Consider the following 67,835-nt stretch of genomic DNA (forward strand, 5'->3'; position numbering starts at 1 on the left):
TAAAAGTGTTCATTTCTGTATAGTTTGCGCAACATCTTTTTAAACAGTATAATACCTACAATTATTTTCAAATGAAAAACATGGACTGATAAAGGTAAATTTTAGTAAATAAAGATGAGGATATGGCTTCTAGTTTTACAGTTTACTGTAGATAGACCCTATTATTAGGCAGTTGATTTTATTGAATGTAAAGAAAAAAGGACGATATTACAAATTTTGTCAATTTGCAAGATAAGAGTATTGAAGTAATATTAATTTTTTTTTAACATATCGAAATATTTAAAAATAAAATTATGATATTGTTACAAAAAACTAATATCTATTGTGGTCAAGAAACTAATTGCAGTTTAGTAGGTGATGCATTGTAAGAAAAATTATTTTCACTCAATTTCATTCAATAATGTATCAATTTCTGGCCACACCCGATTGAGTTAAATTTTTCTCTATTAATAGGAGTAGAATTAAAGTATTAGTGAAACTATCAGTTTTAGTTCAAATATTATCAAAAATGTGTATAATTATCAAAATGTTCAATATTGACTGAAAATGTATTCAATAATTTCAGTCAATGGATTCACTCAAACCGATTTATTTACAGTGTGGTCTGAACAGTAGCAGTCTATTCTGTTTTCTCTGTTCTCGTTTCCTGTTCCATCAAAGTTTGTCCATTGTCCAGATACAAGTTACAGATACAATATGTTTTGCAAATTTCAATGTATAAAATAAACACAGTAAACAAATTGAGTAAATATTCACTAATTTTTGTTAAAACGAGTCCAAACCCAATTGTGTTAAAATAATAACAAATCTTCTATTGGCTTGCTAAAATATACATGTCATATTGGTAACTAACCTAACCTAATAGTAACTAAAACCAATTCTTAATTACATCTCAGTAAACAGATTTACTGTCTCGGCAGAGTCCAAACTGTGCGTCGTAAAGTGTTTGCACACAACATTGTGTTTCCCCTAGGCAAAATTACCAACAATTGGAGTGTTTTTTACAGTTTGTTTTCATTCTCACATATCTTGGCTTTTCTGACTAAAAATTGTGTTGATATGCTCATTTCATTGTTAAAATCTAAAATTTACTCAAAATTCAACACCAAAATGATTTCACCATAAATAAAATTGAATTATTGCTATTTTTTATCGTGAAAGATGTTGATATGTAACTTTTGGAACGCAACATTTTGTTAATATGAAGATGATATTACATTGTTCATATTATCTTTACGCCTGTTATTTTATGATGAAATACAAGCATACTCTTTCAAGTGCATTTTCTCATTACTAACCTTTTTTCTATATATCGACGCTTTAGTACGAAAACATGCTATCTCAGCTTTCGGTTGGAAAACATGCTATCTCAAATTAAGCTTGGAAAACATGCTAACTCAGATCTTTAGGTAAAAATATGCTCTCTCAGTGTGACTAGAAATTTAAGTTGGCACGTTGAATGATTGAAACCGTGCATTTAGAATAAACTTATATAATGTATTTTTAAAAAAGTAAGGAATGTTTATGTTCAGGTACACTGTTTATTTTATTAAAAACAGAACGATTGATCAATTAGTTACGTAGTTATAGCCGATTCAATTTTGAGCAGGCCGAAGCGGCCGCGCTCTCTGCTTCCTCCACCACCACCACCCGTACGATTTCATTGAATTTCAATTGCATAATAACTTTAAACACGTTTTACAGTACATTTAGTGTAAATGACGGCTATAATTACGTAACTAATTGATCAATCGTTCTGTTTTTTTTTTAAAGAAACGTCTTTCCAAGAACTTTTAAAACCTGCTTTAAAAAATTTGATTTGATTCACAAAGTTCTAACTGTTTATAAGTACAAAAATTTGACCAATGTTTAAACAAGCGCCAGAGCTCTCCTAATTGACGGATTCGGATTTTTCAAAAAAAGTTTGAAAGCTTGAGAGCTCTTCTATATGTGATTAAATTTTCAAGTATCTAAGGGCCTTGGTTTTGCTGTGCAAAAATTTGAAAATTTGCAATTTTTTTTCAAAATCTAGATTGCAAAATTATTATGCAAAATCTATCGAACCGATTTTGCTGAAATTTGGTGTGATAATTCTACATAACATGAAGTTCTTTTGAGCCAAGTATAAAGGTCCTATACCCAATTTAAATACCCTAAAAGAATTCCCTAAAAAGTATTGTTTTTAACCCCATTTTTGCGATTTTTTCGATTTTTACCATAATAAACATGATTCATTCGATTTGTAACTAGACATGTTTTGTAAAAAATTTAATTGCGAATATTTTTTTCCTCTTCCATTTTCGCCTAAAATCAACTCTTGAAAAGATACATAATTAAATAGGAAATATGACATTTTTCGAATTTTTTTAACATACTGTGCCGCCAAAAGTTAAGCCCACGTTTTTTTTTATGCGCATAGAAAAATTTTCATTTCTAGTGATATTTGAAAGCCAAAAAGCCAAAAATCTCCGTGTATATACGATTCACCCAAATATGGCTTTTTGAAACAGATACCGTCTGGACTACTAAGGAGACTGCAATAAAAAGAATTATATAGTGGACCAGGCTACAGCCGAAACTCCGGGTCCGAATCGTTCTTACTGCACCTCAATAAAAACAAGGTAGCCGCGTCATTCTCATTACATAGACTTTGGAAATGAAATGCAGGTATGTGACACTTTTATTACCGGTACTTTATGATCTGTTGATGATAAACATGTGCATGGGGAACCGCGGAAATGTGCACGTGCAAATCATATGCGCCCGTTGCATCGATATACGTATACATATCTTTCAACTTTATACATTATATTCTGGTTATTATGTTAACCCTATTAACAAAAGTAAGAGTAGTGACTATAAATCAGGTAAGATATTAATTTTTATATCAAAGCAAACTTGTATGAAAAAAATCGAATAATTTTTAGTAATAACAAACATTTTTATATATTAAGGTCCTACACTATTTTTTTATAATTTGTTATTTCAAAAATCGTCGAGTAATGTACGTGTTGCAGCATACTGCATATTATTCTATTTTTTAATTAACAATTTTATCGTTTATAACAGTAACTTAACAAAATTAACTGAAAAATGTTGAATAAAAAAAAAATAAAATAAACAGTGTACCTGAACATAACGGTTTCAATCATTCAATGTGCCAACTTTAATTTCTAGTCACACTGAGATAGCATGTTTTTACCTAAAGATCTGAGTTAGCATGTTTTCCAAGCTTAATTTGAGATAGCATGTTTTCCAATTGAAATTTGAGATAGCATGTTTTCCAACCGAAATCGGAGGTAGCATGTTTTTGTACTAAAGCGTCGAATATACATATTAGCATAGGAAATTTCCAGTTATAAATATTACCAAGCAATGATAAAGTTATTAATTATTGTGAAGTAATAAATTCGCCAAGAAATATCTGTATATTTTTAATTTGTTTACAATGATTATCGTAAAACCAGAAAAATAACAAACCCTCCTCTTAAAATAGTTGTTTTGTAGTAAATTCTTTTTATTTAACATTAGTTTCGAACTCGATTAATTATAATGCAATAAAATGATGTACAACTGATTTATTGTATTAACTATTTAAATGAGATTCGCGTTTTTGTTATTTTTTCTTTATTAGTTTATTACAATATCTTCATCCAATTTTGAAATGGTCTATTAAATTAAAACAACTGAATACGGTGGTGGTTTTAAGAATATTATAAGTAATGGTTAGTTTAAATAGTGCAGATCTGACTAGAACTTTCATAGACACCACAACATTTGGTGTAAAGTGTGTTTCTCTGTAGTTGGAACTTCACACACAGATTAATTATTGAAAACAAAAAAAAATTGTTAACTATAAAAATTATATAATTGTACTTAAACACCTGGATTTTATGTTAGATTGGAGATTCTTGGTCTGATTTGATTTTCTAGCTCAAGGCTTTCAAAAATTTCATGTTAGGGTAGTAGAATACTAAACCGTTATATTTCAGGTACTTGAAAAATCGAGTAGTTCTTCAAGACTATTTGAGAGTTTTTTATTTGATATAAATTAAGACACAGGGTGATTCACAAACGGTGACCAAAAAATGAAACCCCGTGAGTATTTCGTATAAAGTTTTTATCTATCTATCTTCGGTAAAAAGATACAGTATATTAAAAACTAGTAATTGAAATAATTTGAAACTGCGCACAAGTATGTATTTAAACATTCTTCAAAATCTGAGGCATTTTCCAGTTGTGGAAATACAGGGTAGGTATCGGTGGCATATTTTTCTAAATAAAACAGTACGCCACTGTTTTACGATAATAATCATGATATTTGCGGATTCGTCTTTTCAATTTTCTACAAATTAGGTACTACTTTTTATGTTTTTTTGAAAAAAGTCTGATTTTCAAAATAAAACTTAAAAAACGAACTGAAACACTTTTACTTAAATGACATGACAGACACTAATCTCATTTGGTTATTTATTCGAATAAAGAAATTAATAACATTAGCCATCATTTTAATGATTTTATTTTCGTAAATGTTTAAAAATACCTCCATTTCCACGAACACAGCGACATCTTTTTAGTAACGAAAATGTTATTTGTCCGAAATTGATTGAATCTGATGAAAGGTATTATTTATTCTTTTTTCTAACTTCTAGAATGTTAAAGTTTTTATCGCAGCCTATTATGCAATTTTAAATCGCATTTTATTCGAATATCGAAGTGTGTTTTCAGTCCCTTTTTCACGTTTTACTCGAAAATCAAGCTTTTTTCAAAAAACATAAGAGAGTAGTAATTTGTAGAAAATCGAAAGACGAATCCGCGAATATCATGATTGTTACTGTAAAGCGGTGGCATACTATTTTATTAAAAAAATATGCTACCGACACCTTGTATCTCCGCCACTGGAGCATCTAAATTTTAGGAACGGCCTCAGATTTTGGACAATGTTTACATAATTACATGTGCCTCATTACAAATTATTTCACTTACTAGTTTTTAAATTATTTTTTTAAATTTGACACCCTGTATCTTTTTAACAAAAGGTCCTAGATAAAAACTTTATAATACGAAAGACTGAGAGAGTTGCAAGAAACTAAATTTGTACAGGACATAGCTAATACGATGCGAAACATCGCTTTAATGTTAAAAATGTTGTCACCGTCGTTCTTGATGGTGAAAATACGAAATATTTGGAATTATTCAAATTTCGTGGCTGAAAACATACAAAGGTATTGTATTTTTGAAACCGAGAAAGTTGCACGAAACTAAATTTGTACAGAACATAGCTAATACCATGCGAAACATCGCTTTAATGTTAAAAATTTTGTCACCGTCGTTCTTGATGGTGAAAATACGAAATATTTGGAATTATTAAAATTTCGTGGCTGAACCCCTTAAAATTCATCAAAGAATACGAGCTTTTATTTTTGGTCACCGTTTGTGAATCACTCTGTATAATAACTGCATAACCAATGAAATATATAAACATCGGGAAAACTACAATTCATAATAAAATGTGAAGTTTGATATTTTATGAATTTCACTTTCTCTCTCTTTTTTTTTTTAATTTTATGTGTGAAGATATTCTAATGAAATTAAACTTTACTCTTTTGTTAAAATTAATAATAAATAGGTAATTATATTGTAAATAATATATTATTGGTTATATGCATCTATATTGTTTTTTATGACTTTTACGACCTGTGCTGATATTTAAAGTACAATGTTTTTTTCGGGTTGTTATGACCTGTACTTAGTCGCGGCGAAACTTTTGCACTGAGGATGACGGCCGTGAAGAACGGCAAAACGTTTGGAAACATTGGATGAGACCAGTTACAGAGGCCACAACGGAACGTCTTGGAAAACCACCATTGTCTAGAAAAGGTTACGAGCGTTCGTAGTTATTCTAGTAGCGGGCCGGCACCACAGAGCCTAGTTCGAGAACAACAAGGCAGGTCAAGAAGTTACCATTAAGTGATTCATTATCTTCCTGCATTCTGTATATATTTTCGCATTTTTCAAAATATTCGTTTCATATCTATGGCATATGTAACGAAGGTTTTTACTTAAATTAATTTTAAGACCAAATTAGAAAAAAAAAATGATAGGAAATATTATTAAAAAGGCACAATTTTGTCTATACTTTTCCCGCCATGTTTACGTGGCATAGATGCATATGCAAAAATCAAATTTGGAATTGTCAGAGATCCGTAACCAAAAAGATTTTCATCTGCGATCGTATTAAAAATATTAGCTTTTACATAATTTCCAGTGTAAAAAGTTAACTTTAATTTGAGCCTGTGTAATAAAAGTTTTTCTTGCGTGATTTCTTGCAGAATATTAATATTTTATTTATTTCTAACACTCCAGTTACTTCATCATTAGACATCGAAAACTTTGTGGAGACTATCAAATAAATAAACAGTAGTAATCTATATTATGCTAGTAAGCATCAATACGCGTTGTAGTAGCAGAAATAGGCGAAATTTACGGTCAAGACGTCTGCCATTCTATGCTCATAATACATAACGCTACTGACTGCCAAAAAAAAAAACATGTGCCATACACTCGACCAAGTCAAACACACACGCACAAACGACAATGCACGTCCAACCTCCCTCAGCAAAAAACCTGGATAGTTCACTGGCACACCAGACCGACAGGGAAGGCATTAGGGTGCGCTAGATACATATCGAATAAATTGATCGATGCGAAGCTTCAGATCAGATATGTACATGTTATTGTACATACAATGACGCAGATAGTGAGCTTACTAAAATGTGAAATAGTTGACGCTTCGCCACCATTAGTAAAAATAGCATCTATTAAATATTCGACAATTTTAGATATGCGCCTGTGATCTCGGTAAATGTTGAACGGTCATATTTGTTTTTAAAATAGGTATCAACCGATCGCCGGAGACGATTAACCGCAGTACACTTAGGATTACTCATTATCTTCTACAATCGGTTGCCTTATGAGTAAGAAATTATTATTTTGTTAACTTTAGCTGGTACTTACTATTACGTACAATAACTATATACAGGGTGTACCATTGAAAACTTTGCACCAGGCTTATTTTGAACTACGTTCCAAAATATTAAAATTGCTGCGACACGTCCATTTTGTTTTCGAGGGGACACATTTTAGCGTTAAATACAGACTCGGCAGAACAACCCCCTTCGCGGGAGCGCATTCATCTTTAGAATCTTAAATGGTACTCTAGGTCGAGTGACACCTCATTCGAAAGTGTTTTTAATTCTGGTTGTCATCATGTAATTTTTTCAATTTTAGTTCATCTGTTGTTGAAAAAAAAAAAATACTTATGCTTGGAAATAAAAGATAATTTTATATTAATCATTTAATTAATTGTTTAAAATGCCAAAGGGAAAACTATAAAAAAATGTGTCCTCCTCGAAAACAAAATGGACGTGTCGCGGCAATTTTAATATTTTGGAACGTAGTTCAAAATAAGCCGGGTGCAAAGTTTTCAATGGTACACTCTGTATATATTACATGGTAAGTTCCATGTGAAAAGTTAGGTGAAGAAAAATAGGCAAATGCCCCTTTGATTTTTTAGTACGGTATTCTACAGACGTAATATATCTTAGAAAATTGTTTAAAATCGATATCTTTTTCAGCTATCACTGTGGAATATTCCGACCAATATTCGGTGGTTTATATGCCTTACACTTTCTGAATATTAAGCAGGGAACATATTTTCCATAAGATAATCCGCTGTTTTCGAAACACACCAATCGTTGAACTGTTTGTACACAAATTATATGTTCTCAGCTATTAAAGTTCATATTTTCGCGTGTGCTGTCAGTAGAATCACTGAGGAAGGATCTCGAAACTCTTACATCATAATTTTTAATCGAAATTATTATTAATAATAATAATAATAATAATAATAATAATAATAATAATAATAATAATAATAATAATAATAATAATAATAATAATAATAATAATAATAATTTTTTATGAGAATTGCACCATCGAAGATAAAACGTACGACTCACGTGTAAAGTTTCATTATTTCATTTTAAAGTTACTTGCCTTGCTTATATTTTTAATCAAACCGTGCATGTAATAAAGAAAAAATGACCTTTTTAAACTTGGAGGTATCTTTTTAAACTTGGAAGTATCTACATTGTACTGTAATAATAAAATAACCAAATTCATTATGACAAAAACCTAAATATTAGTATAATTAGTCCAGATTAAATCGCCGCACATTTTTGAGATGATAATATCAAAATAATTCAAACACGAATTGGCTTTCACAACAATCACATTGGGGGTTTCCTATTGGTGGGTCATTAAGTGGCAATCAGACAATTAAGATAATTTTATGTATGCGATATTGAAGATTTTTGTTTGCTAGAGGTTAGAGGAGTTCACAAATTAAATGTCTGATTAACTTCGAGTACAAAATATGGCTCTTTGAGGAGAAACCCAGTGGAGAAGCAGTAAATTTTAAAATATTCAAAGAGCAGCCACGAGCTAACCTTTGAGGTGAGTATCTTAATTATAATTTTTAAAATAAATTTATATAAATTATTAAACTGTACTCTTAAACTTATACGTAACAACTTGAAACTTGTAAGTAAATGGTGCAATTTTAAGATAACTGTGAAAATGGTACAGACTTCCATTTTAATTTATGCGTTCTTTGTATAGAATATGTAGCAATTTAATTTTTTTGGTCATAATTCTTATATTTTTATATGCAACCTTTCAATAACAGAATTATGTGTCTCTCTATCAGAAATAATTAAAAGCTATGTTTTACTGAAGATAAAATATTAATATTGAAGAGGGTAATTGAAAATAGACCGGGAGATATTAGACTGAAGTTCGATGACGTCTTTCTCGTTTATGCCTCTGAGAGTACTGAAAGGTAACCGAGAGACAAGTACAATAAACTAAATTTAAAAGATGGGCTGCGGGACACCTTTGTGAAAATTCAATTTTCCTTTTCAAAAAAATAATATATACAGCGACGTATTTCTCACTTATGTCATGTTCATAAGTTGAAGAGAAGTATCGATTTTATCATAACATTTTTTTGGCATAAGTGTCGCAAGGGACCTAAAAATGGAAAACTTTGTAAGAAAATGTGAAAAAAAATCTTTATTTGTCTACCAATTTCTCATTAATGCCAATTAGATATATGACATTATTATATTCGAAAAGCTCATAAAAAACATTGGCATAAGTCCTACTAAGGACTAAAGAAAATAGGACTTTGGAAAAGCTGCGGAAAATTTTTCGTTTTGGTCAACGTTTTTCTCATGAATAAATTATAGCTTATTGCAAAGAAAAAAGTGAAAGTATTCATTTTTTTAAAGGGCATAAGTCCTTGGTGAGGACTATATGCTAAAAAATTTTTGAAAAGTTGTAGGAAAATTCATGAAAATTGTTACGTCTTTCTCGCTTATGCCATTTTGCATGTACGTAGAAAACTACATTATAAAGTAATATAAATGTAGGCATAAGTCCACATTGGATTTTCATGTTGTAAATTATTTTGAATTTTAATACGAGTCAGGTCGACAAAGTTGAAAAATAATAGAAAATTGCCACAATTTTCTCGTTTATGTCGTTTCGTACACGATTAGAAAATATTATTAAAAGCCATTTTCAAGAGTGGCATGAATACCACAAGGTACCGTCGTATGTAAAATTTTTTAAAAAGTTTATTTCATCGCCTGCGCAATTTTCGACATACTTCTACTTACTTGCATTTAGCGTATTTTTAATTTTGTAAATATAAGTAATTCATGCGTTTAATGTAATTTAATTCTTAATAAACAATTTTTTCTTTGCAGTAACGCATTTAAAGATATTGAAAAATTCGTTTGCCAAATGTACTCAACAAAAAAAATTGATTAAACCACTTTCAATATGTAGATGAAGCACGACTTCAGTTATTTATAAAAACCTACGGCACGGTGGAAGTAAATGAACACTTCAAAAAACAATTATTGAATTTTGATGCTTGTTCATTGCCCCCCTGCCGCAGAGTGTGCTCATTTGGACAAAATTCTGCCGACATCGACAGTACAATACTAAACCGATCTTCATGAACATTTTTTTACATGTTTCTTATACCTTGAAAAATGACCTATGGGTGCGATAAATTTAATTTGTGACCTTTTGACCTTGATAAAATTCGAATTCGTGGGACACCCAGCCTGTTGTGCATGCATAAAATACGTTCTTAAAATAACCTCACAGACATTTTGGACCATACAATGTTCACGAAAAATTGTTCAAATATCCTTGCCTTCATTGGTACGGTATATCATCCTTGCTTTAACTGATCGGGTATATCATCCTTGCCTTTGGTGGTCGGGTATATCATATCGTTTCCTTATAATTTTTTAGTTTTATCCTACGAATATAAAGCATTTAACGTGTAAAATAGGCTTTTGACATTCAAATGACCTTGAAGCATGGAGGTTATGTTGAGGTATGAACGTAGAGTCGCAGCTGGCTGATATCGTTTCATAATAATTTTTGATGAATTCAAACCTTATCTTATGAATATACAGTATTTAACCTACAAAATACGCCTTTGACCTTAAAATGACCTTTGTGATATGGCTTGAAGTCACAAAGATAATAAGAACTCAGAAAAAAACTTTGAATAATTTTCCGTGAGCATTGTATGGTCCAAAATGTCTGTGAAGTTATTTTAAAAACGTATTTTAAGCACAACAGGTTGGGTGTCCCACGAATTCGAATTTTATCAAGGTCAAAAGGTCACAAATTACATTTATCGCACCCATAGGTCATTTTACAAGGTATAACAAACTTGCAAAAAAAATTTTCATGACAATCGGTTTAGTCTTGTACTGTCGCTAATAATATACTAATGCTTCCTCAAAAACTTTGAATTACTAATTTTTAAATATAATTAACACAGACAATAACACTTAAAGTAAAACAGATTTTTATCAACTTAAAATTAAAGCATATCAAAAATATGAGTTTTTTCGGTTTTATGATTTTTCACATTTTCAAATTTCAAACAATTTTATCTTCAGCTCTTGATGAACGAAAATATATTTTTTTTTATTTTAAATTTTTTATTCCTTTTTATAGTTAGAAATATTCATTTTATATATATATTTTAAATTTTTTATTCCTTTTTATAGTTAGAAATATTCATTTTATATATATATATATATCTTCTCCGACAGTTGCATTATTTATGATACATTTTTTAGATTAATTTAAGTATATCGAAAATTGCGAAGGCGAGGAAATAACCGCAATTTTTAATTTTTGAAAACTTTTAAAAAAATTTTACATACGACGTGACATTCATGCCACTCTTGAAAGTGGCTTTTAATAATATTTTCTACTCGTGTACGAAACGGCATAAACGAGAAAATTGTGACAATTTTCTATTATTTTTCTACTTTGTTGACCTGACTCGTATTAAAATTCAAAATAATTTACTTAATGAAAAAATTAATGAAAATCCAATGTGGACTTATGCCTACATTTATATGACTTTATAATGCAGTTTCCTAAGTGCATGCAAAATGGCATAAGCGAGAAAGACGTAAAAATTCTCATGAATTTTCCTACAACTTTGGGACTTATGCCTTCATATTGGACCCATAGAGGAGTTATGCCTACTTGACACAGTACATTATTTATAGTAAGTATGATAAATTTTCAACGGCATAAATGAGAAAGTTATAAAATGAAAATAAAAATTTTCCGCAGCTTTTCCAAAGCTCTATTTGCTTTAGTCCTTAGTAGGACTTATGCCAATATTTTTATGAGCTTTTCGAATATAATAATGTCAAATTTCTAATTGGCATTAATGAGAAATTGGTAGACAAATAAAGATGTTTTTCACATTTTCTTACAAAGTTTTCCATTAAGGTGTCCCGCAGTCCATCTTTTAAATTTAGTTTATTATACTTGTCTCTCGGTTACCTTTCAGTACTCTCAGAGGCATAAACGAGAAAGACGTCGTCGAACTTCAGTCTAATATCTCCCGATCTAAAATGCATGCCATAATGACGCCCTCGTGCAACTCCAAAACATTTATAAAATTGCCGTTGTATAAACTCATTCGGAGATTTTAAAAAATATTGTGTTTTGATGACTAAAGTTTTTTTGTGTGATTTTAGTAATCATGCCAATGCAATATTACATACAAATTAATTTAGCTATCTCTAAATGCCATTATTTTTAAAAAATTTCTAAAACCCTAACAAATGCAGGGGGTAAAGGGTAAAGTTGCACAATTTAAATGAATAATAATTTTCCGAGGAGATATCGAGATCTAATTAATTTGATGATGTGTTTTACAAAGGCAAACTCGTCTTTTTTTTAAAACTTTTACAATTTTAATTTTAATGTAAGTTCATTTTTTTTTAAATTCGTTATTTATAAGTTAACTTATGAATGGTTGTGGATAGAGATTTAACAATTTGAAAAAATACAAAAAAATCACTTCTTTCCAAAGCAAAAAGTGGGAATATTGAAATATTTAAGAAACTTAAAATAAAAACATTTTAGAAAATATCTTTTCATATACATTTTTCTGGAATAATACTCAATGATTATTATTAAATTAACACATTTTAACAAAATTTGATATATTCCAGGTCGGAATGTTCTCGAACATCAAATTAGTCGAGCTCAAACACAAATAGTTAATAAAATATAGTAATTTCTTTAGAAAAGCAAAAAGAAATTTAAAGCGTTTTTTCTCCAACAAAGTAACGTAAAAGAACGAGCTCAAAAAAAAAATTATTTTGAAAATTTGGTTGTGGGAAGAACTTCAGAGTTCATGTTTGAGTCTGAATCTTCTGAGTACTTACTATTTTATTCGCAACACGCTCTTGATCTTTATCAACTTCATCTGAAAATGAAACGTCACAATGAAATTTAATGGCGTATTTGAATAAAAAAGGAAAATTAGTTTTAAGAATATTTTTTTTTTTGGAACGAGTAACTACATAAGATATCTAAAAATAAAGTTTAAAGTACTTAACAGACACTAAACTTGGCATCAACAATTTAGTTCAGTAGCTTCTTGTAATAAAAGAATAAAGTAAACTGTAAACTAGGTCCAAGTTTGTAATATCAACATACGCTATTCACATTTCCAGACATAAACACTATAAATTTCATTACTTCTGAATAATGTCGTTGAAAAAGTTAACAATACTAGGGTCACTCCGAAATTAATGAACAGTTTTGGACAAAAGATGTTTACGTCAAAAGAATGCGAGCTGTCGATTATTTAAGGTCACAACTACGTACATATTACATTTTATCAAGATTTTAATTCTACTATTTCCAAAAAAACAGCTCTATAAAAATCTCGCGGACAGGAAAGTGTTGGTTATAGACATATTTTTTTAACCTCCCAAAACTATAAACTTTGGTCTAAAGAAACGATGGTATGGTCAAGTTTATATATCGTTGACAAATCATTGAAGCAACAAAGGATTGTCTATAACGGTCTAAAGAGAAACAGAGGCGAATTTTCTCAAGATGAACTGCAATACTGACGCGCTCCAAGACCCGAATGTATACAGTATCTCAGTACATGTGGTAAAGTATACAGTGTGGAACAGCCAAATGGAATAAATTCAGAATGCCAGTTATATGCATATCTATAAAAAATCCCGTCGATTTTTGATTCTGTGAAGTGACATCTTGAGCGTAAAAATTTCATCCCTAAACTCAAATTTTTTAATGGGAAGTGGCTTGTGATACCTCATTTAAAAGGTCTTTTTGTTCTCTATTCAAAATGTTATGGTTTTCATATTTATTGCAAAAATTAACGATCTACTTGACGAAATTCGCTACACAAACAAAAACTTACAGCGTTTTGTCCTTGCAGGCTAGCAAAAACAATTTTAGTGTTCTTTTTCAACATTATCAACTAAAAAGAAGATATGAAAACTTAAAAAAATCTTCATAGCCAGTTTTATTGAAAACGCCGTAGCTGCTTGCTATTTAATTGACAGCGATGAATAGTTGTCAGTGTTTTGCGTATTGTTTAAAGTTTTGGGAGATGGTTGGTTGCGGAGATAGAATGTGATCACACAAGTTCCTCGTCTATTTCAAGAAAAATTTCCTTATTTGCCCCCTATATCCCAAAATACAATTAGCAAAATTGGAAAAATTGCGAAGATGCACATATTCAGATAAAGAAAGGAAGCTTCCAATGCAATGAGTAACGGTACCAAATTATATGTACTGCTTGATTTTGAAAAAAACCCACATAGTTCAGGTCGACAAGCAGCTTCAGCATTCCTCGATTGTAAATGAATAAAATTCCCTATAAACTGACCCCAACTCATGAGCTTAATGAGGACGATTTTGATAACAATGTTATCCAACTAGAAAATGTTTTGTTTTCTGATGAGTCCACTGTTATTCTTCTTGGCCATGTGAATCGTCAAAGTGGTCGCTACTGGGTTAATGAAAATCCTCACTCGATGAGAGAATTACATATGCAAAACCCTGAAAAGGTTAATGTTTGGGTAGAGATAATTGGAGACCATGTCATTGGTCCTTTTTCGTTGATGGTGATCTGAATGGAGATGTGACAATGTGACATTATGGTTCTAGCAAGATGGGGCACCCCCACATTACCGAATTAATGTCCGGCAAAAGCTTGACTTAACATTCCCAGATCGGTGGACAGGGAGGCGAGGTTCGCTAGAATGTCCAGCACCTTCTCCTGATCTTACACCCTTAGATTTCTTTCTATGGGGATATGTGAGAAGTGATTACCAAAACTAAGCCACGCGATATAGGTGAGCTGAAAAGAAAAATAACGATTGAGGTTAGGTCGATCACGCTTGGAAACCGTTAGAAGACATTATTATTTGCGATTAGAATACTACCACGACGTGCAAGGCACTTATTTTGAACATCTACATTGAAATAGTTTTTTTTAGTTTGCTGTAGCAAACAGATGAATTAATTTTTTAGATAATAAAGATGCAAGACCATGGCATTTTTAATAAAGTATGAAAAGATCTTTCAAATAAGGTATGACAAGCCCCTACTTTAAAAATTTAGAGTTTGCAACTGTCATTCGAAGGTTGTTGAATTTAGGGATGAAATTTTTACGTTGCAAAATATCATTTCAGAATCCAAAATCGCCATGTCTTGGGATTTTTTATAAATATGGACAATAATTGAGACACTAAATTTATTCTATTTGGTTATACCACATTGTTCATGAAATAAATAAGGAGACACCTTATCACGATGTGTTACGCGAAAAATGAGCAGTTGCAAACCATAGAGAAGATACATAGCATAGCATAGAGCAGATACAGGGCACTCAATAGTCCTAAGAAATATCAGAATTCTAGCGAGAGAGAGAGAGAGAGCATATTTTGGCTAAGATTCACAAAGCAGAAATCTAGAAAATTTGAGACAATTTCATTCGAAATCTGAACCATTTTTAAATTATATATCTATATATTCAACAGTTTCATATCACTGAGTAGATGCTATAAGATTGATACAATTTATATGTTATCAGGATCATCATTCAATTCAGTTTATAATACTAATACGATTATTATCAGAGTATTCCCATATATATTTCTCCTCTGTAATTTGTTGTTTCTTTACGTATATATCCAATTTAAATTTTTTTTTTGTTATATAATAGACCTTGAGCTGAATAATTATATTTCAAATTCAGTGAACCTACAAATCCAATTTGTAAAATTAAGAGATAAGAGCATTTAATAATTGCATGGTGCATTCGGAATATTATATAAATAATCGGAATATTTTATTCTTCCAATGCAATTATAATTATATACGTAAATACATGAGTTAACTAATTAAAGTTAGTTCTACCTGAACGGTATAGAAACTGAGACAGGTATTAACACAGTTACACAACAAATTAGCATTAGAAACTGGATATTTCTAGTTTTTGTTCATGGTGTTTTCGTTTTTTTAAATTAATGAGGTATTTTGGGTGGCGAAGTTTAACCAACTTGTTAAAGCAATTTTCACGGTTCGAATATTTTTATAATTGGATCATTTCAAAATTCTGTTTTCTTTCTTTTATTGCTTTGAGGATGACAACACGTTTATTACTTATACATGGTGAATCAGATTTAATATCCAAATTGGGTATCCTAACCAAGCTCCCTTGTTTCATAAATATTTTATTATAAAATTTTATTTAAAATACTTTGGATAAAAGTTCAATTCAATTTTGTCAGTGAATCGGCCATCCAAAACTTTTCCTACTAATCTAAAGTATATTCTATTTGAAATATATGTACATTTGACCATTTTATACTGTTGGAAGAGGTACTTAGCTATACAAGGTGATTCAGTCATAATGTCTTTAATTTTAACCACGTATTTGGAAGGCTTAGTAAAGACATAAAATCGAAAAAAAATTACTCGACCTTTTAAAACATAAGCAAATTGCCCCTTAACTTCCCCATTCGTTGAAGCGAACAGTTGATTTCCCCAGTCGTCTTGAATTTTGCAATTGGTTTCAATATCAAAATGCAGCAGATCCCAATTTTATTAACAAATGAGTGTTGCTTTAGCCATACTGGCATTTTAAATAGTTACGTACCATACTACTCTTTGAAAAGCAATAAGTCATATGAACTACAAACTGAATAATTCATTGAACATGATTCTAGAAACTCATATTCAGTTACGAGTATAAAACTACTAAATTGCAATAACCTAACATTCGAAAACAATTAGTATCTTTATTATACATTTGTTGTTTCATCAAATAAATAATACTTGTTAATATATTAAATGTAAGGAAATATATTATTCATTCACGTTCACTACGCATTAAAAACCCAATAAAAACTAGGTTACTGACCGAATAATACGGTAGGTCAAGATTCACTCTCGATAAACATTTGTGGGCTCAGTGCTCAGAAATGATCCTTTTATCTTAAAATTAATCAAAGATTCACTCTTTAAAGTTTGTACAAGTACTTAATAAACACCCTGTATGTATTACGTCATATTACATGTTAGTGGGGAAGTACTTAAAAGTTAGGGTATCATAATTTGGCATCGGTTTCCCGGTACATTACATTTTACGCAAAGATAATTTTATTACGACTAAATTTTTAAATATGAAAAATTGGAGAGGTTATCCTATTTGACCTAGGCACCATGCCGTACCAGCTCCAGACAAAAAAGAATGCTTTGTTAAAGACTGGTCCAAAATAGAATAAAAAAAAACCGCTACATTAAATTTGTTAACTACTATTAAAATCACATCGTTTTTTAAATATCTTTAATAACATATTTATTCCATTACCAATTAAGCATGTTTGTAAATACTTATAGGATTTAATAGCTTCTTTCCTTAGATTTGCTGTCATTTGAGTTAGCTTATTTATAAATTAAATTCACGAATGAATATTGTGACGGTTTTAGTAGAATATTTTTTAAATATCTAAACGTTTATTTAAAATAATAGTGTAATACATAATAAGCAATTTACATGACGAGAGTGGATATAGACCCTGTAAGTTATGATTTTTTTTTCTGTATGGAGGTAAACAAGTCTTTGTGTTGACTTCTACCTGTTCTTAAAAATTTGCTATAAAATATGATCCTATCCTCTTTGTAAAAAGAAATTAACCTTGTCTACGATTCTTATTGTTAGAACTATGATTTTAAAACAGCTTCCTGGAGAGAAATTGAAACTCACAAGATAAGACGATATTTTGAAAAATGTAATTTTTTTACTGCTTCCTGATTTATTTAAACAGCTACACACAAATTTTAAGGCCATTTTCTTTCTCTATTCTCAAACAGGAATCAAATTTTCAGTTCCGATATTTCGTCTTTTATCAACTATTTACAAGAAAGACACGACGACTGATAAGTATTGCAATTTTTTTAAGATAACTTTTTATCTTTTATCTAAATCCGTCCACTAAAAAAAGATAAACAAAAATATAATAGATAAAGATAATCATGCTTCATTTATATCATTACGACATAAAGCATAACAATGACAATTTAAGCATCGATTCATTTTGGTTGAAAAATTATGGTTCAGAGAGATTCAGAATGGCTGAAGTGTTGCTTTGTAGAAATATTTCATATGGTGGTGACTTATTTTATTGCCACGGTGAGCAACACTGACACTTAATCATTGTATTAGGACAACTTATAAAACCATTGCTGTCACTATATTTGATTTAACTGACATCTTAGTTAATCTCACTTAAATGACCAGTCAGAATCAGCATCCAGAATTACTGAGATTAGTTAAGACCTCAGGAAAATAAAACAGGTTTATGGTGAGTTTATAAAAAGGTCATAGTCCTGACTAGTCCGTGGTCTTAAACCGATTTCAGTGTTCACATTTATAAAAGTCCTAACCTAGTCTTAGTTCCAAAGAGGTCCTAAGACCTGACCTTAAAGGTTCCTATCTTTTAACTTCTTAGGATTGAGACTAATACCAAGACATGCGCAAAAAGTTGTCATTGAGTGTCCAGTTTTTAAGATTAAGTTAACACCAAATGTTTATAAACTAAGTAAAAATATTACCATCGAGACTAAGTTTCAAGTTAAGATTAAGCTAAGATATTTTTATAAACTCATTATTAAACACTGAAAAAATCAATTGAGATAATATTTTCAACGATAGAGTTTTTATACCTTGTGTAACCTTTATGCATGACGTCACCTTCAATAATTCTGGACGTCTATTGTATTAAACAACACCGTTACAAGACATTACTGATTAGATGAAAGGTATATTAATCTTATATACATATATTTGAACTTTGTTTAAACTGGATTCAAAAAGTCAGAATTGGGTTTGAATACTATATATTACATAATATACTTGTGTCTTAGTAAATGTTTTCAACCGTTTTGTTAAAAATTTAAATTGGATTTATTGATATTACTTAGTTTTTGCATTAAATTTCTAGGGACAGACCATATAAATGCACCTCAAAATGATAATCTGTATGACTAAGTTATTTTAGTAGTTTAGTTAGTAGTTAACTAAAGAAGATTTTTGAAAATAGTATTTTTACATTTTTGTATGCACATATTTATAAAGTGGGCGGCAAAAGCGTGGAATAGACTAATTTCCTTCGGATATAAAAATATTTTATAACCATGCCCGCACTGCTCAATTTTTAATTCATCTTTTGATTTACTGATACACACGACGACGTTGTTGTTTAAGTCGAGACGGTATTTTCTTTTTCAAATTTTGAAAGACTACATTTTTTAAGTACAGTGATGTAAAAGTTACAATGTGTAATACAAAGTATCCTGTAAATATATGTACAATGAAGGGCCATAGAAATTGCTTCGTTTGGCCGCTCCGTGGCCTCAAAAAATTGAATTTTATTATGCGTTAATCGATTTTCATTATCTTCTGCTTTTAATTGACACATTTTGGTTACAACTGGTAGAAAATCGATGTATGGTGAAAATATCCGTCCACAATTTTATTTTCGTTTATGCAGTAATGACAAATATTTTTTAGTCGATAGCTGATATTATTTGGAAATTTTTTATCTCGTTTACAATGTTCGTTACATTTAGATAAAAAAAATATTTAAACACATATCTTGCCACTCATATTACAGTACTTCATAAATTGCTAGTTGGCACTGATTTTGTATTTGTCTATGATTTGAATTTGATTTTTAAAAGTCATTATACCTGTCAATTATTGATGAGTATTTAATACGATAAGATTTTTATCACATTTTATTTCATTTTTCAACGTGAATGGACATATACGATGAACAAGTAGATATGTTCTTGGTTTACGGGTTTTGTCAAGGCAAATGGTCAGAGTCTACTCAGAAAGATATCCTAATGGCTGTGCGCCCAACGATCAAACATTTGCAAATTAAAGATGCTTTCGTGAAGCTTTCAACGGAAAAATTAAGTTTTAGTATAGCACTGCAGAGGTAGCAGAACAAATTTTGGATAGGATTGAGGAAAATCCCAAAATGAGTACTAGATACCTAAAATATGGAGTTCCTAAAAATACTGTTTACAGAGTTTTAAATTAACAGTTATTATTTTCTTATCATTTAATATGGTGCAAGATCGTTTACACATAGGTCCAGAAATGGAAATAACTTTCTGCCTGTTTGTATGGGAAACAAATTCGCAATATAAATATAGAAAAAACCATTTTATTTACTGATTCGTATTACTTACAAGCTTTGGCATAATTTCCACAATGAGCATGTCTACGCTGATAACAATTCTCATGCTGTTAACCTCTTATTAACATGAATTGAAAATTATTATTTTGGCCAGAGTCATTGGTAATTTTATTATATGCCTTCTTGTATTAAAGAGGTTCAATGGAGAAAACTATCTTAATTTTTTTAAATCGCACCTTACCATATTTATTAGAAGACCTACCGTTGTCACTCAAAGTAAGAAGTTGGAAAATGAATATTGCCCATAATTTCTAAAGGGTTACTTTGATCAACTTGAAATTTGGGGGATCAAAGCAACTCATTCAAATGTATCTTTGTACATTTAAAATTGAATCAAATATTTTTTATTATACAAGGACGGTCGAAATTATGTTCTAAAATTTACGCAACTTTGACAGAGCTGTCAAATTTGACATTTCGCTCTCGCAGGCAGATCCTTTTCTACAAAAAAGGTATACTTCATGACTTATGAAAAAATGAACGGTTGTCAAGGTAATTAAATTTTTATATACTGTGTATAGCCACAATCGGCGACACAACGCAACAGAAAAAAGTTAAAAATGAAACATGGATTAAAAGAGGTTACTTCAGTAAATGCTCGATATGTCCTCCATCTAGTTCAGTGCACTTCCTTATTCTTTTAAGATTATTTTGTTGCATGAAAACCCTCATTTAGTCATTCAAGGCAAACACCAGCAAAGATTTATAGTTAATGTATGGGCAGGAATAATCGATAACCAATTAATAGGCCCCTTTTTCTTACCGGATAGATTAATCGGTGCCCGATATTTGAACTTTTTACAACACGATCTAAATCTACTACTAGAAATTGTGTCATTGCAAACAAGACATGAGATGTATTTCATGCATGATGGGGCACCGTCCCACTTCAGTCGTGAAGTTAGAAATTACCTTAACGCAACATTTGGTGATAGGTGGATTGAGCGAGGCGGACCACACTTATGGGCACCTAGGTCACCAGATCTTAACCCCCTTGACTTCTTCTTGTGGGGTTACCTAAAAGAATTGGTGTATTCAACTCCGGTTTATACAAGAGAATAGTTGATGGCAAGAATAAAACATCATTGTAATGAAATTAAACAGAATCCACAAATGCAATTTAGAGAGAGAAATTTCAAGTTAATCAAAGTAACCCTTTAGAAATTATGGGCAATATTCATTTTTCAACTTCTTACTTTGAGTGACAATAACTCCTAGGTAAAAAGTTTATATGAAGTACTAGCACTCGTTTGATCTGCTCTATATAACCCTTTATTTTTTCCCCGTAGTTACCAGACACCCTGTATATATTCTGGATTTAGCAAAGTTTTGATGGTTGGGCACATACAAATATAAAATCAGTGCTAATCTTAACAATTAGTATTGTAGTGGAAAGGGTGCAAAGATATGTAGACATTTAAATAACGTGTTTTGTAGATAAACTGTTCATCTAATGAAAATTGTACAACAGACAGCAAATAATATGAGCTATCAACTGAAAATTAGGCTAGCTATTATTTTAAATTAATTGTTCAAACTGACTGCCACCCGCTTCTTAACAATATCTATCTCTTTCCATTTTCAAATTCTTGCCTGTGATAGTCTCTCTTTTAATTGAACTAAATCAACAGAGTTTTCTTTATACCTTTGACTTTTAACATATCTTCACAGAAAAAAATCGAGTAGTGTCAGATCACAGAAGCGTGCAGGCTATTCTGTGGCACATTTTCTAAATATCCACCGATTACTGAAAACATTAAATATTTCCGAACTGGTACAGCAAAATCCCGTTGATCCCACAGAGTGTTGCTAAGAACGTCATAATCATCAGGATGTACTCATGTTTATATATGTTTATAACACTTCATTAGTGTTAAAAATTACTCAAAGGATCGTCGCTCATAGTTTTTAGATGCACTTAATTACTTTCCTGTAGGTACATAAAATAAATTTTTATTATTAAAACTTTTTATAATAATTTACTATTTAATTATACAAGGTTTTCGTCACAAACTGAATGTCAAACTGCATATACTGAAGTAGAAGATTGTAGGAGTGGAGTATTATCCACAAATTTTCAAGATGTATATAAATTTTGGCTATAACTTCTGAAAACTTTGTGAGAATTTAGTTTTTTTTATAGAAGGATAAAATTGGAAAATTTCAGGATAACATTCACACAATTTTAACAGTATAATTTGTTTTTTACTTTACTTAAATGAAGCTATATTCTATTTGATGTAAAATATCTGAATATGCTAAATTCAAGTAATTATGGAACAGTCCACAAACTGTAACTTGTGCAACATGTTAGAGGTTATCAATTAATTTGGCAATAAAAATTAGTAAGATAATTAAATTAATAGAAAATTTACAAATAAATGAGTTATTTAATTTTAATGCAAATAATTGAAGAATACACTTATTGTGATGAAACGTTTGCAAATAACAAGTTTACATAAAGTGAACATTTTTCTTGCAGTTTATTAACTAATAATATTTATTGAAAGATAAATAATCAGTGTGCAAATATTATGGATTATCTTATATTAAGTATTTAAAATTACTTTTCATATTATTTTTTCCTTTATTTTCCTTTTAATATTCATGCTCAATTCATGTAATTTTTGTATATCTACCATATACAGAATGTCTCACCGGGAACTGCGTCGATCGATATCTAGGAAAGTACTCCAAAAAATTTGAAAATTGGGCAACATGATAATGTCCCTGGCGCGAACATAACAAAATATCTAGAACTCTCCAGAACTTCCGGAATACCGGAAGTCGACACCAACTTAATTATATTAAATGGGACACGCTATATATTATTGCATTTTCGGACTCTACGTGAAATTTAAGAGTCACTTTATTAAATATTCCCTATATAGTTATAGAATTTGAGATGTTTATATTTAAAGAAAAAATTCGACAGATGCAAAGGTCCGCGGAGATGCTAGTAACTCTTTTCAAGACCGTGATATCAAATGGATTTTTGGTACCTGCAAAGGGCATAAGTAAATTATGGTATACCAACAAATTAAAACATTTAATACTAGGTGTTTCATTTTTGCTGTTACATTTTGATAAATCCAAACAGCTATAAGTTTGTTAACTTAAGTTGAACACCATGTATTTTTTACTCTGTCGTATGCAGATTGAAATTTCCTTTCAAGCATTGTTAGGCTTGCCGTTACTACTTTTAGAGATATTTGCAATTTTCTATTTTTTTGGACTTTCTCATATCAGACCTGTTGTCACAAACACTCTAAAAACAATTGAAATAACTTGACATTGTTTTTTACGAAAATTTAAATAAAAATGCCTGGGGATCTCTTATTGCCATAAATAACAAACCAATTAAAACCATGAGTTGTGGATAACTCATGGTTCTTTGACCATGACAATGCGCCCGCACACTCAGCTTTGTTAATTCGTCAGTTTTGTGCCAAAAATCAGATTGCGATTTTTTCTTATTTCCGAAATTAAAATCAGTTATGAAAAGACGCCGTTTTCAGACTATTGATGCCATCAAAGTAAATTCATCACGGACTATTCAGGACAACTTCGCGAAATGGAAACACGACTGGGAAAAGTGTGTGAATAGGGGACGGGAGTACTTTGAAGGAGACAAGGACCAATAATGTATAAAATTAATAATAAAGATTAAAAAAATAAAGTTCGATTATTTTTTTGAATATCGTACATTGTCGAAATTATAGTTGGATTGTCTTCAATTAATGTTTGTCATTTTTAGGACAATTTTTATCAGTTCTTAAATTAAATTATAAATGGTTTTAGGTTCACTGTGTACCGTGCATAGTGCAAGAATAAAAAATTATGTACATAATACATACATAATTGCTGAGATAACCTCTTACTAACAGTGCACTCATTTGGAAAGTTTCAGTTTGATAACAGATAACTTTGTTCTTGATATTGATTTTATAGTTATCGTTCCAAATTATATTATCAGTTACTTATAAAAAAAGTGATATATACCTATAATTTCTAAGACCCCAGCATACATTTATATACATCTATGATAGTTGCTATAGATGCATTGTACTTGTATTCTTTTTTAAATTTCAAATTACTATCAGGTGCCAGTAAAAATTTATTTTTATAATTATTTAAAATTTGTATTTTTTAGATATCATTTTAATAATGACAGAAGTCTATTGGCAATTCTAAATTTATTTCAGTAATGTATCGAAAATTTAAAAAGCTATCAAATTATGTACGACTTAATATTAAATTTCTTATTTCATTGACTAAATGTAGCAGTCATGTGTATAACACGCGCACGCCGTTCTTGTTTTGAAGAGTACAAGATATAAAATTATATTAGTCAGGAAGTGTTTTATTGTAAAGTTATAGAGTGAATAACACGAAAAGATAAAATGTTCGTATAATATTTATTGTACAAAATATTAGGTAGATAAAAATATGCCTATAAATTTGAATAATAATAAGAGTATTTTTGACAACTTCTGCCAATCTTCAAATTAATTTGGATGTGGGTATTTACATAGTTCAAGAAAAAAATATGATTTTATGTACATTGTTCAGCATTTGTAGTAATATTTCGCAACATTTGGGTTTTACTGTTTTGAGAGGTCATACGAAATACTTTTGTTTTTCAAACTGTGACCCCAGATTTATACCTACTAATGAGATATTTGATGTGTAGATGTATCTGAAGTATTGACGAAAATAAAAACACAGCCTACTGAATTGTATTATAAAACAGTTTAAATTGAAGTGCAAAATAGTATTTTTCGTTGACTACATCTTTATTTTTCATTGAGTGAAACATAGTACTGTTTTATTTTCATTTTATTTCTTCCTTCATCTATAACTGGTTTTATCCCATTGAGCAAGAATAAATAAACAAATGGAAGTAAAATATAGTTCATAGTTCAGGCCTGAGAGTGTTTATCAAAATCTAATAAAATAATTTAAAGAAAATATAATTCGTACGTGGATATTTAAATATAATTGTTTGGTAAACGGTTTAATATATAGGGTGTACTGAGTTTCAACCACGAAAATTAAATATTGCATAAAATATTTAAATTAATGGTACTCTGCTATTAATGGTACTCTGCTACGAGGTCTGCTCAGAAAATAACTGATTTTTTTTAAATTACTCGCTAATGGAGATATTTAGTGATATGCGATTGGTAGCATTGCGTTGAGCATATCCTCCTCTGTAACCACATGTTCTTGAATTGTTTATATGTCCTGTGGTTTTCGTGATATTGTTATCTGAGTGCAACGTGTTTAAATGCTGGTGAAATTTGCGATTTTCTGGAACAACGATGCAATGTAAAATTTTGCACGAAATTGGGGAAAACTTTCACGGAAACGTGTAGACGTTTGTCGGCAACTCCTCGACGATGAAATATTCATTCATAACGGAAGAGGAAAGCTGGGTTTATAGCTACGACATTGAGATAAAAGGTCAAGTATCACAATGGAGTGGCAAAGGATATCCACGCCACAAGAAAGCACATCAGTCTTGATCCAACGCTCACTGTTATTTTCAACGTTAATGCCTCAAGGTGAAACAGTGAATCGCGTGTATTATCAACGCGTTTTACAACGGTTACGTGAAAAAATTTGCAAAAAGAAACCAGAGTTCTGGCGAGACGACTTATAGTTCTTGTACCATGGCAATGCGACCGCAAACGCATTGTTGTTGATTCATCAGTTCATCAATCAAACTACTGTCCTTCCTCACCCTTCTTACTCGCCAGTTCTGGATCTTTGCTGTTTTTTTATTTCCGAAATTAAAATCAGTGCTGAAAAAACACCTTTCTCAGACTATTGATGACATCAAAGCAAATTCATCGCAGACTTTAAATGCCATTTCAAATAAAGCCATGCAGAACTGCTTCGCCAAATGGGAACAACGATGGGAAAAGTGTGTGAATGTGGGAGGGGAGCACTTTGAAGGAGACTAGAACTAATAATGTATAAAATTAATAATAAAGTTTAAAAAATAAAGTTCGGTTATTCTTAAGCAGAACTCGTAAATGTTTTAGAAATCTTACCATTTTCGAGATACATGGCGTTAAAAATATCCAAAATCTGGTGTATATTTCCATAAATCTGGTGAACAAATAAATAAATTTTGATTCAACGAACATAGTTCATTATTTTTTTTTTATTTTTTACACATAATTTGAATATATTTACTATCTGTTTGGTTAAATGTTGAAGTGTTTTTTATATACAGTGTGGACAATTGAGACAGAAGCTTGAGATAGTTCTGTTGCTAACTTAATGGCACTTGCAGGCCGGTTCAGGTTTTTGAGTTATTTTGAAAAAATGTAAATATTTTGGAAAATCGTTTGTAACTTTTCATTTATAGGAATTTTTAAAATTTGAAAGCACTTTTTCACAGCAAGATTCGAGGAATTTCACTGTATATTTAGGTTTTCATTGCAACGTTTCGGTAACGAGAAACCATCATAGGCTTTCTTTTTTCTTATGGGCATCAGACTGAATTTTAAGCTAAGCATTTTTTTGGCTTTTCAGTGATATAATAGGTACAAGTTACAAAAAACAACCTCAAAAATCAAAATTTTATTTTAAATAAATCTGGCAACATCGCACAATTTTTCGAAAATATTATAGAATAGTCTCAAATTTTACGAAGAAAAGCTCCATTAGTAGTCTTACAAAGGTACCTTCTTGCATAGCCAGAAATGGACAGCATTTTGAATAATAATCCCGATGTTTATTTCTCTATTGATGATTGATTGATTGATTTATGTTGTTGTTGTTGTTGAAATAATCTATTATTTGATTGTCCCAGTTATTATTATCTCTTTCATAGTTGTTCTTAGCATTTCAAAACTTCCAAACGTTCTCAAATTTGTAATAAATTTAGAAAAATACATTTCATTTGGTGGTTGTCTTTCGGGATAATTTCCAATATAACTGTTTAAAGCCACAGTTGCTTTTCTAGTATTTTTAATAAAGAACTCCAACATATCACATTTTTCTTAATTAGAATAACGCGAAGCGTTATTTTTTCACTCAACGCCATAACATTAATGATAAGCTTTTACAAAAATTTGAGACTATTCTATAACAGTTTCGAAAAATTATTCGGTGTTGCCAGATTTATTTAAAATATTGATTTTTGAGGTTGTTTTTAATTTTTTTTCTTACTTATAATATATCATTAAAAAGCCAACAAATGCTCTATTTGTTCAACTTAAAATTCAATATGTCGCCCATAAGAAAAAAGAAAGTTGATGATGGTTTCTCTTAACCGAAATGTCGCCATAAAAAACTAAGTATACAGTGAAATTCCTCGAAAAAACTTGCTGAATTCCTCTAAATAAAAAAGTAATAGATTTTTGAAAACGCCACATTTACTTTTTTTCAAAATTACTCAAAAACCTGAAGAGCTAGGACCGATCTGCAAGCGATATTAAGATATAATTGTCTAAAACTTTCCCCATCTAACCACTTTTCAATCTCTTATAGTTTCCAAGATACCAGTAAATGTATCACCAAAATGGTCCACACTATACATATGTATAATAGTTCTTCCCTGATGGTGGCATAATAGGTGCAAGAATAATCTAATTTATTTCATTTTGAGCATGAACTTAATTTTTTTATATTGAATCTACAGCGCTATCCAAAATGTTTGCACAATATGGGAAAAACTTTATGTATAAAAATAGATTCCTTTGATTGTCAGTTGTCTCTGAATGTCGTCAAATCAAAATAGCGCCCATCGAACTACATAAAATGTTTATTATATAGGAGGGGCAGACAAAACCTGCAAATCGGCCCAAGAGTAAAGTACCTTCAATTACAACCCTAGGGGAAAATGTTTTAAAGAAAAGTTATTTCCCTCTAAAAGATTAGCCCGAACATAATATTTCAGTTCATTATGTTGAAAAAGCGATTCCTTATATTTTTGCAACTATCCCTCGTACCATAATTTGAGTGAAAGTCACGTTTTTTTAGTACGTTTCTGCAAGAAAAACATTATAATTCTTTAACACAAGTTGAATTAGGAACTAATAAGGCCGTTATAAAAAATGGTGTAGAAAATAAAACCAATTTTGGTGCAAACTTTATTTTATGAATAATTTAAATGTTAATGTTAATTTAATGTTATTGAAGAAGTATCATCACCTACAATGGTTCACCTAGAAGTAGATTTTCTGTAGTCAAAAAGTTGATTATTAACAATCAGTTTTCTTTTTATATCTCTTATTTGATTTTTTGTATTGCTTTGTAAAATAAAGATTGTTTCCACCTTATAGCAACCAGGGTTAATCTTTTTTGAACGAATGAACTGTAACTGTTAATTTAATAAGTGGTGTATACGAGGTTTACCATTTTACTTAGTTTTCTTAAACATAAAATAAAGTTTACACCAAATTTGTCCTTATTTTCTACACCATTTTTTATAACGGCCTTATTCCTGTTTCTGATTCAACCTGTTTTCAGGAATTATAATGTTTTTCTTATAGAAGTGTACCAAAAAAAAACGTGACTAGTAATGGATGTTTTCGCTCGAATAGGCAGTAGATTTTTTTTGCATATTCCAAAAGTTTACCCTTTAATTAGTTAGTATGCCAAAAATCAATTTTTTGTTTCAACGACAAATGTGTGAAATAAATTAATTAAAACAGAGCGCGGAAAAACGTTGAGCAACCATTGCCTGACGTCATAATACCGGTACGGGCGACTGGCAGAGCACTCCGCTCGCGCTCGCGCTCTCTCTCATCCCATTCTGTGTTAATATATACGGTGTGTGGTTCGCTTGGCAGTTTCGTTAATCATTGTTTTTATGTCTAAATGAGTCGAAACCGAGGATTGTACAAATATTGTATAGTTTCAGGCTGCAAAAGTACCTTAGGATCGACTCCGAATAAAATATTTATTTCATTACCGAAAAATAAAAAGTTTGTTTGATGTTATCCACGGTTTCCCCAGCCACGGTATGCAACTCAAAACCACCTTCGTTTTTCTTTGGTTGCACGTCTAGGGGGTTGTAAAATATTATTATTTGAACATTTAGAGCACAATTTTCAACTTTATGCCGGAAAAAAATTCTACACCATGTAAATGTTCGTGTTCACAAAACATTCGAAATACGTCGGCGAGAGGGACCTATAAAAAACTCAGAACCACCCTCATTTTTCTTTGGTTGGCCGTCTAGGGGGTTATAAATATTATTATTTAAACATTTAGAGCAGAATTTTAAAATTTATGCTGAAAAAAAAATTCTACCCTATCTAAACGTTCCCGTCCACAAAAATTTCGAAATATGTGGCGAAAGGGACCTATAAGCAATTTATTTAAATAATAATATTTTACAACCCCCTAGACGGGCAACCAAAGAAAAACGAGGGTGGTTCTGAGTTGCTTCAAATACTAGTCAAAGTACTACTGGCACATACACGTCGTCGCATACATACACAAGTACCGAATCTAATACGTTGGGTACATTTGTACAAAAATGGAACGCAAAAGAAAATGCAGAAAAGCGGACCATTTACGTCATTGGGAAAAATCCGAAAATGTATTTAAGTATTCCAAGTGATTCTATGTTTACAATAAATATGTTGTATTTATACACTTAAAAATATAGGTATATAATATAGGTAAAAGTATAGCAAATATCTACACATCTCTCCGACTGCTCGCGACTTGATCGCCGAGTGGCCGGTATCGTGACGCCATTACCTGTTCTCCCGCAGTGTTGACCTTTTTAAGGGTCTTACAAATGCAGAATTAAATATATCACTTATTATTAATCCTTTTGACCTAATTTTTTTAAGATATATTTAAGGTTAAATACTATCAGAAAATGAAAGAAAAAGTTTAAAATTATAGGTTCGTTCCAACTAAAATTCGGGATGGTTCGGAATCGTAATGAGTCTGCGCATTACAATTTTCGCGTTCCTACACAAATTCAGAACCGTTAGTACTTTTCCGTTCGCTGTTTCAACACGATTTTTGAACGAGTTACGAACGGTTCAAAAAGCTCTGGGATTTTACAAGAATTTCTAATCTTGAGCATGCGTGGTGGTGCTGGTGGTGGTGTGATGACGTTTATCCACCGCATAGACCTAAAAAATAGGTATATGATCCACCGTTCATCATAACCTCGACTTCGTGCTTAGTATTGTGCTTAGTTTATTTCACAGACTCTTTTATATGTTTTGTGTCACAGACCTTATAGTTTATTTGCTCGAAAAGTGCTGAAGATGTCTGATTTCGAAGAAATGATGAAATTATGATGAAGAATGACATTTGCATTTTTCTGATTAGTAGTTTCGGTTCTAAAAATATCTAGAAATCGTTCCAACAAAGAACTGAATTCTGAACCGTGTCTAATTTGCGTCTGCGCACTTGCGAAATCCAGAATTAAGTTAGGAACCGTTCTGAATTCTGTGTTGGAACAAATATTATATATCACTGAATGGGCCTATTATGGTACGAGGGAAAGTTGCAAAAATGTAAGGAATCGCTTTTCCAATATAATGAACTGAAATTTTATATTTGGATTAATATTTTAGAGGGAAATAACTTTTCTTTATAACATTTTTCCCTAGGATTGAATATAAAGGTACTTTACTCTTAGGCCGATTTGGAGTTTTCGTCTGTCCCTCGTATATAACACACGTTTTATGAGGTTTTATGGGCGCTATTTTGATTTGACGACATGCAGAGACAACTGACAATCAAGAAATTTATTAAATTTATACATAAAGTTTTTTCCCATATGGTGAAAATTTTTGAATAACACTGTAATATTGTACACATAAAATTTCGTTTCAATATCTTCATTTGTTTAGGGAATATCTAGAGATAGAGTTTTCCTGTGAAAAATATACCGCTCTCTGTCTCCATGGGTTCTTGAATTTTCGTTCCACCACGTATAATTTTTTACATATGTCTATCTTAATTTAAGATTAAATTTTCTATGACATTAATCATAAATTGATAACATGTTGCTTCAATTCTCCAGTAGCGCGTTCTGTTAAAAAACGCCACACACTTGCCTCCAAAGACGATAAAAGCATGTATACAAAAAAACTATCAGCAAAAACAATAATTTTTACTCTTTAAACCCGAAACCATTTAAAAATCTTCAGTCCTTGCCATGATAACTAGTGACAAAGGTAGACATGCATTATCTGTAACATCAAAACTTGTTAAAAAAAAATCATAGAGCACTCAAGAAATTTTATCATCGATCGATAGCGATTAACGGATATTAAATTGAAATTGTGTGAAGATAATTTTTGTCACTAATTCTCTTAGCGGTGTCCTATCGGGTTGCATCTTATTAATCGAGGGTGTTTTTTTTTTAATTAAAGAAGATGGAGGGTAAGAAGGATGAATACAAGTACGATTATGCGGAGGGGAGCGAAGAAGCAGAACCACTGGCTACGTACGACGCGGACCGCGGGAACGTTAACATAGTTTCGCCGACAATGGTCAGTGCAAGTAGTGGTACCGCTAACAGGAACTTCTTGTATGTTGCAGCATGTGCAGGTTAGTTTTCTCGCTTTTTTATTACTTTGAATAATGCGCTCAAATCTCAAATATTATCGAAAAATATGACTGCCAATCTTTTTTTGCTTAAAAAATAAAGTTAGATGTAAAAAAACCATTAATGTGCCCTGGTCAAATTTGACATTTAAAATAAATTCCAAACATGACGTTTGCTACGTCTGAAAATTTTAAAATTAAAAAAAAGAGAGTAAAGTCTATTAAAATGTTCATATTTTATAATTGCCTAGATCAATATTTAGCTTAAGTTTGTTTATATTCAGTAAAGATAAAAAGATAAATGTATTTAAAAAAAACACAAAAATTTAAAGGAGTGTGAAGACGTCTATGAATATAAAAATGTAAAATACCTAATTTATTTTTAGCATTTTTTAATTAGATAAACGAAATCACCTGTTTGCTTTTTTCACGTCATTTGGTATAAATTTTTAGGCAAAAACAATTGGTAAAGTCAAATTTTTATTAAAAAGTAAATTTTCACAAATGATCACTTTATTGATAACAATGTAATGGTTCTAAAGTATGATTTCTTGTGGCCGAAGTGGAAAAATTGTAAGCATACAGACTGACTACAAAAAATTACAATTTCTGGAATTTCTTAAAAAATTAGTCAAAGGAGAACCAACTTTTAAAATTATCTATCTAACTAACCATCGACGTATAGAGAGTGCGTTTCTTCAATATAAGAAATGTTTCCTAGATCACCACATCTTAGTTCTATTGACCTTACTGATCTTTTATAGTGCTATCTTAGACTGATACGTTACATACATAAAGTTTATTTTAACGTAAAGGAACGCATTTTTGAGATATCTATCCAAACTGATATTGAAAATCTAAAGCAACAACAAAGCAGACTTAATTTTCACCTAAAAATAGATAGAAACATCTTTTGCATTATACAGGGTGTTTCATAATGATGTGCCAATATTTTAAGGTGTTTAAAAATTAATTTTAGGGGGGTACTTCCAATACATTTTTTTGATTTGGCCCCCTCACCCCCTGAGAAAATATTCAAATCTCAAAATGGCCGAAAAAATTGACTTTTATTTTTTTTTATTAAATTTTTAGTTCATATTTGCTTAACTTTTCCTATTCATAAAAAAGAATTTTTGCAAAAAACGTGAAAATTGACGATCGTTTTTGGTAACTGTTATACCAATTATGTGTACCTAATCGGCAAGGAAAAATAATTTATATTTTTGCTTGTAAACCATTAATTATACGAAAACTGGAGAAGAAAGAGTAAAAAAGTTTCTAACCGAAACGTAGTATTAAAAGCTATTTTTCTTGTTGGAATTGGCTGACGTAGAAAAAAGTTGTGAGAGAAATAAAATCAAGGGGTGCTAATTTCTTTCATTCAAATATATAAACCAGAAAAAAAAGACTGCAAAAAAATACCATTCAACTAGTTGTTAACGTGTACCAAAATTCAAATTTCTAAGTTTAACCGTTGTAGGGAAAAAAATAAAAGCTAATTTTTTCGGCCATTTTGAGATTTGAATATTTTTTCAAGGGGGTGGCTCAATTAAAAAATATATATAGGAAGTACCACCCCTAAAATTACTTTCTAAACACCTTAAAATATTTGAACATTATTATGAAACACCCTGTACATAAACTCATTATTCAAGCAAATAATTTTTAAGTTTTATTTAAAATATCACTAGTACAACTAGTCCACATTTTATTTTATTCGTATTTACGTTATCAAAGTCATCCAAATAATCTCACTTTGTCGGTAAGGTTTGGAAAAATCGAATGTTTTATCATACAGAGACCACTGATACTGATATGTTTTTTAATTCAAGTTAGACCTCAGTCAAAAAAAAACATCGACCTAAAATGTAATGCAATTTTCACTCCTCCTGTCATAAATATACAGGGTATTTTGAAAAACCTTGCCATAAATTCAGGTGATTATTTCATGTAGTCTGTGAGACTATTGTCATTTGTTTTGATATTCAAAGATGAAAGATGATTTTTTAAAAATCAAGTTTTGGCCACATCATTCTCGAAAAATAATATATTGCATTGAAACTTAGTGGGACAAAACAAAAGATATTTATCATTAAGGCTGTCAAAGAGAGCCGCAATTCAATGGCGTGCCAAGCGGTTCAACCGAGATACGCGTGGGCCGCTGCTCAGAATGCTTTTCACGTTCACGTCACTTTAGTATACTGTTGCCTTTGTTATCGTGCGGATGTTTGCGTAATTAATTCCTATAATTGGTGTTTATGGTGGTGTATTGTAGACAATTTAATTTGTTGCTTTTTAATAAATAATATGTACGCCTATGTCCTGCGGCTCAGTTCTGACAGCTCTATTTATCATGCAATGTATGATTTACCTGCTTAATGCGTATATAAATGTGTTGACCTTATATCTGAGTATATCTAAATAAAAATTTGTGTGTTTATGAGCCGATAACGTTATACGAAAATTTGCCGTAAAACCAATTTTGTTTGTATAAATATTTAAATAATAATTTTCCTTTGTAATAAATGGTAAATATTGTGGCGAATAAATAATTTATAGTACGATTTAAATAATATATTTTTAATTTTTTTGGTGTAGTCACTTGTAGTTATAAAGTTTTATTTAGAGTTAATGATGCACTCACATGAATACATTAACAAGCAGATAGACCCATTTTTGGACTCATTACTTTTTTTATATACCTAATAGAGCTAAATGAGTTCACTATACTTCTATTTTTTTTAATTCGAATTGAAGTGATTTTAAGTAGTTATACTCTAGCTATAAACATTATTTTTTTAATGGTGCTTTGTTGCTTACTTAATCAAATCTTTTGATCGATAACACATAATCGATGTATGCAAAATGTTCACGTCCATAAATACTTCCATATTTTAACACAACAAAATATTTTCTTCAACCGAGGAAGGTTAGAAGCCTTCATTGCCGAGGAGATCATTTTCAACAACTTTTGTGATTTTTGTCATTTATTGGCTTAATTTTGAAATATTTTTTTTATCGTGTTGCCACTCTCTTTCATGTTTTCCATCATAAAACGCCATTTATCTTGAAAGCTAATAGCAAATAATTTGAGCTCTTAGGACGTCGCTAAACTAAACCTTAATAAGCATATGCACCACAATTTGTCTTAAGTGGCGAGAAATTATAGTAGTTTTCTTTAATAAAGAATTTCCTTTAAATTAGGATATGGCAAAGTAGGATGCTTTTATGATACCAAATAGTAGGTTCTATTGTCCGTAATTATTTACTTGCGACATTTTCTAATAGTTTTTTATTTTATTTAATAATTTCTTCCTATAAACGTAAAAGAAAATGGAAAAATTACTGTTGAGTTCAGAATAAGGAAGTACTAGTTATACTATGTGCTTATATGAATTAAATAATTAATAGTCTATTTGAATAAACAATTGATATCAGATTAAAATTAGTTTTATCATATTTTAGGTACGTGAGGACGATTCGTTATATGTAATTTTATTTATCTATTTAAAAGTGCCAAATATTAAAACATAAAAATATGTTTTGTATTAGATAAATAATAGATAAAGTAAGATAGAAATACATATGCCTACCTATTTATACAAATTTAGATTTGCATATTTACATATAAATAATATACAGGGTGTCCCGCATAAGAACCGACACAGGGCAAGTGCATGTAGGGGTGTCCAAAATGTTGTAATTTAATCAAACTTACCTATACAAAGTTGCACCCCTGAGGAGTTATTATTAGAAAAAAATTAATATCTCTGCAACACTTTACAGCAGAAGAACCAAATTTGGTACATGATTTAGGTTTATTACTGGTCTTCTTTGACTATGATTTAAAGTTAATTGAAGTACTACAAGGTTGTGTCAGTTAATACGGTTTTTCTTGAAAATCATAAAGTTTTTTAAAATTTAACAGAAGTATAAAAAAATTAAATTAAATTCTGCTGTGTTAATATTATTATTTTTCATTTGAGTCAATGACAAAAAAGGTTCGGTACAATTTTAGGGGTGAGTCATTCCCAATGAATATATTGTAGTGCTTCAATTAACTTTAAATCGTAGTCAAAGAAGACCAGTAATAAACCTAAATCATGTACCAAATTTGGTTCTTCTGCGGTAAAGCGTTGCAGAGATATTAATTTTTTTTTAAATTTAGGGCCCCACTTTGGGGGCTAATAACTCCTCAGGGGTGCAACTTTGTATATAGGTAAGTTTAATTACAATATTTTGGACACCCCTACATGCACCTGCCCTGTGTCGGTTCTTATGCGGGACACTCTGTATAGTAATATGAATTATTATTTATTTGTTTCCATAGCAAGACATGTATTCATTTCAAAAAGAACTTTCTTTGTTGTTGCTGTCACATAACAGGTGAAATGTCATCATTTTGTTTTAGTCTCTTAAATGTTTATAAGTCTACATAAATTATTTAATTCAAATAAAAATTTATTGATAAAATGCTTCATGCAAATTTAGTTTTTTTAATCGAAAAAGGTTATACATTTTTCATATATTTTCTGAGATTGCATTCTGTCTATAGAGAAAAAAATTTCACTTTTGTACCGGTTTAGTATACGAATAGAAAAAAATCTATTCTTAAAATGTGATGGTTAGGAAAAAGAGTAAAAATAGATATTTATTATAATTTATAAGTATTACTAATGTTTCATATTATGTAACAAATGGAGCACTTGACATAATTTTTAGAGATAAAAATCCGATAAACAACGCTTAACCTTTTATAAGTAATTCTCTGATACGCTTAAGTAGCTGACATAGAAGAAAGAGCTAATGTCTATGAAATTGTATCAGAATAACATTTTCAGACAAATTTATTTTTGTTTTTACTCTCACAAATAACTAGACATCGGAATCTTTGTGGCGACAATCAAATAAATAAACAGTAGTAGCTCTGTGGTAGTAATTACGCTAGTAAGCGGCAATACGTGTTGTACGAGTAGTAGCAGAAATAGGTTAAAATCTATGGTCAAGCCGTGTGCCACTCTATGTTCAATGCCGTAAAAAACACCTGCCATACACTCGACCAAGCAAACCGCCAAATTCACTCAAATATCCGAATTGTCAAATAAATCTTGCTTACGATCTCCCAACATAGTTTTAAAACACAATAACATGTCTGTTACCGACTCTAAACAAATTGCTAACTTGTTCAGTGACTATTTTTGCAAAGCTGCTAGTGATGTTATTGATCAAATTCAACCAAGTAATGGTTCCGTACAGTACATTGATAGCATGAAAGTCAAAAGCAAGTCATTCTTTTTTAATCCTTTTACTGTGCCGGAGTTGTATGAGTTACTGACTAAAAAATTGAATTGTAAGTTCTCGTCGGGCTATGATGAGATTCCACCTTTTATTTTGAAGAAATGCTTGCATGCATTAATACATGCATTGGTTTATCTGGTTAACATGTCATTTGCTATTGGCCACTTTCCAGATTGCTTGAGGATGGGTAAATTAACACCTATTTTCAAGAAGTATGACAGCAGTTTTCTGGAAAATTATAGGCACATTACTGTTACTTCAGCATTTTCAAAGGTATTTGAACATGCCTTTTTACATAGACTGCATTCATTTATTGAAAAGAACAATATCATATCCAGTAATCAACACGGCTTCGTAAGCAGTAAGTCAACCACTACTGCTATGCATTCATGCTATGGTCGTATTGTTGGAGCTATAGAAGCTGGAGAATGCCCTGTCGGGATCTTTTGTGATCTCAGTAGGGCGTTTGACTGCGTAAATCACGACATCTTGGTTGACAAGTTGGAAAAATATGGGATTCGTGGCATTCCCCAGAAATGGGTGGCAACTTTTATTCGAGATCGAGACCAATATGCTGCTATAGATAATGTAACTTCCGAAATTAAAAAAGTCAATACAGGGGTACCCCAGGGTTCGGTGCTGGGCCCTGTCCTGTTTCTTTTATACATTAATGACTTAGACGAGCTTTCAGGATCGGGGTCTTTCACTTTTTATGCCGATGATACGTCAGTGGTGATCTCAGACAAATCGGATAAAAAATTCATTACTATTAAATATCAATAAAACTCAGGTTATAAGATTTCACAATATACAAAAGCTCTGTAATAGTATTGATGTTAATGTTAACAATACACTAGTTAACAACACAAATCTTGTAAAATTTCTAGGATTAACCCTGGATGAGTGTCTAACTTGGAATAATCAATGTGATGAATTAGTAATGAAATTAAATTCAGTATCATATCAATTCCGAAATATCAGAAAAGTCCTGACCATTGATCAATTATTGAAACTATATTACTGCCAGATAGAATCGCGTTTGCGATATGGTATCTGTTTTTGGGGGTCATCTTGCCACGCTGATAATGTATTTGTTGCACAAAAACGTGTAATTAGGTGTATGTTCGGAATGTCAGCTAGGGAATCCTGTAGACGGATATTCGTCTGTTACAATATTTTAACAATGCCTTCTGTTTTGTTGTATGAAATGTGTCTATATATTTTTGTCAACAAAAATCAGTTTGTTCACAGAAATCAGATTCATTCAATTGATACACATTTTAGTATACCTTTTGGTAGGTGTAATCTGTCTTTTAACTCACCTAACTGTCTTGGTATACGAATGTTTAATAGATTACCTAATCATATTAAAATTTGTGCCTCTGTTTATAGCTTCCAAAAGGCTTTGAAAAAATACTTGGTTAATAAATGTTTCTATTATGTGGAAGAATATTTTGTCAATCAACTTTCTGTTAGTTAATTTTAAGTTGTAAATTAGTTTAGTCTTTATGTACTTTTCTTTTGACTATTCCTAATCAATTGTTGTATTGACTAGAGGAAAAAAAACGCACAAATGACAATGAAATGCTCGCCCAACGTCTCCCAGCAAAAAACTTCAGCTGACAGGGCATGCATCAGATACGCATCGAATAAATTGATCGATGCGAAGCTTCAGATCAGAGGCAGACATGTACAAATGTGAAAATATACATCTGAAATTACTAAGAAACCTAGTGATTTTTTTATCAAAAAGATGTCAGCATACATTGCGCGTTTAACGATGGGGCATACGCGCCACGTTCCGGTAAATAAGGCAATTAAGAAAGATAGCTGGGGAGTTTAGATATCTTTCCAAATAGAAATCTTCACATCCATAATTTCAAAATGCCTTACTGCTTGCACACAGGATGGTAAAATTTTACGTAACTTCAACCAGCATAAGTTGTTTTTGTTTACGCAATGAACATACGTATAATATATATTGCAGTTACGGGGAAGCATAGCTTAACGTGTTCAAGCAAAACTACAGTTTGCTGTGTCGTCACGACCTACTAAATTGTCAAACTGGAAATTATAATTTATTAAATACTATGTATAACATTTGTCTTTAAAATTATATTATTATATTTTTTACTATTAGTTCTTCTACCTTTATTTTGATATCAAATATTTAGCTAGCTATGCCAAATAAATCTAAGTCTATAGACAAACTAGTAATTATTAACTATTTAAAATAGTAATTAAGAATGAACTATCTAAATATCATTAATGAAAAACACATCTGACGTATTGAAATCATTAAATAATGTAAACTTTCTTCTAACATCATAAGGACCGTGACACAATAATCAAACACGATAGATTAAATCTGTCCTATTTCTGTGTTTTGATGACAAGTGGCTTTCTATTAAATAAAATTAATATTTGAATATTATAGTGGGGAGTCAAGATAGATTTTGACTTCGCGAAAATTACGGGAAGAGAGAACTTTTTATTTTTCGCTTTGTAAAGTTGTCAGAAACAACATATAAAAAGTTACCGACTGTAGAGTGTACGCTAAATTATTTATTTAACAAATTAGTTGCAAAATTACAGTTTTTGCAAAATATATAAAAAATATAATCTAAAAAAAAATATATTATGCGCCATTCGAAAGAACAGGAAATTTTACATAAAAAATGTTAATAAAGTTTTTTTCTAAAATGCGAATTGAAGGCTGTAGAATTTTTTTTCTAACGTACGAAAAATGAGACGGGCGTCTCCCAAGTATAGCTCTCGAAGAGCGCGTGGCCCCGAGCGCGCTACACTAAATTTGTTATAACTTTTGATCTAATTGATCAAATCGACCTCACAAAAATTTAAATAAAAGAAGAATCATCCGGCTATCAGAATTTTATGTCTTTAAACTTGAGACAAATATATATATATAGTACATACGTACAAAGTTACGTCATTCTATAATTTTGTACAATAATAATAAAATAGATGTCATTCTTTTAATTTTTAAAATAAATATCTGTAACTTTGACAGATTACTCTGTAAAAGAGAGAATATGATTTTTATGTTTTCGAGTAAGCTGCAGTTATTAGTGTGTTAAAAAGTGTATTATTCACATATTTTGTCCATTTTGAGGTTATACTCTCGTATTATACACTTGTAATTCTTTAATGTAATATTATTACTTAATATTACAAATAATCTTCAGTTTGCATTTAAGGTATTTATATTCATTTTCTTTTATGCTAAATCTGTAAATGTATGAGTTTAATATTTATATATGAATATTGATCCATTTTTAAAATAATTAATGAATAAATAAATAATAGGGGACGTTGATTTTGATATTTTGTATTTAAAATCAGTTTTTTTTTCAATTTTATTGGCTTAAAGTTTAATTGCCCAGTTATTTTTGAAGAAGAGTAAGAACTCGATGAGATTTAAAAATTAATTATTTTGTAATAAATTTGTTTTTTAAAAAATAAAGTATATTTTCAATAAAATCTCTTTAGCCATTTATAATTTTCATTTTTCGAACCTCTGTATTACAAATATGAGCGAGTTTGATTTAAAATCGATAATTGTTAAATAAATTGTTTAAAATGGTCAGCCATATTGCAATAGCCATTTTGAATTTTCATTTTCCGACTTTATATTCTTGTTCAGCGACATCGAAAACTCCTATATTATATTGTCAATTTGAAAGAATTCGATTTAAAATTCATTGATTTATTTTAAATGTTCTTAATAAAACTATTTATTATTGTTTAAATAATTAAAAAACAATTAGCGTACAAAAATAAGTTTATATTTTTTTCTAATACTTATCTCCAAGTAATTTCAAAAGGTTTCTAGGAAAATCCATGCTTCCCATAATTATTTCGAAATAAATACACTCAAGAATCCAATAAAGTGTTGTATACGATATACGGATTTTTATTCCTTGCTTTTAGAGTTACAATTATTTTAAATACAGGATAGCCCATCGAAAACGTACCGCAAGGCATTACGGGGTAGTAAAGAACTTTTCGGCAAAATCCAAAAACAGGTCAAATTTGTTTCTGAGGGGGACAACTTTTGGCTCAAAAGGCATACCAAAATCTTCAACCCCCTAAGTGGGGGTGCTATCCCCTAATTTTTTTCAAATGGGAATGGGGGTCAAGTGGGGGGTCATTAGAAAGGGCTTTTAATTCTCTATACATCGATTCTTACTTTTTGAAAATCGATTCATTATTTTAGAAAATATGCAGCTTTGAAAATACGAACAATATTTTTGACGAGAAATGCGAAAATCGATTTAATTTTACTTCAAAACTTACGGTATTAGTCAAGTAAATGCTGAAAATGTTGTCCGCCAACTTGCATACAATGATACAGGTTGTCTTCAAACCGTTGTCGAACATTCTGGAGCACTTGCGGTGTTACTTCGCGACATACATTAATGATTCGTCCTCGCAGATCTTCCAAGGTATCAGGTGGAGTGCTGTAAACTTTGCTTTTAATGTGCCCCCAGAGAAAGAAATCTAAAGGATTTAAGTCGGGTGACCGAGGGGGCCACTCAATTGCACCTCTTCGTCCTATCCAGCGTCCTGGAAACGTCTCATTTAGGTAATTGCGCACATTGAGCGAGTAATGTGGAGGAGCTCCGTCTTGCTGGAAAATCAGTTCGTGTTCATTGTAAGCAGGGTCGTCCTCTATGATATTTGTTAGAGCTGGGTCGATGACATTTTGTAGTAAATCCAAGTACATATCGCCTGTCAAATTTCCAGGAAGGAAAAAAGGACCTACAATGGAATTTCCAAAAATACCTGCCCATACATTCAACTTCTGGGGGTGTTGGGAGTGTGTCTCATGGAAAATCCTTGGATTGGTATCAGCCCAGTAACGACAATTATGGCGATTCACTAAACCATTCAAGAAGAACGTACACTCGTCCGAAAAACACACATTAAAGAGGAAATTATCGTTTATCGCTCGTTCAGTCATTATTTCGCAAAATTGCAAACGACGATCAAAATCGTCTTCATTTAGCTCTTGCACTAGCCGAATCTTATAAGGATGGAATTTGTATTTTTTTAATATTCGTTGGACACTTGTACGACTCACTCCTGTCGCAGTAGCCAATTGCATTGTACTCAGCGTACTATCCATTGCCACTTGCCCCAATACCGCTATTTCCGTAGGTTCATTTAGTACCGGATTTTCAACCTGCCTCTTTTTGTTATGAACGGAGCCAGTTTCGCGAAATTTGGCCACCAATTCGCGAACAATTTTTCCAGACGCATGTTTCTCAGGATGCCGTTGGTTGAACAGTTCGGCGACCCGATTTCCGCATTCATTGTTTTTGAAAAAAAGCTCAATAATTTCTACTCTTTCTGGAATTGAGTACACCATAATTAATCAATTTAAAAGACTCGGCAGTATTGGTACTCTTCAACTACAAGTCACAAGACAGTTATCTAGCAACTTCTTGTGGCCTATCTAAATACGAAACAAAAAGCGGACAATTTTTTGCTCACCAAAATCAGGCTAAAGAATTCGCAAATCAAAAAAAAAACAGCGAATTCTTTTGAAGGAATTTACCAAGCTAATACCGTAAGTTTTGAAGTAAAATTAAATCGATTTTCGCATTTCTCGTCAAAAATATTGTTCGTATTTTCAAAGCTGCATATTTTCTAAAATAATGGATCGATTTTCAAAAAGTAAGAATCGATGTATAGAGAATTAAAAGCCCTTTCTAATGACCCCCCACTTGACCCCCATTCCCATTTAAAAAAATTTGGGGGATGGCACCCCCACTTAGGGGGTTGAAGATTTTGCTATGCTTTTTGCGCCAAAAGTTGTCCCCCTCAGAAGCAAACTTTACCTGTTTTTGGATTTTGCCGAAAAGTTCATTACTACCCTGTAATGCCTTGCGGTACGTTTTCGATGGGCTACCCTGTATAATAATAATATAATAATGTATCTCAGCAAGCGGAACTGATTATATCAAACATAGCCTAGATGAGTAACACCAACAACATATCAAATTCAAACACTAACGGAAGTCCAAAGAACAATATAACCTTTTTGCAGTGGGCAATCCTTGAATTTTCCCAGTTTAGCGACCTTAACTTATAAATAGAGTTAATGCAGTCTTTGTGACTTTGTCCGTTCGGTGTTTTCCCGTCAAGATAAATAGATTCGCGGCGTTTAAGTAAAAAATAAAAAATAGCCACGCGCGTTAAGCCTGGTCACAAATCGTTCAAATACGAGCAGGATGTAAAAATGTATCTATTTTTGTAATAAAGAGACTTTTTTAATAATTACTTAGAAATGTTGGGAATAATCATTACGTAGATATAATTCGGTGTAATACTGGTTTTTACAATTTGATTAATTATATGGTGCATTGAAAGTTTGACCTGATAGATGACCTTCTGTTTATAACAGCAGAGGGGGCTGAATCCGTAAAGATTTATACAAAATTAAATCGATCCATTATTTTCCTAATAATGGTAAACATTCTGACAAAGATTTATTATTTTTTTATTTATCTTGGTAGTCATTTACACTAAATTAGTATTGTTAGTTATGCTCTTATACAGGGTGGCAGCCTTGGTATCCGAGATATTTTGTATATGAATATCTCGGAAACTTCTTGATTTTTCTATCTAAAAAAAATTGTGGTTATTTAAGACACAGAAAGGTATACTTTCACCAAGTTTCCTCAAAATTAAATTATTTTTGCGGAAATGAGAAATAAAAAACGAAAAATAAAAAAAAACTGTTTTTCGCATTTTTCTTGGAAATTTTGAGGTTATCTTAAAAAGTGACTTCTACCTTCTCTAAAGTTGTAGATTTTTGCATGATCTACAACTTTTGTATTAGATACTTTTTTGTTTGAAGTCAACTTTCGCTAGAAATCCGAATGATACAATTTTTCACAACTTTTCAACCCCCAAATCAAACTTCCGCCACCCCTGTTCACGCATTTATATTTTTTTTCGTTTATTATAAGCCCCTTTATCATTTCCACTTATAATAGTTCAGGTAACAATTTTCTTTTTTTTTCCTTCTAAATAAGTTATTTCGATCGGTCTAATGAGTTGTTCCCTGCAAATAACCTTTGCTATTGAATAGGTATCTTCACTCTTCACATATCCCCACATGAAAAAGTCAACGGGTTGAGATCCAGAGATTGCGGTGGACAAGCAATGGGACCACCACGACCTATCCATTGAGGAAATTAGTGACACCTCTTCCATAATGGGACGTCCTTCTGATTTAAAGAGGAATGTCTTGAAGTAGTAGAGTTAGATAGTTCTTCAAAAAAGCCCGGTACATTTCTCTGTTCAAATTTCTCTCGAAGAGATGTGGTCCGATACCTTCATTAATTATTCCAATTCATATTTACGGAAAATCTTCTCTGAAAATGGGTTTCTCGAATTGCCCACACATGACCGTTGTGGAAATTGTTGATTCCATCTTTTGTAAATGTAGCTTCGTCACAGAAAAGAGTTCTTGAAAGAGTTCCCAGATGATTGTTCCACCATTAACGAACTCTTTGGGGAAGATCCGTGGGGAGAAGTTCTTGTACCGGTTGGTAATGATAGTGATGCAGTTCGTTTTCTCGCAAAGAGTCTTACACAGCTATTGATACAATTTTGTCCAGTAAGTACAGAAATTCTTTTCGTACTAGTACCAGGATCATTTTCAACAAGCTCAAGCACTTCTGTGGCATTGTTTCTTCGCATAACTTCTCTTTCACAAGTCGGTTTAGGGAACGCACCTGTTAATCGTTTGCTTGTCTGGAAGATGATGGTTTGGATATCGTTGTTGATATTCCCTAACTGATGCGGTCGTATGTACTACAGTTGCAATATGCATACAGGAAAATTATGTACGTGTATTCTTCATTTGAATAAATTAAAGAAATGATTATAACGCAAATGATGTAAAAAATAAAAAAGAACCAACTGTCAATGATGACAATCAACAATTTTTTTCTAATCTAATTAAGTAACATGTGTGGTATATTTTATCGTAGTAAACACTCATTAAGAATTGACAGGTACAAAGACTGAAATTACAATTAACCTACAAAATCATTAACTACAAGCATTTTGTTAAGTATTGTAGTATGGGTGGCAAGATAATGTAGACATTTAAAAAATATTTTTTTTGTAATAACTCATTTAATCAAAATTCGGTAAGAACTTCCAAATGGTATCACCCTCTCAAAAAAAAAATATATAGTTGTCATTATTGCCCGAAAGATGAAAAAGTTATGAACGGATATTATCACCACACATCGATTTTGTAGGAGTTGCGAGTTTTAAAAAACACTCTGTATAACATCAAAATTTGTAGATTGAAAGCAAAAGTCCACACCCCAAAAATGATCAAAATAGATTAATACATATTTGAGTTATTTACAAAATTCAAAAAATTTTCATGAACAGAGGCCATCTAGCGGCCAAAAGAAGCGATTTAGGATATATGTGAATTAGCCTGAATCGGCCTATTTTGAGCCCACGAATCTATGGTCTTCTGTTGTACACGTTACTCGGGGACACCTTGTATACCAACTCTTATAGATTGTGATAAAGGTGAACAACAAATTACTTAATACTAATGTGAATTAATTTTCTAGCAAACATTTTAGAAAAATGATATAATTTTGTATAAAAAATATTGCCATGTATAGGTAATATAACATAAAATAATATCCAGGATATTTACAAACTTGGAGAGAATAATTGAAGAGTAAATAAATCGAGGTGAGAAAAATTGACTAGTAACTTATTATGTACACTTTTCAATTAAAGTAACCCTACACGGAAGTCTAAGTGATTCAAATCTGTTGTTCTTGATAGCCATTCTTTTTCCAAAGTTTATGTTTATGTTTCAAAGAAATGTGAATGTAAAATCTCAGTAATTTTTTTTTTGTATTATTAATTGATGTCTCGTGATATATATACCGTTATCATTTAAAGATTGGAAAAAACTTGTCTAAATCAAATACGGACTACTATAAAAAAATTCTAAACAACCAGGCAATTAATAAGGCATTAAGTAAATATTAAAATGAAAAAATAATTATTTTAGAATAACTTAATTACTTTCCTGGCGCCACATGTTTAAATCATTATTTATGAAGACGAAGTCATTACATAAAATAAACTATATTAAACGAAGATAATGGACTTGGTAAAGTCGGTAGCAACTAATTACAAGCGTGTTATAGACCTTTCGTCCTTGTAAATATACAAAATTTATATCGATACGTGTCAATAACTTTTCGGTGGAGATATCTATCAGGTCGTGACCTACAGCGATATGGCAATGGTTACAATATTGACACTGACATTGAAATATTGCATATCGTGTGATTCCTCACTTCTGTTTCGATACGTCTACATCGTTTGTTATATCTACTTGATGTATATTGATATTAAATAATTCTAAATTATTATTTTTCTTCATTCAATTTTGTTCTGATACATTCTTCATATGTCAAAGATTTGACTTCAGAGCAATATTTGTTATTATATTAAAGACACACAAATAAGAAAACGTTTAAATTTCACTCGTTTCCAGAAAATTAGAAAATTTTTAATGGACCAGTTTCATAAAACATAAATGAGATTATCAACGGATTTTTCTTTGTTTCAAATTAATCATGATTTTCTGAAACTTAATGGTTATAAAGAAAGTTGTAATCATTCCAAATCGTTCGATACTTTTTAAAACTGAATTTCTTTCATTGCTATTATTTCCAAATATATTTTTGGCCATTTATCTCTTTATATGTTTTCTGAATAATCGAAACATTACGTTTTCTTTATCTGTATTTACTATATTTGATCTTTCAACACGAATAAAATAAAACAATCAATGAATGGCTTACGCAAGCGGAGTTTCGAGGGTCAAATCAGCTGTTATGTCGATCAAAGATCACAGATGAAGAATTAATCACTTTTAACTAAAATGCAATGATTTATTTTAAAGTATCTATTGTCACTTATAGACAATTGCTGATAAGTCATTTAATCAGTTACTGTTTTAATATTAGGATTAAAAAATAGGGGACAAATAATCCAAAAATGTACCAAAACCATTTCTTTCAATAAACATTTTTCTAATAAGAAATTTTATACAATATTTTAGTGTAGATTATTTTTCATTATAATTTTTGTTTCAGAAAATAAAATTACAAGTATTTTATTAATTTTAAAGCAATTATTTTTGCTACTCAGAAAATATTAGTTGCATCAAGGGTGTATTTAAATGGAGGGGCACAAATGATACCAGAGATTCCTTGGATGAAAATAAGTCGATTTAACCTAATAGACCTATATCGCATAATAAAAAAGATACAGGATGTCAAAGTGAAAAATAAAAAAATGGTTTTATCTTAATAATTTCTATAATTTTAGTCAGATATGTTTCAAATTTTCAACAGAGAGGTTTTTTTAATGATGGGAAAAATAATACAATAATGATTTTTGAGTGTCGAGTACGAGGCGCCCTCTGCAGGCAACGTTTTGCATTGAATATGTAGTAACTTTTTTTGCCAACTTCCGTATACATATTTTAGTAACAAAATATGAAATATCGGACTTTTTGAACAAATAAGGTATACTTATTGAAAATGGCTAGTTGCTTAAATGAATAAAAAAATCGAGTAGGTATAAGTCATTTGATAATACCGTAAATGGCAATTTTGAAATATTAGTTTAAAGTGTGTAAATTGATTTTAGCCACTATTTATCTGCGTCCTAGACATTGAATAGTTTTGGAATTGAATAAAATAACAAATTATGTATACTAATGATGAGTATATCGATATGTTGCAAGTATTTTTTTAATGTTACAAAAACTGCTGCTGTATGACTTTATCATGACATCCTAATCGTCGTGTTCCTGCTAGAAAAAACTTTTGCGGCGGTAGAAAGAAGACTTCGAGAAAACGGACACATTCAACCTCGTCCTGAAGGTACTGGCAGAAGACGTCTTATTCGCGATGTAGAACTTGAAGAAGTTGTCCTTGACAATTTACAAGATCAGAATTCAGAAACTAGTACCAGAAAATTGGCGACACAGTATAACGTTTCACATACTACGATTTAGAAAATTGCGAATAATAATAATAATCTTTTATGCCCCTACCATTTACAACCTGTGCGGGAATTGCCTGCTGCGGATTTACCTAACAGGATAGATTTTTTTGTCAGTGGTATATGAACATTTCAACAGAAATATTTTGTCCAGTATTTTGTTTGGTGATGAAGCGTCATTTCAAAGACATGGTTTAGTGAACCGTCACAATAATCACTCATGGTAAAAATAAGAAAAGTAGCAGCTCATACATATGCTTATATGGAAATCAGTACATCGATATTATTACACCACCACTTAAAATAATCGATAAGCAAACAGTGATAATCCCCTGTCAATCTTTTTGAGCATATGAACACAAGATAATAATTTTTTAATGGTTTCTCGTTAAGATAATGCTAATACAGTGTATTTGATTTTGATAATTATGTGAAGTAAATGAATGCGATTTTATAACTGTAATTTAATGGAATCTTAAAATATACGCATTACGTCTCTATTATCTAAAATTATTTTTCTGATTGCTTTAAGTAGTCACGTAGGTAACATTCACATTTGTACATTCAATTAAATTTTCATTATAATCAATAAAATATACAACCTATTTTTTATTATAATTTATTTTCTTATATCAAACCGGTTTGCAGCAAAAATGAAAATATAAAACTGTTACATGACTGACTGATTGACAAACAATAAGAAATGAACAACCATTTTCTCATTTTTAATTTGATTCATGATTGATTATATTTCAAAAAATTATATCTCTTTATTTTGATTTAGTCTAATATAAATTTAACTATAGTTGAATAAATAAAAAATAACTGCAAACTCTTCATATCACAAAAAGTGATTAAGTAATAGGAATTTTGCTGCAAATACAATTTTAAACGCAATGCAATCATTGCGAATTAAGAAAAGCATTGGAGTAGATGTTTTTTATTTTCTGAAGTATAGCAATGGGTAAATTTCTACACCACTTTTATGACTTTTAATTATTTAAAATTGTATTTGTAATATGAAATTCGTATACTTTTTTTGTGAAACTACAATTTTAGACACATTGTTGATTTATTGAATTGACCAATGCTTATTGTAGGCCAAAATAATATTAACTTCGGTTGTTGGCGAGGGTGTCTCCCAGTATCTCCGCCACTGGTTAATATAATTGTGTACAAATTAGGAGAATTTTTATCTTTATTTAGTTAAGGCGCCAGTTGAAGTTTTATTGTCTACGTCAAACCTCTTTCGAGGTATTTGTGTATTTGTGATATTTTTTCAAAAACTTAAACGCCCTCTGATTAAATAAAGCAACTTTGGACTAATATATATATATATATTTGGCTCAAGGTTACTTGTCAGCATTTGTTCTATTTCATATAAAGACACCTTATAAAAAGTGATTTTTTAAATTTTTACTATAACTGGTATAATATAAATATTGAATGTTTAGATCTTCCGCAATATCATTGATAAAAATATCAAACAGAATAAGTCCAAGAATGGACCCTTGAGGTACATCTGATGTCTGATGAAATGTATCTGATTTGAAACCAATATATCGCACATATTGGGATGGGTTGCGGATGTATGAATGAAATATTTATTAAACCATTACATAGACATACGTTGTTAAGTTTATTTAACAATTTGGAGTGGCCGAGTCTATCCAACGCTTTAGAAATATCCGTATAGAGGATGTCGACCTGTCTTCCGACATCAAATTGTGAAGGAGTTACTCACAGTTTGTACTTTCATATTTTCACACAACACTTTACGAAACTTTGGCACAATTTGTAGCAGGTTGCCTGGTGCATGTATCAAAATGCACATAGTTGTATGTGCATTTTCCAGATAATCTCTTTTCTGAAGAGCATCGCATGAACAATAATCAAGATCTCCGGAACCTACATAAATGATTAAAATACTGCACATTATGGGTACTATTATAAAATAAACTTTTCCTAGCCGCAAAGAATCGCATCCGGACACTTATATTCAATTAAGTTCATCCTTTGTGGTTTGCTTTACAAAGTCACTGAAATCTATATATAGAGTGCGTTGTAAAAATGAATACACGTTGCAGTAAGGTTGTTAGAGACACCAATGTAATAATTTATTTTGTCGAATGAACCTTGACCATTACCAAGTATGCGTGCAATTTAGAAAATATTTATTCGTTGTTTGTACTTGATTTATAAATTCAATTTGGTGCGTCAGAGTTCTATATAGAAAATATTATTATCTATTGAACTGTTTTAATTAAATATAATAGTACGATATTTGTGTTTAGAGTGCAAAGTCCAAATTTTTATCCCTCATTTGTAAAAAGTAAATGTTTACTAAGATTACCAGATTTCAATCTGATAGACTTAATTTTATGTCTTTGGTGTCTTTGAAAGTTGAGTTTATTTTGACACTGATAGTGCAACGATAAAAAGTTAGAAAGGAATATTTTCTTATAAACCCCTTAATCTTAGTAACCATTCATTTTTACTTACCTTAAAATACTCGTGTTCGTAAAAAAAAGATGAAAGTATCACATAAGAGACCTTGACAATACAGATGAACTTTTTATATAAACAATATGTTCTATTTAATTAAAGATTGAAACAATTTTTTTCGTAGTAAATAATAAAGTCAGGATAAAACCCAATCATTACACTAGGTAAATATGGTTTAAGTATATATTCTGCACAGAAAAGAGGAATTGAAAACCCAACATGTCTCTGGCTTGATGATAATATAAAATTCAGTTAAGACTTATGTTATAAATAACGTTCAATATTAATTTATGAGCCTTGAAATCTGCTACCAATACAATTAAAATAACTACAAATGATTAGAAATGCAAGGCTTACAGTCATAATCTCAGAATTATGCACTTCCTTTTAAATAATATTGTTCAATATCATTTCCTTGTCTGTACACTACAGTGTTGTATTTTTGTTAATATATTTTTTAAATTATACACTTTAAGGAGCTAAGTTAACTGAATTCAATTCTGAAAATTTTTCTAAATTACTATCAAATGGAGTTATCAGTGTGACTTATCTTAGATAAAACATCCTTTTAAAAGAGGTATTTATTCTCCGATTTAGGCTTTCCTTAAATTAAAATTCTAAAAAGTTTTTTACGTCACTTATAAATTCAATAAAGAAATAAAATGTTCTCTAATTTCCTCTTTTTAATATGCATGCGAACAAACAAAAATTACAGTCCCAATTTTAAATTTCTATCGAATTTTCGTTATATTCTACTCATTTGTTTTCAAAACCTCTTTAAAATGTCTTTAAAGATTAGCAAAAATTTTAATCTAGTAAAATGAATAAAAAATTTTTACTGTCCGTTTCTATCAAAGTAGGCCTATTCATACACAAATTGAAATTATAATATAAATTTTAATTCTAAGCAACTTTTCTTAATAACATATTTCTGTATTGTTTAAAACAGGCAGTTTATTCACGAACGATTTTTATATTTATGACTTTCCGATCATCCTGTACATGCAAGATGAAAGTTCTCCATGCCAACCGCATTTTAAAGACAAGCAAAAATTTTAATCAAGAATGCCTTTTTCTCGTAAAATGAAAAATAAAAATATTTTCCCTCTTTTCCACTCTATCCGTGGACATACTGTATTTCATAGCAGTTCTTAAATGTTTGGGAAGAAATTTCTCTACAAACCTCAGTTATTCCCCCCTTAGTCTTCTTTGTAGGTTGGATGTACTTTTTATAATTTTAATTTTAGTTTATTCACTGGAAGAAGTCTAACATTTAAAAATAATGAAATTTTATTTGTTAATTTAATTTAATTATGATTTCATACATTGCTTACCCCATTGAGGAAGAACAGGAACGACAAAATATATTACCCGATATTGCAAAGGATTGCAAAATGCAGTCTTGAAATTACAATCGCAAAAGTCTATTTAGATTAACTTGAATATTATTTTTAAACAAATTGCCCACATTTTTGACATCGTCATTCAATAGTTTTAAAAAATTGTGTATATTAAATTTAATGTAATCTCTTTAATATTTAGATATATATTTATATCGTTGAAGTTTAAAGTTTAGATAGTTATATAAATCCTAGATTTCGATATGTCAGATATGATTTTTTATTATTATTTTTACTATTTGAATAGATAATTATTACTAAAGCTTGTCTGTGTACGTATTTCTCTAAAATACTTAGATAATAAACAATAACAGGATGTTCAGATTTGATCAGGAACATTCCTGTCAAATTTTAGTACGTTCTACGAAGTCGATAATTTAATTTTTCATATACAGGCTGTTACGTTAAGTAGCTTAAATGGGGGCAAAGTTGCATAATCAGGGGACCAACACTATGCCTCTAAAAAATCAAGGCTAACATTCGAAATATTTGAAAAAAAAAAACGAAATTTTGGAAATCCTTTTTTTAATTTCAGCCATATTTGAGGTAATACTGAAAAAATAACACTTTCTCAGGGCCACTTTTTGCCCTCTGTCGAATGGCATAATCAATTTTTATATGTAACGATTCGTCTCTCCACGACCATTATCAACTTCATTTTTTTAAATACGACCCTGGAAATTTTATTACATTTTTTGCAAGCCTTCATCACTCCCAATACTGTACTGCCTCAGCCTGAAACAGATTCAGACGTTTGGTCTCGAAAAATTCATCTTCAGTGTATTCGTTCCAATTTATCTTAATTTTTTATTTAGAATTCTTTGTTTATTGAATTATTGTACACTGTAAGTGTCGTTAGACCCTATGAAATATATCTAGTTATTTAAATAATTACCACCACGCATTAAAATAAAACATTATTAGAGTTTTATTCCCGTGTCCATAGTTATTTCTAGGCTTCTCGAGTGCTTAAAATTCAAACAAATTCCGATCTATTTTATTCAGGATATTCATACAAGTACATCTGACATGCTCGTTCACAGTTGCAGTTACAGATATAATAAATTCCGATAATATTACGCTGATCTTCAGTTGGCGTTTTGATTGTTCATATGCATTTTTAAGAATTAATTTGCCATAATAAAATTAAAATTGTAATAACGTTTTATGACCAAGTGATGGTAATAGTTAATAATAATAAATGTTTTATTGTAACGCGTGGTGGTAATAGTTTAAATAACTAGATGGATTTCACAGGGTCTAACGACACGATATGATTTTAACAATCAACCAATACGGCCCTGTACAGTGAAAACGGTGAGACTTAGACCCTTACACTATAAGGCAATTCTGAACTATTTGATTCACTCGAACTGAAACACCCTATATACAGGTTGGCCTAATGCATCAGTAGAACCACGTTGAGATGATTTTTCGTGATCTATCAGTTTTTATGGGAAATCCTATGACATAGCTTAAAACTCCATTTTCTCAAGTTTTATTAGCTCAAATAACTGTTCGTAATTTTTATTGAAAATCTAAATTTCACTATAAGATGGCTGTGAAGTTTTAAAGCCTTTTTCAAAGTTACTTTACTGTTTTCGCTAGGAGCCAGGTCTGGCGAGTAAGGAGGGTGAGGGAGGACAGTAATCTGATTTTTGGTACAAAACTGACGAATTGACAAAGCTAAATATCTCAACTAGCGCGTAATTCAAAAAGTTTGGTTTGAACAGGGCTCGTACTTGAAAATTTAAGATGTATAATATATTTGGACAATTGACATTGTTACGTATTACTTCATGTAGCAAGATTAAGGAACGACGTTTCCGATGCTATTGTAAGTGACCCATATTCAAGCTTTTACAAATGAATTGTAGATTAATTTAAGCAGATCGATATCATTAAAACCTGTAGAAAATCAAATTAAAAACTCTAAATGTTTATAAGCAGATAAAATAATGGTCTCAATATGATCAACAATATAATTGGCTCTATGCAAGACTTCTCCATTCAGATTATAATTTACAATTGTGACATTATTTCTCTTGAAATGGGACAATAATAATGTTACACTTTAATAATCACCATCAGTAACAGAGAACAATTTCATGTCGTCGGCGTAGAGTAGACAGTTCATATTAACGTTAGCAACAATACATACCGTTAATAAATAAATTAAAGAGGAAGGGGCCCAAAGCGGAACCTTGATGAATACCATGTTCCATTAAACTTAAGTCTTTTACTATGAATAATGATATATTACGAGGGCTCTAGTGAATGTTGCCTTCAAACCTCTCAATGTCCGTAAAATTCGCTTTTGGAAAAAGAGGACATATTCGGAACCAAATTGAGCTACATTCTGTGAGTCTTACAAAAGACAAAGTAAAAGTACAGACAATGTCTTGCAGATTATTATATACTGCAACAATGTATGGTCTGAGGTGTCAAAGAATTTTGTTCACTAAATGCAACTTTATCTTTATTCAAATATTCAGGAATGTAACTAACATGAGTAACAAAAAAAAATTCGCCCACAAACAGATATTCCAAAGAACCCAAAGTTTCAAACAAATTATAACAGCACATAACTTTTAAAGTAGAATAAAAAGTCATAAGGTTCTTTGAATTTTTTCAGTAGAATATTAGAAAATAATAATCATGTTATTTGACTATTTTTTAGAGATTTTTCCACACTGTAGATTTAAAAATTGTGTGCCACAAGGCTCATGTATGTGTTTATTTACAAATGTTTATTTTATTTTTCAATTTACAAAAGAAAAACTACATTAGAAAGGCCACAAGCATTTTAGAAACATTTTTTAAATTAGTTCGATTTTTTTATTAACATCTCATTTCAGTTTTAACTTTACCAGACATAATTTTAAGTGTTAAAAAAACTTAAGTTTCCTTTCTTTTTTCAGGAAATATCGCCTCGTTTATCTGCGGTACCACAATTGGATGGACTTCCCCGGAAATACCCAAACTGAAAGGCGTTATAGATAACCCCTTGAGCAGCCCAATTACAAAAACCGCGGAAGGATGGATCGGATCGCTCCTTCCCCTGGGGGCAGCGATAGGCCCCTTTGCAGCCGGCATTGCAGCGGACAAGATCGGCAGGAAAAAGACCCTATTGATCTCTGCAATACCCTTCATAATAACCTTCGTTCTGAATATCGTCGCCACGCACGTATACTACTTCTTCGCCTCAAGATTTCTATGTGGGCTGGCAGTAGGAATAGTCTTCACGGTGCTGCCGATGTATATCGGAGAAATAGCTGATGATGAAGTGCGGGGGTCGCTAGGATCATTCATGCAACTGTTTATAATGTTAGGCTTGCTGTTCTCCTACGTTCTTGGATCATATTTATCAGTACAGACATTTAATATAACCCTCTTGATCCCTCCAGTTGTATTTCTTGTGGTATTTTTATTTTTCATCCCAGAAAGTCCGTACTACTTAGTTAAAGCAAGAAACTTTGAAGGTGCTGAGGAATCGCTGATGAAACTGCGTTCTAAAAGTAAAGACGACGTACAGAAGGAGTTGGAAACCACTAAAGGGTTAGTGCACGAGGCTCAGGAGAACAAAAAAAATTTCTTCGACATCTTCAAATCCAGAGGACTAACAATGGCTCTCTTCCTCTCAGTGAGTTTAGTGGGAATACAACAGTTTTCTGGTATAAACATCGTACTTTTCTACGCGCAAGACATTTTTACTGACGCTGGGGTCTCTCTGGCGCCCGAAATATGCACCATAATCCTCGGCATCGTCCAAGTGTTTGCCAGTAGCGCAACTCCACTTTTGGTAGAAAGAAGAGGTAAACGGTTCTTGCTTCTGCTTTCTGCCGCCGGAATGGGACTGTCTCAAGGGGTATTGGCGTACTTCTTCTACTTGAAAGACGACAGGCATACTGACGTGTCTTCCATCGGGTGGATTCCCATCGTTAGTCTCATCGTCTACATAATAACGTACTGTCTAGGCTTCGGGCCTTTACCCTGGGCTGTGATGGGTGAGCTATTCCCGGGTAACATAAAATCGGCTGCTTCCACAGTCACGGCATCGGGCTGCTGGTTTCTTGGATTCCTGCTGACAAACTATTTCGGAATTGTGGCTGACAGCATAGGAAAATCGGGATCCTTTGGGATTTTCTCTGTGTGCTGTCTTGGAGCAGTAGTATTTACGTATAAGCTCTTGCCAGAAACTACGGGTAAGAGCCTGCAGGAGATCCAGGATATATTAAACGGAAACACACCCAGCGGCAAAGAATAATTTTTATTTCTTTTATCCCATTGACTTTATTATGTATATCATTTATTTATTTGTTGATATCATTTTATTGTTGATGCATGTGATTTTATGCGATAGAACAGAAATTTTCATGTGTAAGTATTTATTTTCTGTAGTTATTTATAAAAACACCGTACTCAGTATGTTTCAGTACTGCGTTAATGTTTATTTTATTTATAAGAAACTATATGTAGATGTTTTAAAATATATTTGTATTTGTTATTTTATACTTTGTAGCTTCTTGACCTTAGTCCTATCTAATCTTAAAGAATTTGCACACTTATATTGCAGATGATACTCGTTAAATTAACCGATAAATTAAAGTATCTTATATATTTAATTACTAATTACACATGCATTAAAATATTTATAATAACATTTCGAAATGTGTAATTTTTCCTACGTACAAGGTATCCACGGAGCAGGACAAACTTTAAGTCAATATTTCTCAAGGAAAAATAAGCTGAAATGTTATAACAACCTTGGTTCTGAAATGCACCATTTCTAAGAAATGTACATTTAAACTTAAAAAAGCTACGTAAAATGCTGATACATGCTAGTAATATTTGCATTTAACTACTAATAATTGTACATTTCAATTAACAGTGACGTGGATATAGAAGAATTGGCCCCTTTTCGTATGACACCTTCTACGCTTACAACTTTTTTAAAATTATTTTTTTATTATTCATGCGGGATAAGTCCTATCTTTCTGCTTGTTTTTTATGTCGGTAAATAGCTGTTTGCCTACTCTATTTATTTGCGTGCGGCAATAACACTTGTCGCGCGCGAATTGACAATAAAACGCGCAAAATTTAAGTACACACTCGAAATAGTATATTGAGCAATAAGTGCGGTAAGCTGTCTATTGCTCACGAGAGCGCAGCTAAGCGCACTAACAAAGTGAGTGCGCTCATCCGCTCAGTGGGCAATAGACAACCGCACGAATTGCACGTACTATTTTTTATTACGAATGCAATGAAATATTAGAGTCCAGGGTCGAAGCTCCGGTGGGGTCCACATATTTTTATCGAGTTTAAGTTGACATAAATAACTGTCATTTAAATGTCACTCTTTAAAAATAATATTTTTGAGTGTGTAGGTATTTAAATTTTGTGTGTTTTATTCGCAATTCGCGTGCCACAAGTAAGATTACCGCACGCAAAAAAATAGATTGGGCAAAGAGCTAGTTACCGACCTAAAAAACATGCGAAAAGATAGGACTTATCCGTCATGAATAATAAAAATAAGTATTATTATTAATTCAAAGTGAAGTTTTGCAGATTCAATAATTTATTACTAAAATTGTTTATTATTAATAAATTAATTAATAATATTAAAAAATCCTCTACAGGTATGTAAATTCCCTGTATTTTTTTATGAAATAGTAAAATATTAACAATCAGAATTACTAAAACACATACGCAGGGTTCTTCACGGATCTGTTAAACGTTTCAGAGAAATCAAAGATAATATGACTGAAATTTTGTTTACAGGGGTTATCAGCATTTGCTCTCTTCAATAAAAATAATGCCATCAATGTAGCACTTCCGGTTATACGGGAAGTAGCTGTCAACTTCGTTTTTTTAAATGGAACACCCTATATATTATTGAATTATTGACACTATAGTATAAAAATACGTTAAAAATGTTAAAGCCTCCCTGCACCTAAATCTAAAAATATATTTATTTTACTTACTTTTTGACAAAAAAATTAAATTCAGTAAACCGCCCGCCCCTGGAAAAATAAATTTTATTTTATTATTGAAATAAAATAATAAAGAAAGGAAAAAAAAATATATATTTTTAATTAATTACTCAATCTAAAAATAATGTCAAACTTAAAAAAGTAGTGGCGTACTCAAATTTATAATTATGATGCCACAGCGCCCGCCTCTGGAATAGTAAAATAAAAAAGACCCATTCTTATAACTAAAAACGAGTCAAGTTTTATCAAAATGGCAAAGTAGTTTCTGACATATTTGAAAAAATGTTTTTTTATTAATTTTCGAAATCATCTCGAAAACAACGATTCTGTGAAAAGGATGCAGAAACATATACAGACTGTCTACTATAAGAAGGCCACTTCTATGTACCTCGCCTAATACACACTGCACGTCAAAAATCTTTATATGTTTTTTGTTGCATTTTTTGAGGCCTTGATGCTTGTAAAAGAAGCAAATTTAAGATTCATGACCAACTTTATGAGTAATCATAAAAAACGGACATGTACCGAAAGCTTAGGGCCGTCTAAGTTTTTTATTCTAAGAGATAGAGAAAACTTATTTTAATAAAATTTCTTGGCAAAATTGATATCTTTCACCTACTGTAAACAAATTTTTGAAGTATCGTATGTAATTTGTTGCGCCCTCTAAGTGCCAAAAAAAATTGTCATCGAACCAGGTAGTGGATACAAAAAAATACTTGTTTCTCTTCTTTCACGCAATGTACATGTCGCCTTTATCTTTTATATTTATTACATTTTTTATAATTTTGTTATGAAAAATGTATATTAATGTAGAAATTGTTTTAAACATGCCTACTACAAACAATTTAATGAATATAATGTACTTATTTTAAGCAAGGAATCTACAATATCTGACACCCATCAATTTACCATCATAGAAGTAAGGTCCTATCCTAAATTACCATTTGAAGTAAATGTTCCTATTAAAATATCCATTGTTACAAAAATTGGACACATCTGACCAAATTGTAGTTTTCTTCAACCTCTCACTGTTTTGCTAATTTTTCCTATTTATATAATTTAAAATTCAGTTAACATTACCTATTGATGACATTTTTTTTTGCCCGCGTAGAGGGCGCAGCAAATTACATACGATATTTTAAAAATCTGTTTGCACTAGATGAAAGATATCAATTTTGCCATGAAATTTTATTAAAATAGGTTTTCTCTATCTCTAAAAATAAAATAGTTAGATGACCCTAAACTTTCGGTACTTTTCCGATATAAAGATTTTTGACGTGAGTCGTATATTAAACGAAATACATAGGAGTGGCCCTCTTATAGTAGACATCTCTTGTTGCAGTAAGTAACTAATTTACCTATTTGTATTATTTTATTTTATATCTAGCTAACGAATTACCAGTATAGTTTTAGTGTTTTACGTTTTATTCAATTATCGATTGTTGAATTGAATATATTGATTATACAAGGTGTCCCGTAATTAATTGGATATATTAGCTAAGGGGTGATAGCTGGATCAAAACAAAGCGTTTGGGCCCAACATGCCTTAGCAAAATGTTACGCGTTTAACAGGGTGTTTTATTAACTTTCTTGCCAATTATTTTTTGAAATATCGTGAGAGCTGTTTAAAGAAATTCGATGAAATCTGGTACCGTGTTTTATTACTCATCAGCATGCGTAATATGAAAATGGTACCAATTGCCGCCAGATGACGCAACCTACAGCGACATTGGTCTATTAACATGGCCATATTTGTTATACTCTGAACACATTGAAACATATCGCATTTACAAGCTATTGATTCCGGCGCATTCGCCATTAGTTAGAATAAGTCAAATAAAAGTAGAAATTCAACTCTAAAATGTTTTTTATACGACTGCCTTGCAAAAGGGGATTTTGCGCACGAAAATTACGCTCTGAACACGGTATTTTGCACACGCCGTGTGCTAAACATTTTGCACACGGTTATGTCATCTTTGCACACCCGTCTCCAGATTGTGATTTTTGTTTGATGTTGTCACCCAAATTATGCAATGTTTCAAGTTGGCTGAGTTTCATAGCAACCGTCACGGCTCCTTTATTTTGTTGATTAGATACTTCAAAAATTGTTGAATTCCCGAAGTTTGGGTGTGAAAATGTGTGATTCTGAAGAGATTTTACAGAAAGCAAGCGAAATATGTTCGGAACTGCTGCCCACAAAATCCAGAAGCAGGTATGAAGCTGAATTAAGCCGATTTATGGACTGGCGACTAGCCAAAAATGTCCAAAATTTCTCAGAAAACGCAGTAATGGTGTATTTTGAAGAACTATCTAAGAAATATAAATCTTCGACGACGATGTGGACGATTTTTTCGATGCTCAAGTCAACGTTAAGTGCCAATCACAACATAGATCTTGGAAGCTATAAAAAGTTGCAAGCGCTAATCAAACGAAAATCCGAAAACTACGTCCCAAAGAAGTCCCAAATCCTCACAGAAGATGATTTTTGCCGGTTTTTGACGAAAGCATCAGACGACAAATATTTACTTATCAAGGCGGTGGTGGCAGTTGGACTATCTGGGGCATGTCGAAGGGAGGAATTATGTTATCTCAAAATAGAAGACACCAAAGATTTCGGCAGTGCTATGCTGATTAAACTGAAGAATACAAAAACAAAGGTACCAAGGTGTTTTACAATTACAGGAAACCTTTACACTATCTTAAAAAAGTACTGTGCTCTTCGTCCTCCTAATCTGAAGACAGGCAGGTTTTTTTTAAACTATCAAAACGGAAAATGTTCAAGCCAAAACGTTGGCATCAACAAAATTGGAAACATGGCTAGGGAAATCGCCAAGTTTTTGATGCTAGAGAATCCAGAAAGTTACACGGGACATTGTTTTCGGCGTTCATCGGCCACAATTTTAGTCAATTCTGGCTCAAATCTGCTTGCCCTCAAACGCCATGGAGGGTGGAAATCCAGTACAGTTGCCGAAGGCTACGTTGATGACTGTTTGAGAAATAAAATGGAAGTTTCGAAAAAGATAGAGTCTTCAGTGTCTTCTGCTGCCACAGAACCAGAACAACGATCGTCTACTGGAATACAACAAGAAAACAACGACCGCACGCTGAAAAACTGCACTATAAACACGACACCAAAAATATTCTCTATTACCGAAAACAATGTGCACAATAATACTGCTTTTCTCAGCGTAACCTTGAAGGAATGTTCAAATGTTAGCATAAATATTAAATATTAGTTTCTTTTGTTAATGCGTTAGCAATTTTCTTAATAAAAACGAGTTAAATTAAAAGTTGTATTTAATATATTTTGTTAATGCGTTGGTAATTTTAGTAATAAAAATGATTTAAATTAAAATTTGATTTTTGTGGTCTGTTTGCAGTCGTATAAAAAGTATCGTAAAAAACTCGTTTGAAAACCTCTTTGCACACTCGCTCGACTTGTGGACCTCGCCTTCGGCTCGGTCCACCAATATGTCTCGCTCGTGTGCAAAGAGTCGTTTTCAAACCTTATTTAATATACTATTATTCACGCTAAACGCAAACACGTTATCAGTCAACTTTTTGTTAAATTTTTAATCTTGCACCGAAAGAGAGAACACTGTGAACTGACGACCCGAGACTTCTATCCAAATGTGTAATAGTAATGGCCGATGTATACGTTTTGCCCATAACGGGCATATTAAGTGGTTAATTACTATTCAGATGTAAAATTAATATAGTGGGTGTACAAAAAACGCCTCTGCAATAAGGATTCTGTGCAGCAGGTTTGTAGAAATTAGTATATTTGTTTTTAAATTATTGCTTGAGTGTTTATTCTACAGAAATAGTTACTCAAATATTACACAAGTTAACAGTTTCTTCTTTCTCTTGCATGCGTCTTAACTTGAAATTTTAACGGGAGTTGGGGCATCTATCGTTACCGTTTTTAGTCCTGGACCATACCACGAATATAGAACTCACTACGAACGTCACGGGAATCAATGGAGTACCGATCAGACGTCCAACCCCCCCGGGAAGCCGTGTGTGCGTTGGAAACCCTGGAACTCGTGGAAACTGATAAGTCTCCATTTGGGAATATTTTTCAAATTTTCTAAATTGATTTATTTTAAACGTTGTTTGTCTATCTAAATGAATTTGTTACTATCGAATTTTGTTTGTCCTATTTAATCGCTTGTCATAATATAGCATATAACATCCTGATAGATCTTAAAATTTTGTACACTAATGATTATATTATTATTAGTTAAGTATAAGTCTTTTTTTACTTTATATATTCGTGGACTCGAAGTGAGCGTTTATTTTGTTTTTCTACGCATTCCTAGTCTACCCAACTATTGCAAGAGTCAGGATTTACTTTTTTACTATTTTTTCCACTCTAAAATTAGATATAAAGAAATTGCTATATCCTCATATTCTATTCTAATTAAACAGATTTTCGGTATTATATTACAATTTAATTAAGTTTTTTTTTCTTCTCCATTTCACTTTGGGAAATTTAATAATTTTGCTTACAAAACCATAATATTTATTATAATTTAAACATACGCTAAAATTACTTGGCGCCCCAGTCGATCATAAAAAAAAACAGAGATACATGAAACTACTTCCACGCCTGCAAGCAACCGCTGAGTGATGCCAGGGTGAAAGAAAATATACATATAACTGTTAATAACATTTTTTGCAAAATAAATGTAACAATATGAAACCATTTTATTCACTATTCTTAAGGGGGACATTTATAAGTGCACTCTTTTGTCCAGCATTTTAGAAAATCTAACAAAGTAAGAAACAATACTCTTCATTGTACCAATTATACAGTGTGGAACAGCCAAATGGAATAAATTCAGTATCTCAACTAATGTGCACATTTATAAAAAATCTCGAAACACGTCGATTGTGGATCCTGAAATGATATCTTGCAACGTAAAAATTTCATCCCCCAATTCAACCCTCTTCGAGTAGAGAAAGTATATTTTTACCTCGTATGTTTATATACAGGATGAGTCGAGAGAATCGCACCATACTCCAGGAATGCATTCTACGCCAAAATAATAAGAAAAGACTCAAATGTTGGTATGCGATTTTATTTGTTTTCAAGCTATAGTGTCATTTTATGTTGCAATAATTTACACGTTTGTACGATCAAAGTGTTACAAAAATGCCAACAAATATGTAAATATGGTGTTTGTTTATGGTTTTTGTAATGGGAATATTAATGCTGCTGTTGAACAATATCGTCAACGGTTTCCACATCACAGATGACCTAATAAAAATGTATTTACAAAGTTTTCAACAAACTGTGTAAAACCGAAAAGTTTTCCAGAGCTACTATAACATCCGAACGAGTTTATGGACAAGGTTTAGAAGAAGTAGAAAATATTGTCAAATATGGAGATTTTGGTAATTATTAATTGGGAATTTTTAAAGTTAAGTATGAAAATAGTATCAACCCATTCTTTATTCAAAATTATTTTACATATATGTTATACAGGGTGAGTCATTAATAATGGTACACAGCTTAATGCTAGATAGTTGACATCAAAATATAGCGATTGAGCCAAACATGCCTTAGTTAATTATTGCTCCTTTTCGTTCTACAGAGTGTTAAAGTTGAAAAAATATTTTCGATTTTTTGCTCTATTTTAAGTACGTATGAATCGATTGTATTGAAAATTTGTAGATTTACGTTTTTTGAAGTGGGAAATACGAATATGCCAACAGTGTTTTGGTCACTTCTACGGGGCGCTAGTTATACTGTCCTATCGATGTAAAAATATGGCTAACTTTTTATATTTTACAATTTTGAATTTTTTAGCTATAAATTATTGAACTACGTTCAATTTTAAATAGAAAAGGTATACTTGTTAGAAATTAATAAACCGAACCGTTTTCGAGATACAGACGTTTTAAGTTTTTGAGATTCGGCGGAAATTAAATTAGAAAATTAGAATGTCATAAAATACCAAGCCTGAAAATTTTATTATGCATATCTTAACAAATTATTAATCATAAAAGATTCTCAAAGTAACCACCAGCGACTTCAATGTACTTATTTAAATTTTGTCTGATGTTAAATAAAGTTCTATGTTGTTTGATAATATAAACTGATTATAGAATATTTGTCCACAGTTGTTCTTGACTATTAATAATGTCTTTGTAAATCAGAGATTTAAGACAGCTCCAAAAGAAAATTCCAGCGGATTTAAATCAGGATTACGTGCAGGCGTACGTGCAGGATTACTTGTAGATATTTCGCTACCGCATCCAATCCAATGGCAACGGTGCGAGAAATTTCTATTAAGATATTCTCTTACTTCTCGAGTAATGTACTGTCAATTTATTATATCAATGCCTACTACTTTGGAAAAAAATACTTTTTTAATTTAATTCCCGCTGGATCTCAAAAACTTAAAATGTCGAAAATCATGAAAACGGTTGAGTTTATGGATTTGCAATAAGTATATATTTTTTATTTAGAATTGAACGTAGTTCAATAATTTATAGTTAAAAAATTCAAGATTGTAAAATACAAAATGTTAGATATGTTTTCACATCGATAGGACAGTATAACTAACGCTCCCTAGAAGTGACCCCAACACTGTTTACATATTCGTATTTGCTATCTCAAAAAATGTAAAACTACAAATTTTCAAAACAATCGGTCCATACATAGGTAGGTACATAAAATATAGCAAAAAATTTAAAATATTTTTTCAACTTTAACTCCCTGTAGAACGAAAAGGAGCAACAATTGACTAAGGCATGTTTGGCTCAATAACTATATTTTGACGTTAACAATCTGCTATAAAGCTGTGTACCATTATTAATGACTCACCCTCTATATGTGGATAAGTATACGTTTCTAGAACACGACAAGTCCTAGTAGGTAAAATTGTTGCGCGAATGTAGGGGACAAAAGACGTGGACTTCCTGTCGTATGTCGGACTGGGTGGTCAACCACCCGGAGAACACGGCAAACTCAGCAAAAACCTCGGATTTGATTTGATTCTCGAAGCATGGAAAAACCTCGGGGCGTTCGTTCCTGGTCTCCAAGTGAAAAAGTGTCCTAGATCTTGCCCTGCCTTATGACGGTTGGAGTTTGGTAAGGACCCATTTTTAAATTGTTAAGTCGCCCCCCAGATAGATTTAATCAAAAACCATTGTCCCAAACTATCTCTTTTGTAATTTGCTTGTTTCATTTCCTTAAAGTTAATATATAGTCCAAGCATTATAGAGAAATGCTTATAGAAATTATTACCTGGACAAAAAAAATTTGACCGTTTAGAAAATTAAATTTTAAATTGAGTTTCTTGTTCTTTAAACTCGATCCAAAATGGCGAAAAAAAATGGCAAGTTTGCAAAAACGGTTTTTTTTAAATTACTTAAAAAAATATAGCACCGATTGAAAAATTTTAAATGAGAATGTTGTAGGTTTTAAAAAGATCTATCGACTGCTTTTTGTAAGTATCGATTGTTTTGTTACTTTTCGAGATATATCGAAAAAACCGTTAAAAATCTTCTCTTTTCTCTTCTTCTATAACTCGTTTACATTTACGTTCCCATATTTGCTATTTACTGCAAGCATAGCCCGCGGCAAGCCAAAAAAGTACATTTTTGAAAAATTTTAAAATAGTAATTATTTTTCGAGATATATCGATTTTTTGAAAAAAAGGCTCTCTCGAAAATTTTCTAGATCTTCTCAGAGGATAGCCCTACAATAACGATTTTCGGTTTATTTTCTTCGTAAAGAGTTATATTATCATGCTGTTAAAAAATGTTGACGATTTTAGTAATTTTAAGGATCACAAAATGACTGAAAAGTTGCACTTTTTTTGGGTATGTTTTTTTTAAATAATTATTTCAATTTTTACTTTATGAAAATGACTTAAAGAAAGAAACTGCTGACATTTTTTCACGAATTAAAAAAAATATTTTTCTACGACCTTCTGGAGCCGAGATAATTTTTTTATTTAAAAAAAATTTTGAGGGCGCAATTAACATTTTACAGCGATGCGCTTGATGGAGGTTAATATTGAATACTTATATTTTATAAAAAAAATAGTAGGATACGTTTACTTGATTTTTAGTATTAGTAATTGAGTAATAAAACGTGCAGTCTAAATAGCTCGCACTTGCAAAATCTTTGATATCTCGGTTTCTGGACCACGTACAAAAATTATTTTGTACTTAGTCTGGGGTAATTAACCTCGAATATTATAGTCATTTTCGCCTTAGAAGTGAATATTGAAAATTATCGTCCTATATCTATCCTTTCCAACTTTTCTAAAATTTTTGAAATTATACTGTATAATCATATATACAATGTAGAGGTCAGTTAGTAGTGGAACAGCACGGTTTTATGATGAACAGGTCCACTGTTACAAATTTGATAGTATTTACTCAATTTGTATCTGATACTTTAGATATCGGCGGTCAAGTGGACACTATTTATACAGATTTTGCAAAGGCATTTGACAGACTTGATCATCAAATCCTTTTAAAGAAACTTGTCGAATTTGGCTTTAATAGCAACGCGTTATCACTATTTAAATCATACTTAAATAATAGAGTCCAATTTGTTTCATATAATGGGTTTGTGTCACCGAATTACTTTGCATCTTCAGGAGTCCCTCAGGGCTCAAACCTAGGGCCTTTATTATTTCTAATTTTTAACGACATTTGTCAAGTAGTTGACTGCAATAAGCTGTTATTTGTTGATATGAAAATCTTTACATCGATTTATTTCATAGGTGAAAATTACAGAAGTCTTTAACCAATTTGCAGACTTGGTGTTCAAATAATAAATTGCATCTTAATATACCCAAATATAAAATTGTTTCTTATACCAAGAAGAGACTACCTATTATTTTTGAATATGTTATTACTGACATTGCACTTTCTCGCTATGAAACCGTTAAGGACCTTGGTGTACTTTTTGATTGTAGTTTATCTTTTCGGGAACACATATTCACTCAAATAAATGAGGCAGCAAAATCGTATGGCTTCATATAAAGAAACTGTAGAAACTTTAGCAACATTAAAACTTTAAAAGCATTATATTATTCGTTTGTCAGGTCTAAATTAGAATATGGTTGCATCATTTGGAATCCATATTATCAGTGTTATAAAATCAGTATTGAAAGAATTCAGAGAAAGTTTCTAAAATTTTTGTATTTTAAAGAAGTTGGAAATTATCCAGAATTTGATACTCAATACAATACGTTGCTGACAAGGTTTGATATTACTAGTTTAGACGTAAGAAGAAAATGTTCTTCACTATCTTTTTTATACAAAATATTACATAACAGTATTGATTGCACTGTTTTTCTGTCTCAAATTCAGATTAATATACCCAGAGAACACTCAAGACATACGAAAACCTTCTTTCTTACCATTCCTAGAACGAATCTTACTTTAAAATCACCTTTATATGTAATGTAACTTTAATAAATTATGCCACTTGTGTGACATTCATTTTGATCATTTTGAGCGTATATTGGCTGTTGCTATACAATTACTAAATCAGGAACGTATCTTTTGATGATATGTGGATTATCTTTGTATTTTTTTTTGTATACCTAATTATTTAATAATTAATGTACTAAGTAAGTATTGTATCTGTATTTAGGTTAAGTAACTATTTATAATTTTTAGAAGTAAAATAAAATTGCTCTGTAAATGGGGTAACTGTTGAGCAATAAAGCTATTATTATTAATATTATTATTATTATTATTATTATTATTATTATTATTATTATTATTATTAT

The 67,835-nt window shown here is 31.1% G+C and overlaps 1 protein-coding gene across 1 annotated transcript; it reads left to right on the plus strand.

The window, feature by feature from the left end:
- The first annotated feature begins 8,410 nt into the window (after positions 1-8,410).
- On the plus strand, positions 8,411-56,589 carry LOC108914800 (facilitated trehalose transporter Tret1-2 homolog). Its single transcript, XM_018720689.1, has 3 exons — positions 8,411-8,517; positions 31,598-31,775; positions 54,997-56,589. The coding sequence occupies exons 2-3, from the start codon at positions 31,601-31,603 to the stop codon at positions 56,340-56,342; spliced, it is 1,521 nt and encodes a 506-aa protein (XP_018576205.1). The 5' UTR covers positions 8,411-8,517; positions 31,598-31,600; the 3' UTR covers positions 56,343-56,589.
- Positions 56,590-67,835: the final 11,246 nt, after the last annotated feature.

Source organism: Anoplophora glabripennis, unplaced genomic scaffold (genome assembly GCF_000390285.2).
Source record: "Anoplophora glabripennis isolate ALB-LARVAE unplaced genomic scaffold, Agla_2.0 scaffold935, whole genome shotgun sequence".
Classification (NCBI taxonomy): domain Eukaryota; kingdom Metazoa; phylum Arthropoda; class Insecta; order Coleoptera; family Cerambycidae; genus Anoplophora; species Anoplophora glabripennis.

Excerpts from the sequence above, each read along its gene's own strand:
- LOC108914800 (XM_018720689.1), top strand. The coding sequence starts at position 31,601 with ATGGAGGGTAAGAAGGATGAATACAAGTACGATTATGCGGAGGGGAGC. Across the intron at positions 31,776-54,996 it reads GTATGTTGCAGCATGTGCAG|GAAATATCGCCTCGTTTATC; the intron begins GTTAGTTTTCTC and ends TTCTTTTTTCAG.